We start from the raw sequence: 72089 nt of genomic DNA on the forward strand, positions 1-72089 counted from the left end.
GCCGAACCAAAGTATGACATGCTGGTAAGCAGTATGACTTGTATCGCCACAACTCACTTGTGTTCTACTCGTGCATATGACATCTACGCATAAAACCTGGCTCTGATACCACTGTTGGGGAACGTAGTAATTTCAAAAAATTTCCTACGTACACGCAAGATCATGGTGATGGCATAGCAACGAGAGGGGAGGGTGTTGTCCACGTACCATCGTAGACTGTAAGCGGAAGCGTTATGACAACGCGGTTGATGTAGTCGTACGTCTTCGCGATCCGACCGATCCAAGTACCGAACGTACGGCACCTCCGAGTTCAGCACACGTTCAGCTCGATGACGATCCCCGGACTCCGATCCAGCAAAGCTTCGGGGATGAGTTTCGTCAGCACGACGGTGTGGTGACGATGATGATGCTCTACCGGCGCAGGGCTTCGCCTAAACTCCGCGACGATATGACCGAGGTGGAATATGGTGGAGGGGGGCACCGCACACGGCTAAGGAACGATCCATAGATCAACTTGTGTCTTATGGGGTGCCCCCTGCCCCCGTATATAAAGGAGCAAGGGGAGGGCCGGCCAAGGAGGAGGCGCGCCCAAGGGGGGAGTCCTACTCCCACCGGGAGTAGGACTCCACCTTTCCTAGTAGGAGTAGGAGAGAAGGAAGGGGAAGAGAGAAGGGAAGGAAGGAGGAGGTGCGGCCCCTCCCCCTAGTCCAATTCGGGCTAGGCCTTGGGGGGCGCGCAGCCTGCCCTAGGCAGCCCCTCTCTCTTTCCCGTATGGCCCAATAAGGCCCAATACTTCTCCCCGGCGAATTCCCGTAACTCTCCGGTACTCCGAAAAATACCCGAATCACTCGGAACCTTTCCGAACTCCGAATATAGTCGTCCAATATATCGATCTTTACGTCTCGACCATTTCGAGACTCCTCGTCATGTCCCCGATCTCATCCGGGACTCCGAACTCCTTCGGTACATCAAAACTCATAAACTCATAATATAACTGTCATCGAAACCTTAAGCGTGCGGACCCTACGAGTACGAGAACTATGTAGACATGACCTAGAACTATTCTTGGTCAATAACCAATAGTGGAACCTGGATGCCCATATTGGCTCCTACATATTCTACGAAGATCTTTATCGGTCAAACCGCATAACAACATACGTTGTTCCCTTTATCATCGGTATGTTACTTGCCCGAGATTCGATCGTCGGTATCCAATATCTAGTTCAATCTCGTTACCGGCAAGTCTCTTTACTCGTTACGTAATGCATCATTCCGTAACTAACTCATTAGCTACATTGCTTGCAAGGCTTATAGTGATGTGCATTACCGAGAGGGCCCAGAGATACCTCTCCGACAATCGGAGTGACAAAACATAATCTCGAAATACGCCAACCCAACATGTACCTTTGGAGACACCTGTAGTACTCCTTTATAATCACCCAGTTACGTTGTGACGTTTGGTAGCACCCAAAGTGTTCCTCCGGTAAACGGGAGTTGCATAATCTCATAGTTACAGGAACATGTATAAGTCATGAAGAAAGCAATAGCAATATACTAAACGATCAAGTGCTAGGTTAACGGAATGGGTCATGTCAATCACATCATTCTCCTAATGATGTGATCCCGTTAATCAAATGACAACACATGTCTATGGTTAGAAAACATAACCATCTTTGATTAATGAGCTAGTCAAGTAGAGGCATACTAGTAACATTATGTTGGTCTATGTATTCACACATGTATTATGTTTCCGGTTAATACAATTCTAGCATGAATAATAAACATTTATCATGAAATAAGAAAATAAATAATAACTTTATTATTGCCTCAAGGGCATATTTCCTTCATCGCCTTTATTGGCGAGCCACCTTGGAGGTCCGCAAAGCTGCATATCAGCAATGGAGCCACGTCGAGCTCGGGTGTGGAGGTGATCTGTCATTTTCTCCTTTGGTGTCTGCTATGGTGGTGTCAGAGGCAGGTGACGGGCGTTTGTGTCAAGCTCAAAGGATTCTTCAGTCTTATTTGTAATTTTACTTCTTGGCTGGTGTTCCTGTGTGTAAAGACTAGCGTTTTGTTATCTTTTCAGTTTTGTCAGGTCGGTATGTACGTGGCTTGTACTATGATCTTTATGGTATAAATGAGACACGTATTACCATGCAAAAAAAAGAATACGGGGGCGGGGCGGGGGGAGTTGGAGTCGTGTTTTCTCATCAACCCATGCGTGGGAGTGCATATGTCTTGCTTGAGAGATCCTCGTCAACACTTTAAGCACCGATCGCGCAGGATGCCAGAGGGTCGCGGCCCACTATTGCGCTAGTTGGCTCGTTCGTTTCGGCAGCTAGCTTCTTTTTTCTTTTCATTCTCTATAAGAAGCTAGTATTTTTATCGATTTTTTCTGCAGTTAGTCTTCTCCAGTAGTTTTTTCATAGTACTTTGAAAAGCATTGTGAGACAAAAAACATTTACATATTTGAAAAATAATATCACAAATTTAGAAAAAAATGAATTTGAAATATTTCACTGAATTGAATAAATTTTCCAGAATTTGTGTATTTGAGAAAAGTTAATGAATTTGAAACAAAGTTCATCAATTTTGAATAAAGCTCAGTGATTTTAAAAAATCATTGATTTTGAAAACGTGTTTATCGATTTTAGGGAAAAAAGTTCATCAATTTTGAAAAAGAATTGCAAAATTTAAATAGTTCCTCAAATTTGGGAAAAATTCAGAACATTGCAAAAAGTTCAGAGATTTGAAAAAGTTCATTGAAAAAAGAAAATAAAAGGGTAGAAAAGAAAATAAATAATTAAAAAACAAAACCGGTATAGAAAATAGACAAATAAAAAAAGAACTAGATATGAAGTTTCTGGAAGCTTTCCTAAAACCAGTGATCGAACTCTCTCAGATACCTTTTAATGGGTCGGGCCGGACGACGCAACATCAATGGAGGACGGGGGGGGGGGGGGGGTCTGCGCCTGTTTGTAGCAAAACACATTAAACACCGCTGAGACAAGATCACAGATGGGTCCTTTTTTTAGGGAACATCACAGATGGATCCTGCTGCCTGCAGGAACTGCAAAAATTCGTATTGATGGTGATGTGTCACGCGACGCAATGGAAGGGACTTACAGCGCAGTTTGTAGGGATTCTACTGGGAAATATCTAGGTTCTTATATAAAAGTAGACGCGCAATTATATAAAAACAATTGGTAGTGATGTAGGTGAATTTTTTTTAAACATGATACAAAAAATATATTTCTTATGTGACCTGAAAATGTAAAATGTATATGGGAAAAGTAGACGGGCATTGAATAATCTTGAAGAAAACCAGTAAAGAAATACAAAAACAAAAAATCAAACTAAAACTGATTTAAGCCATGAGGAAAACACACAGATGAAAAAAGAAAAGAAAAGATCTTATGAAAACTGATGAAAAACATAAAATAAAAAAGAGAAAAAGGAAACCAAAGAAAACTGGTGAGAAAGGTAAAGAAAACACATAGAAAAAGATAGAAAAGAGAAAGCGATGAAATTGCAGAAGACTGGTAAAAATCGTAAAGAAAAACAGTAAAATGAAAGAAAGAAAAAAAGATCTTTTCTACCAGTCCAACTAGAGGAATAGAAGAAGAAAAAACAACCAAGCGAACTAAATGCGCCAATGGACTGGCCCATACTTGTGGGCGCCAGAGGCAAGCCAGAGCTACATTTCGCAGCAGGCGATAGCTGTGGCGTCTGTTTCTTCATCCATTTCTTTTTACCTTTGTTTATATTTGAGCTATATATTTGATTTATTTAAATATTCTATAATATTTTCAACAGGAACTAGGAAAAATGTTTATGGAATGTTGAAAATTGTTCATGTGGCGTCTAGAAAATGTTGATAGCATTCATCAAAATGTTTGTGACATTTTCTAAATATTCATGTGTATCTAAAAGGTACTCCCTCCGTCCCATAATATAAGAGCGTTTATTACACTAGACTAGTGTCAAAAATGTTCTTATATTATGAGACGGAGGGAGTATTTGTTGAATTTTAAAAAAATATTTCAAAAATTTATTTTATTCAAAATTAAGAAAACATACATGACATTTTAGTAGAAAATATACATGCATTACAAAATTTATTTTTTATTTTTAGAAAAATATTCGCATAGTTTAAAAAATGTACAAATGTGAATATAGTATTTGAAACATGTTTAACACATATTCAAACAAATGTATTTGAATATTGTTTAATGTGTAAACAAAAATGTTCCAGAACTATAGGAAAATGCCATGTGTATTGTAAAAGTACACAGGTATTGAGTGACATTTGAAAGAATATTTTTAATGTAATTTTTTCGTAGTCTTAAGTGAAAATTTGTATCATTAATAAAATTGAACGTGTATTTGAAAAAGATTGAACACATGTTCATTAAATGTTCAAAATATGCATTGTAAAAATTTCCATCATGTATTTTTAAAATGTTTAACATGTATAAAAATAAGATGTCTACAAAAGAATGTACTACGTGTATTGAAAAAAAGTAAAGATGTGTTGCAAAAAGAGAACATTATATAAAATTACAAATAAAAACCGTCGAAAATCTGTAAAGAAACACATAAACCAAAAACCAAAAGAAAAGCGATAAAAAGATCTTCAGAAACAACATGAGAGAGAGAGAGGTGGTTAAGTTAGCAAATGGTAATAAGAAGGGTAAATGAAGAATCGACGTCCAGAATCAATGTGGACGATCTGCAGCAGCACCAAGAATCGGTGTGCAGAATCAATATAGACGATCTACAGCTGCACCAATCGTTTAGACAAATCTATATCCAATTAGGAGCCATATTTAACATTACATTCCACAGAATCAAAAAAGGAACTTGGGAACCCGCAAGTCCGAACATGTAGGATGAGATGATCGATCTCATATATGAGTTGAGACCGCAACCAAAAGATTCGATGGTTGCAGGTCTTGATAACTATGAGAAAGTCTAGGATTCAGCAATCGGTTCTCTGAATTTTGTTTTTCAATCGCGTGCCTAAGGTTTGAAGCCCTGAATGAAAAATAAGCACTAAAAAAGACTGATCTAAGCAATAGAAAAAACAAACAATTAAGTTTTGTCCGACGAAGAGATGCAGCACGACAATAGAGCGGATGCCAAAATCCAAACCTCAACTTTGCATCACCGAGAAGAGTACGAGGATATTCTTGTCCAGGAAGCTCGTCCTCGTGCACCATCACTTCCTCACTGGACAGAACAGATTAATCCAGCAAGTTAGTGATCCTAAAAGATTAACACCACAATCTTTGAGGCAATAACACAAGCACCTGGTGCAGCGGAGAGTGGTGTGCACATGGGTCGCCTGCTCGTGGAGGTGTCGAAAAGGCCAATGGGGAGCGCGTCGGTGCTGCGTGGGGGCAGCGGGGAGGTCCAGTGAGGGGAGCAGGGAGGGAGGCGATGATGCACGGTGATGTCCGCATCTGTGAGGCTGTTGGCGACGTTGGTTGGGAAGGGACGCGAAATGCGGGCGACAATGGGGTGCCAGACGACTGTTGGAGGTGGATGGCGAGGCTCCGACCGCCGTCCTTCGGGGACCCTTCGGTCGACCAGCGACGGATCTAGCGACCTGGTCTCCCGCATCAATGGAGGCCACCAAGCATAGGAGGAAGGCATCGATGGGCCACTCCCTAGACCTCTCGGCGCCCGCGACCACAGGAGTATAGAGGCGGCGACTGGAGCAACCATCGGCGTGGGAGTGGCGGCAGCCTGGGCGGGGCGTGAACGGGGCGGGGAGGGAGCGGCCCGGGCGGCGCCTGGAGCGTGGGCGCGACGGTCCGGCTGCGCGTTTAGACGGAGGCACAGGTCGAGGGCGTGGTCGCGAGAGGGCTCAGGATGTTTTATTTTGACGGGACGTGTTCCTGAGGATGTTAGCCCAATCGCATGGTGGGTAATAAAGTATAAAACGCGTTTAGTATGTTGGAGGGATGTAGATCATTAGATTGCAGGTTTCGATGGATAGGATGATTTGTTTTTCCGCCCTCTCGTGCTTTTATAGTGGTAATAGATAAAGTGTTTTACGTTTCCTCCAAATAAAAAAACAATGTCATTTGTCTCAAAAATAGCTAACGCGATTAATGATACTTTATTCGCAAAATAAATAAAATGAAACTAGCAGCTAGCTAGGGAATAAACCAACTAGGCTTAGTTGAGCAGCCGGGAGGACCATCGTCCTTGGGTGATGACTTGTAGACGCATTCCAACTTGTTGTCGTGCACGCTGTAGCAGTAGACCGCCGTGCCGCATTCCGGCTTGTTTTTGTAGCAGCCGGCCGCCGTGCCGCATTCCGACTTGTTATCGTAGCAGCAGGCCGCCGTGGAAGAATTCCAGGGCGTGTCATGAACATAGTAGATCCGAGTCCCGCTCCCGTTGGCGGCGTCGTTTTCCCTGAACGTGGCGTGATATCCATCCAGGAACAATTCGTAGTTACCAGCATCGGTCACCTTGCGCCAGGCGAGCTGCCCATCAGGGCCAGAGACCAACTCGAAGATGGTGAAGGCCACCGGCCGGGCCGACTTGACGGTGCTCCTGACCAGAACCAGCCTGCTTGGCAGCGCGACGAGGTGGGCGTAATCGAACTTTTCCATCTCAACGCCGATGCCGTACATCTTGTTGGCAAACATGGTGGTGGCCGGCGGGCGGCCGACCAGCTGCAGGGCGCCGAGTGTGGCAGCGTCGAACACCGACATCTGGTAGTTGTTGTGCTGCATGCCGAACATCTTGCCGTCGTGGTAGGCCAAGTCGAAGTAGCCGTGGCCTATGTTGTTGGCCTCCCCCACCTTGGTCCAGGCCGCGTCTCCAGGGCGGCAGAAGAACATGCCCGCCTCCCGGTGCATCATGTGGCACATCATGACCGTCATGCCGGTCGCCGCCGGCGGGCCGGGCGGGAGGTGGACGGCGAAGCGTAAGCAGTCCGTGAAGTCGAGGTAGTTTGTGAACATCCAGCCATTACGGACCGACGTATCCACGTCGTTGCAGTCCACGTATCTTGCGTGCCTGACCATGTCGCTGCCCGCGTCGCGGAAGGCGTTGAGAGCGGGCAGGGCCGCCGTGGCGCCCGTGGCCAGGTGCGAGAGGTGGCAGGAGGCGTCGCGGACATGGAACACGATTGACCAGCCGCGCGCCAAGGGGAAGACGAGCCGCGCGGCACGGGGACGAGGGAGCAGGAGCCAGGAGGCGCGGCGCTGGCCCTGACGCGGCGCGCCATGCCCGGCACACGGAGCGGAACGCGGTGAGCCCGGTGACGGCGTCGCGGGACCTCCGCGCGATGATCGACAGTAGATCGCAGGGGAGGTTCAACCAGTCCGGTTGTTCCTCCTGGGCCTCCATTGCCTGTACGCCGATTCAGGCCAAGATCAACGCAGGACACGACGGCCGTTGTGGAATAAGATCGGCCGACACACGGATCAAGTTGGTTAATGTATCTGTGTAGCCCGAACGGAGGGCGCGACTGCAATTTCAATTTTAAACAGAACAGACTCTATCGGTCGTATCTCTACTATTAAAGGGGAATATGCAGTCTTCGTGATGGTTCGACCATCCTCCCACCCCCTCGATCACGCAGTAAAAATAATTCTGTCCATCCCGCACGCACGACTGCACGGTCTCGTTGGACCACCCACGCTACGTTAGTCTGACCTCCCCAAATCCTTGGCTGCACGCCCGCACCCCAAACCCCTCCCCTTCCCCTGGTGGGCCGAAGCCGCTGGACGTGCGCGACGTGGGGGATCTCCCGGCATCGCATCGCCGATCGCGCTACCCACCACCTCCACCCGGTGATTCCTGCCCAAACCTCCGCCCGTTCTTGCACGAAGCCCGGCCACCGTGCTCCCTTAGCAGGCCAAGCCCTCTGCATCCTCCCCGCGGCACTGCGATCCCGCCACTGCTCGCGTCGACCTTCGTCGCCGACGTGCACCGGCGACGCCCCGTGCTAGCCTCCCCTGAGGTCCATGGCAAGGTACATGCATAGCCACCACCTCTGCTCTGCACGGCGCCTGACGCGTAGCGGCGGCTCGGCAAGATCGAGGCCGGGTAGGTGTGTCTCGCGTAGGACTTGGTCTGGACGGTCGCCCGTGTCCTTGGCGTCGAGAGTGACTGTCGTTTGATTTAACCGTCGCCCTCCGGTTCCACGGCTGACAAGCGCGTCTCGAGCTCCTCATGCGCCTTGGTGCCCCGTGTGCCACTCCGAGCTTCAGCGCGTCTTCATTGCCAACGCTGAATCCATGTCAGTTGCTGCAGCACGGATGGCGTGTCAATAAGCTCATTGTCAAGTGCAGAGTGCACCCAGCACAGTCCGTAGTTCCCGAGGAAGATCAAGGAGAAGGAGAGTGAAGACGTGCACATCAAAGGCACCAAGAAGTAAGTGGGATGATTCTGTACCGGCCTTCTTTGTTCCTCAATCCTCACCATGGCAATCAAACTCATGCTGAATCTTTCGATACTAGCTGTTTCATTGTTGCTGGGTATATATGTAGATTGTAGAAAATGGAACCCTGTCAGACCTATTTTTACAGCTACAAACATTGATTCTTGATGGTTTTATATGAAGAAAGAGTTTACTGTATTGAGATGTATATTGTTGTATCCTGACGAGATGAATCAATTGGTGGCATTTATGTATCTGAAAACGATGTCATAGACTGGTTGCAGGTTGTGCGCACCAGGGTGTTTGATTGAGATGGAGCCACTGACGGTGGATGATGTGCTCTGGCAGCTGGAGTGTGTCGAGAAATGACTTTTCCACCTTGAGGAAGGAGGAGCTAGACCAGTAAGCTTAATATCTGCATTTGCTTTCCTCCATGAAACAGTTGTTGTGTACTACATACATGCATGCATGATTGATAGCGACTCAACTGTTTCTCAAAAGAAAAGTAATTCAACTGACCAAACCGAACTGAAGCTCATGGTGGTGTACCGTGTATGTGTGTGTGCATATGATTTACTGCATGGGAGGTTAACCAACATGTGCAGGTGGAAAGAGGGGGGATTCAGATTCAGCCATGTCTGCAAGGAGATCTGAATCGGACAGTAAAGAATCAGAACACTGCTTCGCCGGCTGACTGTGACGGGCGCCGAGCAGAGACGCAGATCGCAATGCCTACTCGCTCGAGGTTCATCTATTCAAAATCCTGGCGTGTGCCTCTTCATGATACAATGCCCACCTGATCGTTGTCGGTTGCGCAAAGGTCTTGCGCCAAAGAGATTGTTGCTGTCATGCTCGACAAGATGATGAAGTCCAGCCATTACCGTACCAAGGCCATGTTGGTCATTCTCTGGGCGATATAACAAAAGTAGGGGGGCAACAACCAGATATGTTGTGACCCATAGATTGTGTAACAACGTCCGAGGCCGGGTTGATGAGGCTGCCTCCTAAGAAGACACAGATCGGAGAACGCTAAGAGCGGCCTCGCTTGGTTACGGTTCCAAGATGACACATATCACGTTGTTCTAACCAGAATGAATGTCTTGTAGGCTCGAAAAGGGGATTTTAATTCCTTATATTCATGTGTTCTTGTGTTTTTTTGTGAGATCTAATAGAGAAACAAAATATTACAGTAGTGAGTTTTTGCAAGAGCAAATTTTAATTGTTATCCCAAAAACTATATGTTCGATAGTATATGACAGATCATTGCAATTGCTAAGAAGAGATGAAAAAACGAGGTTCTTCGGTTGGAAGTTTAATTTTTGGCCATATCTTTGTGTAGCTTTGATGTGCTTGCAGAGGATAACATAATGTGGTATTGAGATCCACATGGTGAATGTAGCCACTACTATCTCTTTTAGTGTTCCAAATTCATACTTCAGGTTGGAGGTATGTGCACCGACATGACTTACATTTGAATACATCCACTTTGCTTTTCAGTTCTCAGTTAGTTGCTCATCTTTGGTAGATTGTGTGTGTTGTGTGATGTGTGCAAGAAAGTCGTTTGGAGATTTGACTAACATACTTTTGTAGAGCTGCTTCGTGAAAAAATTGTCCTAATACATGCAAGAATAAGTAGTCGAACTGATGAGAGAGAGAGGGAGGGATAGAGACAAAATAACAAGAAAAACAATAAAAAAACTCAATCACATTTGATGTTGAATCATAAGAACATATATGCCCCGTGGCAACGCACGGGCAATTAACTAGTAATTATATAAGTGTAATTCTTTTTAAGGACTCTTATAAGCTCCAGCTTCGTGCGCCCGCCGGTACTTGTTTTTCTTCCCTCGTGTGCTTCTGTACTACTCGTCCAAGAAATGAATGTATCTATATGTATTTTAGTTGTAGATACATCTATTTTTATCCATTTTTGTGACAAGTAATTCCGTGTCGACCCAAACTTTCGGCCCGCCGGTCGGCTGCTAGCTGCCCTATCTAAAAATCGTGAACCATTAGATCTCGCATCTTCTGTCTTTCCATATTTTTAGAAGTCAATGGTTGACCGTTCAAACGCGATCGAGCTTCCAGGGAGCGTTTGCCTTCTTTGTCCGGCCAACGAGCAGGGGCGCGTGGGCTTTAGGAACCTGTTCTGGCGATGAAGGCGCCAAACAGGAGCTTTGGCAATATCCCGTCCCGTGCAAGGTCGATGATAAAACGCGACCGACCTCCTGCGTGCGTATTTGGGCCAACCCACTCTAACCAGAATTTTTATTTTGTGTGTTTCATTATGCTATTATAAGTTTTTAAATTCTATTTTTTTCTATTCTTAATTTTAACTTGTTAACATTTTATTAAATTTGGAAATATTTTTTAAATTTTGTGAATATCTTTTAATATAGGAACATATTTGCAAATTTCAGAACATTTTCTAATTGAGGAACATTTTCTAAAATTCACGAACATTGTTAAAAGATTGTGAAATTTTTAAAAATCCCTAGAGATTTATTACATTATGTTTTTTTTTCAAATTCGTGATTATTTCTTAAAAATTGTGAAGATTTTGAATTTTATAATTTTTGTAAGGTTTTAATATATTGATAAAGACAGAAAAACCACTTAAAACAATATTGTACATGGCGCAGTAGGTGCCAAGTGATGAAGCATTATATGGGCCAGCCCATTTAACACCCTAGGTGGACATTTGGTCGACAACCAGCGCCTTACACGATAGGAGCACTCCACTATGACACACATATGCACACAAATTCACATATCGTCCAATGAATACACTAGTTAATTAATACCGACGGATAGACTCGTAACACCAAACAGAGGACACAACCCATCGCCAAGCACATGTCGCTTGACCACCTTTGTCTCTGATGGGAGGCGGCCAAGCAACAGCTGCCATATGAAGATCTTGACCTTCAAAGGGAGGTACACTATCCACAAAGGTGTGGTCCATGCGGTAGTTGGTGCATGACATAGAGCGTGATATGCCAAGCTAGCAGAGAATAGCCCCAGCGGGTTCAAGTACCAAAATATGGTGCCCTGATAGTTTGAAAATAGCAGCGGGAGGGCCACCTAAATGTCGGCCCAAGCAATGGCTTATTTGGGCCCAGTTGCACAGACACGCCCCAGGTAGTCGGGTCGTACCCTGGGGCCTCAGGCCCAGTTCTTTCATTTTATTGTAGCTAGAGTGCTCCAGTAAACGATGGTGGTCTGGGGCGGCTTGGGCATTGACCCAATCCTGGTCCCGCCACTGCCCGGGCCCAAATGTTCGGCAAAACGAGATGTTTCAATTCTCATTATGGGCGACCGAGGCAACCAACATCACCGGCCCATGCAGGATAAAAACAACTCCGGCAGCTCATGGTAGAGTGTTTGTCTCAAAAAAAGAAAAAAGCTCATGGTAGAGTGGAGATCTACCTAGCCAAGGATCAAGCCAGATACGGCTCTCATCTCCATTATGGCTCCATATACGGCGACTCTAGGTAGGAAGAAAATGATTTATCTCCTAATCCATGCCATAGTGTCCGCCAAGATCCACAACATCATTCATGAGCCACAATAGTGATATGGTGTATTTATTTTGATGGAGCAATCAGTGTACTTGTTATAAGCTTCAGAGTGGTGATCCAGGTGCGGGACTCGGATTTTTTGTTCAAAAAGATCACCTGCCCAACGGAATTGCCATAAAAGACCCCCTTCAGATGAAATTGGCAAAAAAGACCCCCTAGACCGTGGTGGCAGGCGCGGCAGCCGACACGTGGCACCTGCCGCCACGCCCGGAGGCGGCAATACTGTTCGTTGCACTGTTCACGCGGAAGACGGGAAAAACAACGACGAGGCGAGCAAACAGTACCTGCCACCTCACATAGTGGCGGCAGCACTGTTCACGTGCGAGTGAACAGTAATTTCGAAAAAAATAAAAAAATAGCAAAAAAATTCAAAAAAAACTGAAATTTTGCACCCTCTTAGAACACTCGATTGTCTTTGCTGCCAAAAAATTCCAGTTTTTTCTGATTTTTTCTGCTTTTTTATTTTTTTTGAAATTACTGTTTACTCATGCATGAACAGTGTTGCCGCCACTACATGAGGCGGCAGGTACTGTTCGCTCACCTCGTCGTTGTTTTTTCCGTCTCCTGCGTGAACAGTACAACAAACAGTGTTGCCGCCTCCGGGCGTGGCGGCAGGCGCCACGTGTCGGCTGCCGCGCCTGCCGCCACGGCCCAGGGGGTCTTTTTTGCCAATTTCATCCGGAGGGAGTCTTTTCTGGCAATTTTATTAGGCAGGTGGTCCTTTTGGACAAAACTCAAAAAGTCCAAGAACCATTTCTATCATGCTTGCCTATCTTTATTACTCCCTCAGTCCGGGTTTATTGGGCCTGCTAGCCAAAACTCGAGTACCAAAGGAGAATATTATTGGCAAGCATCCATGATTTCTGAGCATAACTGCAACCAATTAGATTAGTCTGCAGTTATTTCCAAGCGTCATGGCAGCTGGTTGTTGGTTTTGCTTTTGCATGCAACGAATCAGCGCACCTCCACATGCGGTAGTTATTGCGTACAGCTGGTTCTATGCGTGCATGCATCGACTCACAAAAAACTGCAGCCAATCGCCGCGCGTTCAGCAGAGGGGATCGAGGAAAGTGAACACGCACATCGATCGGGGCCTTACAAAAACAGTCCGTGGCTGGTTTGTTAAGAGGCCTAATAAACCCGAACGGAGGGAGTACGAGCATGGGCTCCCATGTGACCTTGTCCTTCTATGGAGACTTGTTCGCCTTTATATAAGCCGCCATGGGCAATGTAGTATGGTAGCTATTTTCGAGGGGTGTGATACCGTCAGGTGTTCCCGCTATCACAAGGCACAACTGTCATGTAACTGTAGATCCTTGAAATAGGCTAATATTATTATTCCTTACGAGTTTCTACTCAGGTGCAACAGGTCGCGGAAGTCAGAAGCCCCTAGACAACCAGGGCAGTGATACAATCCAGTTGCACATTTAAAGGTTCTCTCTGAGTGAATATCATTTTTTTTCCAGAATCTTCTGAGTGGATATCATTACTCATACTAGACACCTACCCACTCCGAGAGGCCTAAGGGGCCGTATATGTACAAGTTCACTCATATTTAATTAGGTTCCTATAACTTTTCTATCTGCCATTGGATTTGTATCCAAGACAACCGACTGATCGATTCTACTAGAATGAATGTGACTGCTGAATATGGATTGCTTGATCAATTTCAGCAACCAACAAATCGAGGCCCAAGAAGCAACAGTGGACGGACAACACGAAAAAAATGAGCTCTGAGATATAGTAGCTTTTGCTAAAATGATCCCGTACATGTACATGCATATACATATGGGTAGAGATGTAAAATGCTATTAAGTTGCCCGTTCAAAGTGAGATGGTAAAATGTGTAACGGTTTCCAAGCCATAAACAAATTCATTGCAAATGAAAGTTTTACATGAAAGCTAAAATAAGGAAGACATTATGACAATGAAAGGAATCATCCACTCAAATTATTGAACTAAAGAAGGGTAAACCGTGTAACGTGCAAGAAGAAATGAATGAAGCTAGAAAGGGATATTCCAATCTAGAAATGAACAAAGATAAAACAAAAGAGAGAAGATAAAATCATTTCAAGCAAATGAAGAATGGATTCCCTTCTAGGAATGGTTTTACCTTAAACATGAAATGAGAAAACACATAAAACCAAGTTTCTTCATAAGGAAGAAAGAATCGTGGGAGTGGTGTCACCTGAGGAAAAATATAACTGCCAATTTATTTTCCAAATAAACAACAAAAAAAAGAAGCCCGAAACATTTGCACAAGCAAGAAAAAATAGATGATTTTTCATGTTAGTCACTTTTCTTACCAGGAAACAAAGACATGTACTGAAAAAAACTGCTGTATTCTAAGGTGTAATGAATTAAGGGCATCGATAGTACCATAAAAGGAAAAAAGAAAATGAAGAAAAAAACATAATTGATTCTGAGGTACAACAAATTTAGGTATTGGCATTATCCTAAAAGAAAAATGAAAATGAAGAAAAAACATTAAACAAATGGTAACAATAAGTTGCTCACAGATTGCACAAGAATTTGGGTTGTTCCACTGTTACAAAAACAACTATATACTAATTTAACTTTCATACAACTATATGATTTGCATACAAAATTTATGGGTGTACACCCATCTTATACAATGTTCAAACAACATAGCAATAATGTTGCAGATTAATGGCCTTTGGACACGTCACCGCATCCCATGTTGATGGTGTCATCTCCCCCATATATTTCTCGGGCACACGCCCTCCCGCACGCGCGCACACACACACGCAGGGAAAAAAATAAAACTGACGCACCCACAAATAAAAGGGGAAGAAAATGACAAAATGAAACGAAATTTTTTGAGGGTAAAATGAAACGAAATGTATGCTTTCCTCCGTGCGAATCAGAAATCGAGCTGGAAACAAGCACATAATAAGGCCGAACACCAAAAGGAAAATCGACTAAAAGTCCATAGTGAATTACCAGTGAACGCAACCTCCAAACACACAAGCACTAATCACAACACGCAGAATTGACGATCAAACATTCGACCAAATGGAAAATTATTTTCAGTTGCCTGAAGAATAGTAAACGCGATTAATTATGGACTTTGATAACCAGCAAATGGCAGATTTTTAAGCAGGACAAACTGGGTTTTTACGGCAAATTGTGTAGTCGCGAGAATGACAATTTCCTTTTAAATGTTTGTTTTCCAATGCTTAAAAATCTCTTTTTAACATTCTGATTGATTAAACAAGCTGGCTAGGGAACAAACCAAGTGGATTTTGTTGACAACTCGGGACTGAGACCCTTGGGTGACGTGTAGACGCATTCCAACTTTTTATGCTGCACGCTGTAGCGGTAGGCCGCCGTGTAAGCAAGATATTGCGTCTCATGAACATAGTAGATCCAAGTTCCGCCCCCGTTGGTGCCGTCGTTTCCCTGAGGCCTTGTTCGGTTTGGGAAGGTTTGAAGAGGTTTGAAAGGGATTGAAGGGGATTAAATCCCTTGCAAGTCAAAATCCTTCTCAAACCTCCCTAATCCCCTTCAATCCCTGTGGCAAGAGGATTAACCGAACATGGCCTGAAGGTGGTGTGGTATCCATCCACGAACATTTCGTAGTTGCCAGCACCACCATGCTCCAGGCGAGCTGCCCATCAGGCGCAGAGACTAACTGGAAGATGGTGAAGGCCACCGGCCGGGAAGACTTGACCGTGGTCCTGACCAGAACTAGCTTGCTCGGCAACGCAACAAGGTGGACATAATTGAACTCTTCCATTAGACAGCAGATGTCGTACATCTTGTTGGCGAGGTTGGGCGTGGCCGGCGGGCGCTGGACCGGCTGGAGGGCATCGAGCGTGGTGGCGTCGAACACCGCCATCTCGCTGTTGCCCCCCATGCCGAACATCCTGCCGTCGTGGTAGGCGAAGTCGATGTAGCCAAGACCTGTGTGGTTGGGCTTCCCCACCTTGGTCCAGGCCACGTCTCCGGGGCGGCAGAAGAGCATACCCGTCTCCCCGTCGTGCATCATGTGGTACATCATGATCGTCATTCCCGGCGGGGAGCCGGAGGCCCGGAGCCCGAGCCAGGCTGGATGTGGACGGCGAAGCGTAAGCTGTCCGCGAAGTCGAGGTAGGTTGGGTAGATCCAGCCACTGCGGGGCGCCGTTTCCAGGTCGTTGCAGTCCAGGTATCTCACGTGCCTGACCACGTCGCTGCCCGCGTCGCGGGAGGCGTTGAGCCTGGGCAGGGCGGCCGTGGCTCCCGTGTCCAGGTGCGAGACGTGGCAGGCGGCGTCGCGGACATCGAAGACGATCGACCAGCCACGCGCCAAGGGAAAGACGAGCCGCGTGGGACGAGGACGGGGGAGCAGGAGCAGGAGACGCGGTGCTGGCCCTGCTGCAGATCGCCATGTCCGGCACACGGAGCGGAACGCGGTGAGCCCGGTGACGGCGTCGCGGGACCGCCGCGCGATGATGGTGAGTAGATCAGAGGGGAGGTTCAACCAGTCCGGTTGTTCCTCCTGGGCCGCCATTGCTCGTACGCCGATTCAGGCCAACGTACGCGACACGACAAGCCGGTGTGGAACAAGAGCGAGCGATACATACGCACCAAGTTGGTTAATATCTGCGTAGCCAGAACAAGATGGTGCGGCTTACGCGACATCTTTTTTACGACTTCAGATAACAGATCCATTTTAAACAAAACAGACTTTAGGGGAGTGGAAGACTGGCCAAATAAAGTTAAATATTTTTTGGGCAACGATCTGCGCCGGCGCACCGGCCCAATCATTGGGCCGGTCAAGCCCCTGCCGTCAGATCTGGCCCCCCCCGAGCCGTCAGATCCCTTCGTCCCCAACCTCTTCCATCTTCAACCTCCCACACGGAAAAAGGGAGAGGCCCGCCTTCGCACGAAGCGACGCCTCCGCACGCGCCAACCGCCTCGCCTCGCCTCCTCACCGCCGGTCGCCCTCACTGCCGGTTGCCGCCCTCGTCGCTGGTTGCCGCCCTCACCTATGCTGCCTTCATGTGTTTCTCACCTCCGCGGATGCAGCAGCGTGCGCCCATGGTTGCACTCGTGGTTGCAGGCTTGCAGCTCCAGGGAGGATGGCCGCATCTCCGGTGGCGCCGGCCGCCGGCCGCAGCACCTGTCGTTGTGCTCGCGCTGTACCTCGCCGTGTGCCCACCCCGGGGCTCTTGCTGGTTCCAACAAAAAACGACACCGGTTGTAGCAAAAAAGTTTATCGCTTCCAGCAAAAAAGCTTACCGCTGCAGCCTGCCGTTGTCATTGTAGCAAAAATGTTAACCGGATGTAGCTTCTGTGGTTGCCGATTGCAGCAAAACAATGACGTGGTTGTAGCAAACACAAAAAAGGAAAAAAGTTTCCATCGTTTTCAGAAAAGCTTCGACTATGGTTTGGAAAAGCTTCAATCGCGTATAAAAAAAGCTTCATCCGTTAAGAAAAAAAGCTTCAACCAGACCTGCGACCAAAGAAAAAGTTGCAAAGGTTGACAGAGAAAGCTTCAACCGTGTATAGGAAAAGCTTCAACCGGCTACCGGCAATGGAAAAGCCATGGTTGCAGCCCGCGGTCACCTCGGACATCGCCGTCACACACCCCGGCCTCCGCAGGGTTGCATCAGCGTCGCCGTGGTAGCACCCCGCCGCCGTGGTAGAACCCCGTCGCCCCGGTTGCAGCATCTCCCGCGGTCACCCCCCATGGTCACCGCGCAGAGCCATGGCGAGCTTCGAGCGGGGAGGGGAGGCATGGTGCTGCGACCAGGGGGCGGGGGGGAGGGGCAGGGGATGGGGAGGAGGGGGCAAAAGAAGAGGACGGCGCGCGCCCCCGATGAGCTGCTCGAGACGTGGGGGAGCTGCGCGAGATGTGCGGGAGATGCGGAGAGACGCGAGGAAGAGGGAGCGACCGGCCCAATGTTCCGCCGGTGCCCCGGCCCCAAACGTTTTCCATATTTTTTACAGCGTCGAAATAGGATTTTCGCGTGCTGTGCTGGTGTTTTGCTTTACCAGAACACTATATTTCGCGCCACGGGTAACGCTCCAGCAGGCACGCTAAAATTTACACAACATGTGTCCAGCACAAACAACATTTCCCACTCATCAATATAGAACAAAGAAGATCAAACACCCACAAAATAAATCAACAATAAATAGTTCATAGCATAGTCTCCAAACCACAAGCCAGTTGATACCATGCTTAAAAATAAAACTAGATAAAAACGATGCTACATAAAACTACTCCTTGTCCTCTTCGGTGGTGTAGTCCGACGACGTAAATGCGTCGAGTCACCGAGGATCATCATCGTCCCAGGTCGACGCAGGTCCCAGCTCGATCTAGGCTTCAGCCTGTTCCTTTCGCGCACGCTTGTCCGCCTGCCGCACGGCTAACTCCGCCCTCCTCTGCGCTCAGAACTCGTTCTCGACGGCGACATCCCGCGGGAAGCGCTTGGGTCACACACCATGGCGTGCTCGTCCGCCTCGACGATGAGGAGGCAGCGATTCTCGTCGTTGATTAGCCGTGGGGGAGGCGTGAAATCCTACGCCTGCTCGCGCGTCCGCACATCGGTGAAGTTCATCTACGATCGAGCCCGCCCGAGGCGGCACACCGCCGCGTCGTACCTGTGAGCAGCCTTGTGGGCGGCCTCGAACGTGCCGAGCCCGAGGCGTGTATCGCCTGAGCAGATCTCCACATAATACACGTCGGGGGGGGGGGGGGGGGGCGGAGGCGGACGCCGCGGTAGCACGAGCTGTTCCGGGGGCGCGGTGGCTTGGCGGAGCGCCGGAAGAAGCGACAGAGAAGGTGCGGCGGCGGAAAGGCGCCGAAAGAGGCAAGGAAGAAGGCGCGGCGGCGGCAGGGCACCGGAAGAGGAGAGGAAGAAGGCGCGGTGGAGGGAAAGAGTGGCGGTTGGCGGGCGCCCGTGTGTGGCTTTTAACCAGTGCGTTGGGCGACGCGCGACGAAACTGTTGCGTGCGCTACCGCCTTTTCCCCGCGTGCGCCCACTTTTTCGCGCGTTTAGATTTTGCACACCTGCTGGAGTGCGCGGAGCGGCCTCTCACGCGCCAAATTGGCGTTTTTTCCACGCGCGGCTTATCTAACGCCTCTATTGGAGAAGCTATTAGGAGATAAATCATTATCGACCCACCTAGAGTTGCCATATATGGAGTCATAATGGAGATGGGAGCCTTTTCTAGCTTGATCCATTGCTAGGTAGATCTCCACTCTATGCTGAGTTGTCGGACTTGTTTGTTATCTGCGTGGACTGTTTTTTCTGTCAATCTCGCCAAGCCTATATTAATTCGTCACAATGTTTATAAGAGCGGAGGGAAGATCTCTGCGATGGTCTAACCAAAACATGACGGGCGCCCGCGAGAGAAAGTGTGTGCTTGGCTAAGAGCATCTCCAACAGCCGCGCTAAATAAGTGTTGCGCCGCAAATTTGTGCTTTTTAGCGCGCGCGCAATCGATATTCGGGCTCCAGCGGACACGCAATAAGCGTGCACGCGGCATATAGAGTTCAGCGCGCGGTATGATTTGCCATCGTGCGTTGTTTGTTTGGTGCGTCCGCTTCCGCGCGCCGCACACTCGAGCGCTCGCGCCGCACTCTCTCCGCCGCGCCACCTTCGCCCCGCCTGCGCCACCGCCGGCAAATTGACCCGATGGACGTCCGCGACGGCACCCCCCTCACCCCTTCCTACACCCGTGACCCGTCTGCCTCCGCAAACCCTAGCGTGGGGAGCTTTGGCTTCGCCTCCGCTGGTGCTCCTCAAGCACCGGTATCGCGCGCGGCCTTTTCATGCCGCCACAGATGACCTCGGCGGCGGGTGGCGTCGCATCGGCGCCCGTCGTGAAGCCACGTGCCCCCCTCTTGAAGCTCTCAAATGTGGCTCGGGTGAAGAAGGGCAAGGTATCCGTGAAGAAGAACAAGGTGGCGGACGGCTCTGGCTCCTCTAAGCCGTCGAGTAAGAAGCTTGCAGGCGTGCGACTGACGCGGCGGCTACCAAAGCGCCGGCAAGCTCACTTGTTGAGCCGGTGGCCGACACGCACAAGGTGTTCGATGAAATTCCCTAAAGGTATAAAATTTCGCCAACTTTTTGTTGTTGTTTTTTGAATGCATACATATAGATAGCTTATTTGCTTCGTTGTATATACTTTGTAGTTTCAACGATGAGGCATATATGTCAACTATGGGTGTTGGCTCCAACAATTGTCATTGGTCTCAAACCAATGACATGCATTTGGATGACCATGAGTTCGAGGTGGATGAGAATGGTGAGGGCATCGTCGACGCACCGAAAGAAAGAGGAGGCAACTACACCAATGATGAAGACGTCTTGCTATGCAATACTTGGTTGCAAGTGTCGAGGGATCCATCCGTTGGAGGTGATCAAAGTAGAGATGCATATTGGAACCGGATGAAGGAGCACTTTGATCTACACACCAAGAGTGGAATTGACCGCTCAGAACGATCTCTTCGCTCCTGGTGGTTGACAATCAACCGAGATTGTCAAAAGTGAGTGGCCGCACAAAAGGCGGTTGACAAGTTGAACCCAAGTGGCACTAATGATATAGATAGGGTAAGTGCCATTTCATCCATGTGCATCATGCTTGTTCTTGGTGTTTGTAGTGCTAACTTGTTTTGTTTTTATGTAGCTCAATATTGCACAAAACTTGTTCAAAGGAGAGGAGAGGAAGAGCAAGAAAGAAAAGATCAAGAATGGGAGACCATTTACCTTGCCTCATTGCTATGAAGCATTGAAGGATGATGAGAAATGGAAGAAGCGTGATGATATCGATGATGTTGATGAGAGCAACAAATGCAAGCGAATGATTGACTTGGATGATGATGAGGAGGAGGCATCAAGTGATGACGGCAAGAGAAGCCCTACACCAAACTCGGTTTCATACTCGAAGCCAAAACGACCGAATGGATGCAAGAAAGGCGCAAAAGAAAAGAAGAAGAGGAAAGGAGATGATGAGCTCAAAAATGCTACAGAAGCTATTGTGAAGGCAAGAAAAGAAGTGAACGATGTGAGGAAGATGGCAAGGAACCAAGATGCCACGACCGAGGAGAGGAGGTTGGCGGCCAAGGAGAGGAGGGTGGCGGCCAAGTAGAGGAAGGTGGCATTGGAGGAGAGGAAGGTGGCCATGGAGGAGCGAGCTAGGTTGTTGGAATGAGAGAAGTGTTGGGGAACATAGCATGCAATTTCAAAAAATTCCTACGATCACGCAAGATCTATCTAGGAGATGCATAGCAGCGAGAGGGGGAGAGTGTGTCCACGTACCCTCGTAGACTGAAAGCGGAAGCGTTAGTTAACGTGGTTGATGTAGTTGAACGTCTTCACAATTCAACCGATCCAAGTATCGTACGTACGGCACCTCCGTGTTCAGCACACGTTCAGCTCGATGACGTCCCTCGAACTCTTGATCCAGTATAGGGTCGAGGGAGAGTTCCGTCAGCACGACAGTGTGGTGACGGTGTTGATGATGTGGTCCGCGCAGGGCTTCGCCTAACCTCGGTTTCATACTCGATCACTAAGGCGCAGGGCTTCGCCCCCCTTCCTTCCAACGGAGAGGGGAAAGGGGAAAGTGGGAAGAAGGAGAAGGAAAGGGGGGTCGCTCCCCCACCCCTTGCCCAATTCGGATTGGGCAGGGGGAGGCGCGCGTCACCTCCTGTGGCAGCCTTACCTCTCTCCACTATGGCCCATGAGGCCCATTAACTTTTCCGGGGGGTTCCGGTAACCTCCTGGTACTCCGAAAAATCTCCGATCTTCTTCGGAACCATTCCGGTGTCCGTATATAACCTTCCAATATATCAATCTTTACCTCTCGACTATTTCGAGACTCCTCGTCATGTCCGTGATCTCATCCGGGACTCTGAAAAAATTTCGGTCATCAAAAACACATAACTCATAGTACAAATTATCATTGAACGTTAAGTGTGCGGACCCTACGGGATCGAGAACTATGTAGACATGATCGAGACACATATCCGATCAATAACCAATAGCGGAACGTGGATGCTCATATTGTCTCCTACATATTCTACCAAGATCTTTATCGGTCAAACCGCACAACAACATGCGTTGTTCCCTTTGTCATCGGTATGTTACTTGCCCGAGATTCAATCGTCGGTATCTTCATACCTAGTTCAATGTCATTACCAGCAAGTCTCTTTACTCGTTCCGTAATGTTCCCCGCAACTAACTCATTATTCACATTGCTTGCAAGCCTTATAGTGATGAGCATTATCGAGAGGGCCAGAGATACCTGATGACCCACAAGTATATGGGGTCAATTGTAGCTCTTTTCGATAAGTAAGAGTGTCGAACCCAACGAGGAGCAGAAGGAAATGACAAGTGGTTTTCAGCAAGGTAATGTCTTCAAGTGCTAAAATTGTAAGTAGCGGTATAGTTTGGTAGCAAGATAATTTGTAACGAGCAAGTAACAATAGGAGTATCAAAAGTGCAGCAAGGTACCCCAATCCTTTTGAGGCGAAGGACAGGCCAAAATGGTTTCTTATGATAAGCAAAGTGTTCTTGAGGGTACACGGGAATTTCATCTACTCACTTTCATCATGTTGGCTTAATTCGTGTTCGGTACTTTGATAATTTGATATGTGGGTGGACCGGTGCTTAGGTGTTGTTCTTACTTGAACAAACCACCTACCTATGATTAACCCTCTTGCAAGCATCCGCAACTACGAGAAAAGTATTAAGAATAAATTCTAACCATAGCATTAAACTTTTGGATCCAATCGGTCCCTTACAAAATAGCGCATAAACTGGGGTTTAAGCTTCTATCACTCTCGCAACCCACCATCTAATAACTACTCCACAATGCATTCCCTTAGGCCCAAATATGGTGAAGTGTCATGTAGTCGACGTTCACATGACACCACTAAGAGAATGGCATCATACATACCATCAAAATATCGAACACATATCAAGTTCACATGATTACTTGCAACATGATTTCTCCCGTGACCTCAAGAACAAAAGTAACTACTCACAAATGATAAACATGCTCAAGATCAGAGGAGTATTAAATAGCATGATAGATCTGAACATATAATCTTCCACCAAATAAACCATATAGTAATCAACTACAAGATGTAATCAACACTACTAGTCACCCACGGGCACCAATCTATAGTTTTGATACAAAGATTGAACGCAAGAGATGAACTAGGATTTGAGAGGAGTTGGTGTTGTGAAAATGTTGATGAATATACCCCTCCCCAAGATGGGAGAGTTGTTGGTGATGATGATGATGATGATTTCCCCCTCCAGGAGGGAAGTTCCCCCGGCGGAATCGCTCCGCCGGAGGGCAAAAGTGCTCCTGCCCAAGTTCCGCCTCGAGGCGGCGACACTTTGTCCCAAATGTCCTCTCCTAATTTTTTCTAGGTCAAAATGACTTATATACCGGAAGATGGGCACCGAAGGTGGGCCGAGGAGGGCAGCACCCACCAGGGCGCGCTTGGGCCTCCTGGCGCGCCCAGGTGGGTTGTGCCCACCTGGTCGCCCTCCTCTAGTACTTATTTGCTCCAATATTCATTAAATATTCCATAAAGAATCCCCGGGGAGTTTCAGCTCATTTGGAGTTGTGCAGAATAGGTAGCTTGACGTAGCTTTTTCTAGTCTAGATTTCCAGCTGCCAGAATTCTTCCCCTTAGTGCATACCTTGCATATTATGAGAGAAAAGGCATTAGAATTACTCCAAAAAGCATTATTATACAATAAAACAACATAAATAACAGTAGGAAAACATGATGCAAAATGGACGTATCAACTCCCCCAGGCTTAGACCTCGGTTGTGCTCAAGCGAAAACCAAAATCGAAAAACATGTCCACATGCTTAGAGAGAGAGAGAGGTGTCGATAAAAACAAAAATACGGACATAGCAACATCATGTGACTTATTATAACAACAAAAAACTTCAATATATAACTTTTATTATAGAACTTTTATCATAGACTTCTCATGAACAAGTGACAATTCATCACAACAATGAAGTATAAAGCATAAACTCTATTGGAAACCAACAAACTATGTTCTCAGTCAACTTTGCAACTACAATCCATCATCTTTTCAGGAAGGGTCACGTATCAGAGCCTTTAGGCAAGTCCACATACTCAACCATCATTTAGTCTTCTATGATTGCTAGCACTCACCGCGTACACATCAGCAAAACGTTTCAACCAGACCCAAAGAAAGATAGGGGCTTATAGTTTCGCCTCCCAACACACTAACCTCAAGGGTGATGTCAACAATAATAACTTATGCCACCCATATTCAACTGGACATATGTGCCTAGTTCTTTCCTCACCACATGATGCTTCCCAAAGGATAAAAATAAAAGGAATAGAGAGAAAAACTTTGACTCTTGTGTAAAAGTAAATGCATGAAAGTAAAAGATAGACCCTTTGCAGAGGGAAGCAGAGGTTGCCATGCATTTTTTGTTTGTATGCTCAACCCCTTAGTGCAAGAGAACGTCACGTTATATTGCCCCTTGTGATGGCAACCTTTATTATGCAGTATGTCGCGTTTATTCTTCACCATCACAAGTTCGTACAATGCTTAATTTTCCCTTACACTAAATGATCTCACACTTTTATAAGCAATTTTTATTGCCCTTTTGCACCGATAACAACTTACTTGAAAGATCTTACTCAATCCATAGGTAGGTATGGTGGACTCTCAAACAAGATAGGTTTAAGCGTTTTGGATGCACAAGTAGTATCTCTACTTAGTGCGGAATTTTTGGCTAGCGAAGATAGGGTTAAGCACCACATGTTGAAGGATCTATGACAATATGACTTATATGTGGATATGAACAAACATAAATCATTAAGTTGTCTTCCTTGTCCAACGTCAACAATTTTGGCATATAATATTTTGATGGGTGCTCACAATCACAAAAGATTTCCATGATAATATATTTATATGTGAATCTTCTCTTCCCTTATTAATTCTTTCATGTGTTGCATCATTGACCAATGCTATGTTTGTCAATCTACAATAAAATTTTCTACTTATACTTGTCCTTATGTAATGTCATCACTTACCATAAGATTAGCATATGATGCTTTTCTTTTATTTCCTTTCTTTTTATTGCAGCAATAGAGTAAAGAAGGCAAAACTCAAACTAACTTTATTATATCTCACACACGATTACAAGTATTGATCACTAAGCAAACTCACACAAAGAAAGGATCGAACTAAGCTTTTATTGATCTAATAGCAAAAGATAACCATTGATCGAACTAAGAAAGTAAATGCAAAAGATAGTGGAGATTGATACAATATCGGGGCACCTCCCCCAAGCTTGGCGGAAGCCAAGAGGAGTGCCCATACCCAATACTCAGTTTTCTTTTGGTGGTGATGAATAAGATGGTGGTGATGAAGTAGAAGCAATCTTGTCCAATACATCTTTGAGCATATCTCTTAAGTTGTGAATCTCTCGAAGAGCTTGGTGGAGCAGCTCAGTGTTCTTTTCTACTTCGGCCATGATATGCTTATTTTTTGGACCCCAAGAATTTGTCCCTGCATCACTTTCTCTTGGACGAGAAATGTCCCAATTGGATGGTATATGCGCACGAGGAGTGCTTTTGAACCCATAATTATGAATCAAATTGTGAAAATTATTTTGTTGTAACCCGTATAAAGGCCTCCTTGTAGGGAGTTCTTCATGATCACTTGGGCTCTCTTGATTGTTTAGGGGCCTCATGGCTTGATGGGGGTTAGGATGAGTGGAGATGCCAGCCAGGATCCCTCTCTTAGAAGGCGGAGGGTGAATTCCGAACGAGTCCCCCTCATCTTCCTCCATAACAATCTCTTCAGATCCCTCTTCCCTGGATTCTACCTGAAGCAACCAAGCGTCGCCTTCTTCAGTGTTGGAGGAGGGAGAAGACATGATGCCTGGCTCGACAGATCTGACAGAAAACAGCAAGAAAAGAAAACATGAGATTTCTCCGCGATACGGGGGTTAACAGTTTCGAGAGGTATATATAGTTTTTTTTATCTTGGGGAACAAGCAAAAACGGAAGAAAAACGGAGAGCGAAAAGCACCTGAGGTGGGCACAACCCACCTGGGTGTGCCAGGCAAGCCTGGAGCGCCTCGCGCGCCTTGGTGTATCGTGCCCACCAGGGTCACTTTCCTGGAAGTTTTTTATTTTTCTAATTTTCTAAAAATACTAAAACTAACAAAAAATATTTTTGCGGATTTTTCGGAGTTTGTTTACTTACCGTATCACGTACCTCCTTATTTTCACGATTCTGGAGTGTTCTGGAAGGACTCATTTATGTGTTCTTCCGGTGTCAAAGTTTGGATAACATTACTTTCAACATTAATGGACATACCTGAGATATTGTGTTTTATTCCTTGCCCATTGACAATCTTCGGGTTAGTCCCTTCGGCACTATTTATTTTGATAGCTTCGGATCGATAGACCTCCTCGATGACATAAGGTCCTTCCCATTTGGAGAGGAGTTTTCCTGCAAAAAATCTGAAACGAGAGTTGTACAAAAGAACATATCCTCCGACATTGAACTCATGCTTTTGGATTCTTTTATCATGTCATCTTTTAACTTTTTCTTTGAATAACTTAGCATTTCCATAAGCCTGGGTTCACCATTCATCTAATGAGCTGATATCAAATAACCTCTTTTCTCCGGCAAGTTTGAAATCATAATTGAGTTCTTTTATTGCCCAAAATGCTTTGTGTTCTAACCCTAGAGGCAAATGACAAGTTTTTCCATAAACCATTTTATATGGAGACATACCCATAGGAATTTTGTAAGTTGTTATATAAGCCCAAAGTGCATCATCTAATTTCTTAGACCAATTCTTCCGGGACCTATTAACAGTCTTTTGTAAAATTACTTTTATTTCTCTATTGCTAAGTTCAACTTGACCACTATACAGGATGATAAGCTGACGCAATTCTATGGTTAACATCATACTTAGCAAGCATCTTACAGAAAGCACCATGAATAAAGTGTGAACCACCATCAGCCATTAAATATCTAGGGACCCCAAACCTTGGAAAAATAACTTCCTTAAGCATTTTAATAGAGGTGTTATGATCGTCACTACTGGTTGGAATAGCTCTACCCACATAGTAACATAATCAACAACAACCAAAATATGTGTATACCCATTAGAGGAAGGAAAAGGTCCCATAAAGTCAAATCCCCAAACATCAAATGGTTCAACAGCAAGTGAATAATTCATAGGCATTTCCTGACGCTTACCGATATTACCTATTCTTTGGCATTCATCACAAGATGAGACAAACTTACGGGCATCCTTGAAGAGAGTAGCCCAATTAAAACAAGATTGCAATACCTTATGAGTGGCTCTGTCTCCCGCGTGATGTCCTCGATAAGCTTCGGAGTGACATTTCCGTAGGATTTGTTCCTGTTCATGCTCAAGTACACAACGTCTAATAATATCATCTACTCCTTTATAAAGATGTGGGTCATCCCAAAAGTAATATCTTAAATCATAGAAGAATCTTTTCTTTTGTTGGTATGTGAAGCTAGGTGGTACATATTTAGCAACAATATAATTAGCATAGTCAGCATACGAAGGTGTACTATGAGAAACATTTATTGCATCTAGTTGTTCATCAGGGAAGCTATCATTAATTGGTTGTGGGTCATCAAGAATATTTTCAAGTTTAGACAAGTTATCAGCCACGGGATTCTCTGCTCCTTTCCTATCAGTAATATGCAAATCAAATTCTTGTAGCAGAAGAACCCACCTAATGAGTCTAGGTTTAGCATCTTTCTTTTCCATAAGATATTTTATAGCAGCATGATCGGTGTGAACAATTACTTTAGAATCAACAATGTAAGATCTAAATTTATCACAAGCAAACACCACTGCTAAGAATTCTTTTTCAGTAGTAGCATAGTTTTGTTGAGCACTGTCTAGAGTTTTACTAGCATAATGAATAATATTTAGTTTCTTATCAACTCTTTGTCCTAGAACAGCACCAACAACATAATCACTAGCATCACACATAATCTCAAAAGGCAAGTTCCAATCAGGTGGTTGAACAACAGGTGCAGTAATTAAGTCTTTCTTTAGTGTTTCAAAGGCTTCCATACGATCATCATCAAACACAAAGGGAATATCCTTTTGTAAAAGATTCATATGAGGCCTACAAATTTTAGAAAAGTCTTTGATGAACCTCCTATAGAAACCAGCATGACCAAGGAAACTACGAATACCTTTGATATCTTTAGGACATGGCATTTTCTCAGTTGCATCAACCTTGGCTTTGTCCACCTCAATGCCTCTTTCAGAAATTTTATGGCCCAAGACAATACCTTCATTAACCATAAAGTGTCACTTCTCCCAATTCAAGACAAGATTTGTTTGTTCACATCTCTGCAAAACTAGATCAAGATTGCTTAAACAATCATCAAAGGACTTCCCATAAACAGAAAAGTCATCCATGAAAACCAAAACAATCTTTTCACAAAAATCAGAGAAGATAGCAGTCATACATCTTTGAAAGGTAGTAGGTGCATTACATAAAGTGAAAGGCATATGTCTATAAGCAAATGTTCCAAAGGACATGTAAAAGTGGTCTTTTCTTGATCAAATTATAAAACAGGTATTTGTGAAAAGCCAGAGTATCCATCAAGGAAGCAAAAATGTGTGTGCTTAGATAATCTTTCTAACATTTGATCAATAAAAGGAAGAGGGTAATGATGTTTTCTAGTAGCTTTATTTAATTTTCTATAATCAATTACCATTCTATAGCCCGTGACAATTCTTTGTGGAATAAGCTCATTCTTATCATTAGGAACAACAGTAATACCTCCCTTCTTAGGGACACAATGAACAGGACTTACCCATCTACTATCAGCTATAGGATATATTATACCTGCTTCCAGAAGTTTCAATATTTCCGTTCTTACCACTTCTTTCATTTTCGGATTTAACCGACGCTGGTGATCAACAACGGGTTTAGTATCGGGTTCCATATTAATCTTGTGCTGACATAGAGTAGGACTAATGCCCTTAAGATCATCAAGAGTATATCCAATATCAGCCATGTGCTTCCTTAGAACTTTCAATAATCTTTCTTCTTCATGTTCTGAAAGGTTAGCACTAATAACAACAGGATATATCTTCTTTTCATCAAGATAAGCATATTTCGAAGTGTCTGATAATTATTTTAGTTCAAACACAAGATCACCTTTAGGTGGAGGAGGACCTCCTAGAGTTTCAATAGGCAAATTGTGTTTAAGCAGAGGTTGTTGTTCGAAAAAGATTCTATCTATTTCATTTCTTTCGCGCATATGCAAATCATTTTCATGGTCTAGTAAGTATTGTTCCAAAGGATCGGTAGGAGGCACAACAGTAGAAGCAAGACCAATAATTTCATCCTTACTAGGCAAATCTTTCTTATGAGGTTGTTTGCTAAACTTGGAAAAATTGAACTCATGAGATTCATCACCAAAGCTAACACCGACAGTTTGTTTTTTACAGTCTATTTTAGCATTAACGGTGTTCAAGAAAGGTCTACCAAATATAATGGGACAAACGTTATCTTGTGGGGTGCTAAGAACAAGAAAATCAGTAGGGTATTTTATTTTCCCACACAAGACTTCAACATCTCTAAGAATCCCAATTGGTGATATAGTATCTCTATTAGCAGGTGCTATTTCGTCTTTAATTTCTTGATATAGTGAGAAAGGAATAGCACTTACACTAGCACCTAGGTCACATAACCCATGATAACAGCAATCTCCTATCTTAACTGAGACAACAGGCATGCCAACAACTGGTCTATGTTTATCTTTTCCTTTAGGTTTAGCAATTCTAGAAGCTTCATCACAGAAGTAAATAATGTGCCCATCAATATTATCAACTAAGATATCTTTAACCATAGAAACACTAGGTTCAACTTTGATTTGTTCAGATGGTTTGGGTGTTCTAACATAACTTTTGTTAACCACAGTTGAAGCCTTAGCATGTTCCTTCATCCTAACAGGAAAAGGTGGGTTTTCAATATAAATAGTGGGAACAACTGGATCAACATTGTAAATGATAGTTTCTTATTTAGCTTTCACTGGTTCTTTAGTTTCTTCTTTAATTGGTGGGTGATATTTAAACCACTTCTCCTTAGGGAGCTCAACATGAGTAGAAAAAGATTCACAAAAGGAAGCTACTATCTCAGAGTCAAGTCCATATTTAGCGCTAAACTTTCGAAAAACATCGGTATTCATAAAAGATTTAACAAAATCAAACTTAGATTCAATACCTGACTCTTGAACTTCATCGAGTTCCCAATCTTCAGAGTTGCATTTAATTATTTCTCAAATATCCCATCGGAATTCAATAGTCTTCTTCATAAAAGAACCAGTACAAGAAGTATCGAGCATGGATTGATCATTACGAGAAAGCCGAGCATAAAAATTCTGAAGAATAATTTCTCTCGAGAGCTCATGATTGGGGCATGAATATAACATTGACTTAAGCCTCACCCAAGCTAGAGCGATACTTTCTCCTTCACGAGGCCAAAAATTATATATATAATTCTGATCACGATGAACTAGATGCATAGGATAAAATTTCTGATGAAATTCCAATTTCAAATGATTCCTGTTCCAAGATCCAATATCATCACATAGCCTATACCATATCAATACTTTTCCCTCAAAGATAAAGGGAAAACCTTCTTATTAGCTTCATCTCCGGGCAAACCTACAAGCTTATATAATCCACAAATTTCATCCACATATATCAAGTGCATATCAGGTTGTTCAGTTCCATCTCCTGCATAAGGATTAGCTAGCAGTTGTTATAACATACCGAAGGAATTTCATATTCAATATTTTCAGTAGGTGCGGTAGGTTGAGGGGTAACTAATTGTGGTTCCGGTCGAGGTGAAGATACCCCAAACAAACCCCTCAAAGGATTGTTTTCCATAGTAGCAAGTGACAATAAATTTCAGCATGTAGTAAAAATGTTTCCTTACCAATTTCCACCTACCAAGAGCGCTTCACTCCCCGGCAACGGCGCCAGAAAATTGCCTTGATGACCCACAAGTATATGGAGTCAATTGTAGCTCTTTTCAATAAGTAAGAGTGTCGAACCCAACGAGGAGCAGAAGGAAATGACAAGTGGTTTTCAGCAAGGTAATGTCTGCAAGTGCTAAAATTGTAAGTAGTGGTGTAGTTTGCACTACAAAAAAGACACATCCATGACATTTTGGGCCAAACGATTTTTTTTCTGTCATACATATGACACTTCTATGACGATAATTGTGACAAAACCCGGTATCATCATAGATGTGGTGGGATCCTACTTCTATGACAAAAAATCATGACAGAAAATGGGCTTTTCATCCTGGGCGGGCCGGAGACGCAGCTGCATGACATTCTTTGGGCCGTCCATGACGGAAAAAACCGTGGTAGAAGCGAGGGCGAGGAAAATTTCGGGGAGTTCCCGATTACGGTGATTGGTCGGGGCCCGAGCGATGCGCGTTTCTCTCGTACACGTACGCGTGTGTGTGCGAGGCGTTGGCTCTAACTGAACCTGAGTGAGGTGTTGGGCTCTAACTGAACCCGCGTGATTGCATTGCAGGCTACGCGTTACTGAACCCAAGCGATTGATCGATGGCTATTAAATGAACCCGATCGAGCGATTCCTTCGCTACTGCTGCTAACTGAAGCCGATCGATTGGATGAACAGTGAGCGTTGCGGGGGGGGGGGGGGGTTGGATGAACAGTGAGCGGTGGCGTTGCCTCTGGATGAACAGGACCCCGTGGTGTGGAGGGCTGGATGAACAGTAGACGGTGGAGGGGTGCCCGTGGAGGGGTGGTTGAATAGGACCCCGTGGTGTGGTGGAGGGCTGGATGAACAGTAGACGGTGGAGGGGTGCCCATGGAGTGGTGGTTGAACAATAGCCGGTGGAGTAGCGCGTGGTGGAGGCTGGATGAACAGGAGCCCGTGGAGGCTGGAGGAGGTCGACAGTAGCCCGTGGAGGCTGGAGGAGGTTGACGGTGGAGATGAACAGTATCCCATGGAGTCCCGTTTTCTGGTACGCCACACCCCTCCCGATGAACAAGACACCCGTTTCGACCGTAGCGCTCCAACACAAGTCCGTTTCGTCCATTTTGCGGTACGCCACACCCCTCCCGATCAACAGGACCCCCGTTTCGACCGTAGGAGGTCCGTTTCGTCCGTTTCATGGTACGCCACACCCCTCCTGATCAACAGGACCCCCGTTTCGACCGTAGGAGGTCCGTTTCCTCCATTTTGCGGTACGCCATACCCCTCCCGATCAACAGGACCCCCGTTTCGACCATAGGAGGTCCGTTTCCTCCGTTTTGCGGTACGCCAGACCCCTCCTGATGAACATGATCCCGTTTTGAATGTGGCCGGTCGAACACAAGGCCGTTTCCTCCGTTCTGCGATACGCCAGGCCTCGTTTCCATCGCCTGTTCCGTCCAAGCCCTCCCGATGAACACGACCACGCATTCCGTTCTGACCCAGCCGGTTGGCTCCCTATGAACACGACGACAATGCTGTTTCTCCGTTCCGACCCAGCCATGTATGTATGCACGAGTAGGCGTTCGAGACCCTGCTCGTATGTATGTACGTGGTCGTATTTTCTTTCTTGCACCCTGGCCGCTGTACGTACGTGTACATGCTACGTGCGCGCCTCTACTACGACACGTGCGCGCCTCTACGTCGACCAGTATATATGTACGTACACGTTTGCGACCAGAATGACAACGCTATGTACGCTTCGACCAGGTGGGTCCCGACTGTCAGGCACTTCCTTGCGTGCGAAGATGTAGCTGGTGGGTCCCAGCAGTCAGGGGGGCGAATCGTTTTTTTTTGCCCAGACGCACTTCCTTGCGTGCAAAGATGTAGCTGGTGGGTCCCAGCAGTCAGGGGGAAACATTTTTTTTCGTGAAATACGGTGGCTCGTCCGGTGGGTCCCCGCTGTCAGGTGGAGGAATGATTATTTTCCGCGTAATAAGGAGGCACTTCCTTGCTGCGGCCGTGGACCCAGCTGTCAGCCTCTCCACGTACAGTCCACGTCTGATGGAAGTTGTTCCTTGACCATGTTGACCATGCCGCGTCGAGAGCACCAGGGCGGTGGACGACGGCGAGGCCTAGGAAGGGGACGACGGGGAGCCGGGGAAGATGCGGCAATGGAAGCCCGCGCGGAGAGGAGTACGAGGGTTCACTGGTTCAGCTGCGGTGTGAGGCTGCCGTCGCCGCAGGGCCTGACCAGCGGTGGGAATAGTAGGGGGCGGTGAGGCCTCCACGGCAGCACATCCGGCCATGGGAGGCAGGAGCATGCGACACGACCGGCGCTGCTTTGGGCGGCTGCAGCAAGAAGACCAGAGGTTGAAGAAGCACTACGGCGGTTGGATGGACATCGTACGATCACTGGAGCTAGAATCGTTTATATTGACTAAGTTGACAAAGCCCTCTGTCCCCGTCAACTTAGTAGGCCCACAAGTCAGCCTCCCACCAAGGTGGGTCCCAGCTAGCAGGGGGGTATTCCTTTTTTTGTGCGTAATAAGGAGGCACTTCCGGTGGGTCCGAGCTGACAGCAGGGGGAACATTTTTTTCGCGAAATACGGTGGCCCGTCGGGTGGGTCCCAGCAGTCAGGGGCAAACGTTTTTTTGCGAAATACTGGTGGCCCGTCCGATGGATCCCTGCTGTCAGGTGGAGGAATAATTATTTTCCGCGTAATAAGGAGGAACTTCCTTGCGGCTGCCGTGGACCCAGCTGTCAGCCTCTCTACGTACAGTATTCTTCCGATGGAATTCGGTCGTTGACCAAATTGACCATGCCGAGCCGAGAGCACCATGGCGGTGGACGACGGCGAGGCCTAGGAAGGGGACGACACAGAGCCGGGGAAGACGCGACATTGGATGCCCACATGGAGAGGAGTATGAGGGTTCACTGGTGCGGTTGCGCTGTTGTCGCCACAGAATAACAAGGGGTGAGGGAGTCCTGGACTAGGGGGTGTCCGGATAGCCGAACTATCATCATCGGCCGGACTCCAAGACTTTGAAGATACAAGATTGAAGACTTCGTCCCGTGTCCGGATGGGACTTTCCTTGGCGTGGAAGGCAAGCTTGGCAATACGGATATGTAGATCTCCTACCATTGTAACCGACTCTGTGTAACCCTAGCCCTCTTCGGTGTCTATATAAACCGGATGGCTTTAGTCCATAGGACGAACAACAATCATACCATAGGCTAGCTTCTAGGGTTTAGCCTCCTTGATCTCGTGGTAGATCTACTCTTGTAATACCCACATCATCAATATCAATCAAGCAGGACATAGGGTTTTACCTCCATCAAGAGGGCTCGAACCTGGGTAAAACATCGTGTCCCTTGTCTCCTATTACCATCCGCCTAGACGCACAGTTCGGGATCCCCTACCCGAGATCCGCCGGTTTTGACACCGACATTGGTGCTTTCATTGAGAGTTCCTCTATGTCGTCACCGATAGGCTCGATGGCTTCTTCGATCATCAACAACGATGCAGTATAGGGTGAGACTTTTCTCCCCGGACAGATCTTCGTATTCAGCGGCTTTGCACTGCGGGCCAATTCGCTTGGCCATCTGGAGCAGATCGAAAGCTACGCCCCTGGCCGTCAGGTTAGATTTGGAAGTTTGAACTTCACGGCTGACATCCGCGGAGACTTGATCTTCGATGGATTCGAGCCACAGCCGAGCGCGCCGCACTGTCACGATGGGCATGATCTAGCTCTGCAGCCGGACAGTGCCTTGGAGGCCGCACACGAGCCCGCTCTGACCCTCGATTCGGAGCCGGCTGCGTAGATTCAGGACGGGTGGCTAGACACTGCCTCGGGGGCTGCAACCTCTACGGCGATGGAGCCGAATACTGACCTTGTCCCTCGTGAAGCTCGTGACTCCGAGGTGCCGGACTCCTCGCCGGACTCTGAACCTCCCGCGCCCCCTCCAATCGAATCCGATTGGGCGCCGATCATGGAGTTCACCGCTGCAGACATCTTTCAACACTCACCTTTCGGCGACATCTTGAGTTCGCTAAAGTATCTCTCGTTATCAGGAGAGCCCTGGCCGAACTGCAGTCAGGACGGTTGGGTTGCGGACGACGAAGAAATTCAAAGCCCACCCACCACCCACTTAGTAGCCACTCTCGACTATCTAACCGACATGCTAGACTTCGACTTCAAACACATCGACGGTATGGACGACGATGCCGGAGACGACCAAGAACCAGCGCCTACTGGGCACTGGAAAGCCACCTCATCATATGACATATACATGGTGGATATCCCAAAGGATGGGAATGGCGAAGGAACAACGGAGGATGACCCCTCCAAGAAACAGCCCAAGCGCCGTCGTCAGCGGCGGCGCTCTAAATCCCGCCACAACAAGAATGGAGATTCCAGCACCGGAGATAATAACACCCCAGACAGTGCCGAAGACAACCCCCTCTAGCAAGATTCAGCACAGGAGGACGGAGACGCAAGCCCTCATGAGAGAGCGGCAGATGAAGAGGTAGAGGATTACATGCCTCCCTCCGGAGACGAGGCAAGCCTCGACGACGACGAATTCGTCGTGCCTGAGGATCCCGTCGAACAAGAGCGTTTTAAAAGCAGGCTTATGGCCACGGCAAACAGCCTAAAGAAAAAGCAGCAACAGCTTAAAGCTGATCAAGATCTGCTAGCCGACAGATGGACTGAAGTCCTTGCGGCCGAAGAGCATGAGCTCGAATGCCCCTCCAAAAGCTACCCCAAACGCAAGCTTCTCCCCCGATTAGAGGAGGAGGCATATAAGCCCGCATCACTAGAGCATGATACGGCTGACCGACCACCCCGTGGCCGCGACAGAGAGGCCTCTAGGCCCTCCACTAGAACCGTACCCTGGCATCGCTCGAAAAGCACAAGACCACAGGGGAACGCTCTGGACTTGCGAGATATATTGGAGGATAAGGCAAGACAATCAAGATCGTTCTACGGATCGCGTGGGCGCCCCATGATACGTGACGACAACCGTCGCGCCAGACGCAGCAAGTCCGACCGGGCCAAACACAGTAGACAAAGCTCTTTTGAGCTTCGTCGGGATATAGCCCAATACAGAGGCGCCGCACACCCACTATGCTTCACAGATGAAGTAATGGATCATCAAATCCCCGAAGGGTTTATACGCATGAATATAGAATCTTATGATGGCACACCAGACCCCGCGGTTTGGATCGAAGACTATCTCCTTCATATCCACATGGCCCGTGGTGATGATCTTCACGCCATCAAATACCTCCCACTCAAGCTTAAAGGACCAGCTCGGCATTGGCTTAACAGCTTGCCAGCAGAATCAATTGGGAGTTGGGAGGACCTGGAAGCTGCATTCCTTGATAACTTCCAGGGCACGTATGTGCGACCACCAGACGCTGACGACCTAAGCCATATAATTCAGCAGCCAGATGAATCGGCCAGACAATTCTGGACACGGTTCTTAACTAAGAAAAATCAAATCGTCGACTGTCCGGATGCGGAGGCCCTCGCGGCCTTCAAACATAACATCCGCGACGAGTGGCTTGCCCGACACCTGGGACAAGAAAAGCCGAAATCCATGGCAGCCCTCACATCACTCATGACCCGCTTCTGCGCGGGAGAGGATAGCTGGCTAGCCCGCAGCAGCAACCTCAACAAAAATTCTGGCAGTCCGGATATCAAGGACCGCAATGGCAGGTCGCGTCGCAACAAGAACAAACGCCGCATTAACGGCGACAATAATCGAGGATACGCCAGTCAAGGCCGGGATTCAGCAGGCTTCCAAAACCCGGGTCCGCGGAAAAAAGGCCATTCAAAAGAACTACTCCGGGTTCCGTTCCAATTTTGGACCGAATCTCGATCGCTCTTGCCGAGATACACGGCTACCCCCGAAAAGGCCAGCCACCAACCCAACATGGGAATTGTTGGGTTATTCAAGAAGGCAAGCAAGCTCAATTTGCCGGAAAACATATGGCAAGGGGCTGCATAGCGATGACGAAGAAAAGACCCGACCGCCGAACAATAGAGGACAGAAGGGTTTATCCCTACAAGTGCGGATGGTGAACATGATATACGCAACCCACATACCCAAGAGGGAGCGGAAGCGTGCACTCAGGGACATATACGCGATGGAGCCAGTCGCCCCGAAGTTCAACCCATGGTCCTCCTGCCCGATCACTTTTGATCGAAGGGACACCCACCAGCATCCGCCACGGCGGATTTCGCCGCATTGGTTTTAGACCCAATCGTCGGTGGATTTCACCTCACAGAGTCCTGATGGACGGCGGCAGCAGCCTGAACCTGCTCTATCAGGATACAGTGCGCAAAATGGCCATAGACCCCTCAAGGATTAAACCTGCAAAGATGACCTTTAAAGGCGTCATACCAGGTGTAGAGGCCAATTGTGCAGGCTCAGTTACACAGGAAGTGGTCTTCAGATCCCCGGATAACTTCCGAAGCGAGGAGTTAATCTTCGACATAGTTCCATTCCGCAGCGGCTATCATGCTCTGCTCGGACGTACCGCGTTTGCAAAGTTCAACGCGATGCCGCACTACGCATACCTCAAGCTCAAGATGCCAGGCCCTTGAGGAGTCATCACGGTCAACGGAAACACTGAACGCTCTCTCCGAACGGAGGAACATACAGCGGCTCTCGCGGCAGAAGTACAGTGCAGCCTCTTAAGGCAATTCTCGAGTCCGGCCGTTAAGCGACCGGACATGGCTAAACGCGCCCGGAGTAACCTACAACAAGACCACCTGGCACGTTCCGAGCAGGCGTAGCAATGCGGCCCCAACCCCAGCCCCTGCAAAATTGCACGACTGGTCCTTCGCGTACATCATTACGCTCTGGAGATACCATGGGCATAGGGGGAGGGGCACGACTACGATAGGCCCAGAATGCGGCTTAACCACACCAGGGGCTCTCAAGTGTGTCGTTCTTTTTTCTCTTTTTTTACCCACAGGACTCTGTTCATCAGAGGTCCTGTCCGGCAGTAGACCTGCCGAACTCACGATGCAACAGCCAGGGAAGGAGAAAGGCTACGACGAATATCCAGGTGGTCTCCATTACGAGCATTAAATCTATTTTATACACCATTCCGCAGCCTACCCCTGGAGGGGGACATGTTTAATAGTCCCATCCCCTGCTTATCGCACTATTTGTATCGTTCTGCATTCACAGCAGTATTTCTTGAATAAACAATGCAACACCTTTTTGCTTATAATTGCATTTATTTCTTATACATATGTTCATTTGTGACATGTTGCATCCGTACACTCTGGTACAGCTAAATACACCAGGGGCTTATGTTTCCCGCATCATGGTGTGATAAGTCCGAACACTTTCACAAGTGCGGCACCCCGAACTTATAGCATTATATGCATCGGCTCCGAATCATGTCTTGGGTCAATAGTTGGGTTTGCCCGGCTCCCATGTTTTGGTACCTTAGATTCCGTTGTATCGGCTAAGGTAGCACTGGGAGAACCACTGCGATTGCGCCCCAGTTGAGCTGGGCGAGCGCCTCAGTGGAGAAAGCTAAAACTGACCGTCATGATGAGGCGAGAGCCGGTCGCTGTTTGAGAGGTTTTTTTCGAGTCCCTAAAGACTTATGCCGCTTAGAGCGAGGAACCGGCTTTGTCCGGCCCAGGCGTGGATAGCGCCCCAAATTCGGCCTTCCGAACACTAGGGGCTTCGCCGAAATTTAAAATTATAGAATTCTATGGCTAAGTGAGAGTGTTCAAGCATTATAAGTCCGGTTGCCTTGTTCGTTGTGTTGAGCGCCTCCCTAGATGGACCCAAAAATGGGAACAAGAGTGCTCAAATTTATCACGAACACCCCAGCACTCGTGGCATGGGGGCTGAAGCCGACGACTTGCCATCTCTCAGATTTGATAAATGGCCGCACAGAAGGTAATATTTTAAATTAACAAGCGTTGCTTAGCGCATATGAACAAAGTTTTCAGCGCACAGGATAACAAAATGCGAGTCTACTCAAATATTACATCTTGGAGCACTCACCCGCAATAATGCGGGCACCCTTCAGGACACTCTTATAATACATCTCGGGCGTGCGATACTCCTTGCCCGGCGGTGGCGCGTCCGTCACAAGCTTCTCAGCATCCATCTTGCCCCATTGCACCTTTGCGCGGGCAAGGGCCCGACGGGAACCTTCAATACAGGCAGAGTGCTTGATGACTTCAACCCATGGACACGCATCCACCAGCCGCCGCACCAGGCCGAAGTAGCTCCCAGGCATGGCCTCCTTGGGCCACAGCCGAACTATGAGGCCCTTCATGGCCTGTTCGGCCACCTTGTGGAGCTTGACCAGCTGCTTCAGCTGGTCGCTAAGGGGCACCGGATGTCCGGCCTCAGCATACTGAGACCAGAAGACCTTCTCCGTCGAGCTCCCCTCCTCGTCCCTGTAGAAAGCGGCAGCATCGGACACGCTGTGGGGCAGATCTGCGAACGCTCCTGGAGAGCTCCGAATTCGGGTAAGTGATAGGTAATTCACACTCACATGCTTACTTTGCATGAAAAATGCCTTACCTGCCGCTATTTTCTTCAACGCCTCAATTTCCTGGAGGGCCTTGTAGGCTTCAGCCTTAGTGGCTTTGGCACTCTCAAGAGCCGATGCAAGCTCGGAGTCTCGAGTCTTCGAGTCGCGCTCCAAACTCTCATGTTTTTCCACGAGAGCCTGGAGCTCTTGCTATACCTTCGCCACCCGCGCCTCCTGCTTCTCTCACTTGGTGCGCTTCGCGGCCGCATTACGTTCGGCCGCGGACACCGCCTCCTTCAGGGTCGCCACCTTGTTCGTGGCCCCTGCAATACCCATGTTATCCTTGTCATTCTTCTTGCAACCAAATCCTTTTCTGTAAGATACAATTTTAAAAAGGTGTTACTCACCTTCCTTGTCCTCGAGCTGCTTCTTGGCACGGCCGAGCTCGTTCTCGGACCGCTCGAGGCTTTGCTTGAAAGTATTGACCTCCGCAGTCAGTGCGGCAGAGGTCAGCAGCACAGCCTGCAATCCCATATTGACATATTTTTTATGACTCCTACGTATATCTTTTTAGATCCTCAGTCCGGCTTTTCTTTCCGAACACCAAACCAAGCATCAGGGGCTACTGTCTATGCGGTACTATTTTACATATATCAAAATTCTTACCTCAAAGCCTGTTAGAAGGCTGCTGCAGGCTTCGGTCAGCCCGCTCTTGGTGAGCTGAACCTTCTGAATCACCGCACTCATGACGGTGCGGTGTTCCTCTTCGATGGAAGCACCGTTGAGCGCCTCCAACAAGCTATCCGGCGCCTCCAATTGGACGGAGGCCGCCGGCGTCATGGTCTTGCCCTTCTTACGAAGGGGCCGCCCGCCAGACTCCGGAGCCACTACAGGTTCCGGTGCGGAGTCCGGTGCAAAGTCCGGGAGGTTGCCCTGCGGCACCTCCGGGGCCTCCTCCTCCTGGCGGGTCCCTTCCCAGGATCCCACCTCGTCATCGTCCGCATCACGGGGGGTGGAGGCGGTCGGAAGGGAATCCATATCCAACGCACCCAAGGACCCGCTCGACGAAGCGGGAAGATCATCCTTGGGCGGACTGCAGGGTTGTATGCGGCATTAGAAAGACACCATGTGGCGAAAAGAAAAATCATGAAGTTATTCGGGAGTCCGGATACTTACGATCTCGCCAGGGGCTTGGCCCTTGGAGGCCAATCCTCGTCGTCATCGCGACGTTGGCAGAGCAGTCCGGGGGAAGAGTCCTTCCCTTCTTGGACCCTTCAGCCTCCCTCGTTGGGGAGGCCTTCCTTTTCTTCCCTCCCCCCGCTGGGGGAGAGGCCTATTTCTTCTCCTCCTCACCTTCGTGGGAGGAGTCCGCCTCGGATTCATCGTCCGATGACACCCGAAAACGGGAACTCTTTCGAGTGCCCGTGGCCTTCTTCTTGGCCTTCTTCTCCGGCACCACGTGGGGTGCCGGAACCAGCAGCCCCGTTAAGCGGGCATCCGCTGGGTCTTCTGGCAAAGGGGCTGGACAGTTAGTCTGCTCGGCCTTCTTCAGCCAGTCCTATCAAAGGAGAGGGAGTTTAGATCCCGCATAGAGTCAAACTATGGAAAACAAGTGTCCCGTAAAGGGCAAAATCGCTTACCTCGCTAGCCGGACGCTGCGAGCTGAATCCGCGATCTTCGGTAGCAGATGCGGGAGCCTCGGCGCCCTTAAACAACACCCTCCAGGCCTCTTCGTACGTAGTGTCAAAGAGCCCGCTCAAAGTCTGGTGCTGTGCCGGATCAAACTCCCACATATTGAAGTCCCGTTGTTGGCACGTGAGAATCCGGCGGATGAGCATGACCTGGACTATGTTGACAAGCTTGAGCTTCTTGTTCACTAGCTTTTGGATGCAGGCTTGAAGTCCGGTCAGCTCCTCCGAATCACCCCATGTCCGGCCACTCTCTTTCTAGGAGGTGAGCCGTATGGGGATGCCAGATCTGAATTCGGGGGCCGCTGCCCATTCAGGGTCACGCGGCTCAGTGATGTAGAACCACCCCGATTGCCACCCCTTAATGGTTTCCACGAAGGTGCCCTCGAGCCAAGTAACGTTGGGCATCTTGCCCACCATGGCGCCTCCGCACTCCGCTTGGCTGCCCTTCACAGCCTTCGGCTTGAAACTGAAGGTCTTGAGCCACAAGCCGAAGTGGGGCTGGATGCAGAGGAAGGCCTCACACACGGCGATAAACGCCGAGATGTTGAGGATGAAATTCGGGGCCAGATCATGGAAATCCAGGCCGTAGTAGAACATGAGCCCCCGGACAAAGGGATGGAGAAGCCCAGTCCGCGGAGGAAATGGGAAAGGAATACTACCCTCTCATGGGGCCTAGGGGTGGGGATGAGCTCCCCCTCGTCGGGGAGCGGGTGCGTGATGTCGCTGGACAGATATCCGGCGCTGCGCAGCTTCTGGATGTGCCCCTCCGTAACGGAGGAGGCCATCCACTTGCCTCCCGCTCCGGACATAGTTGAAGAAGGTTGAGGTGAGATGTGCGGACTTGGGCGCTGGAGCTCGAGTTCGCGGAGATGGATAAGCAAAGGAGGAAGAAGGCGTAGGTAAAAGGGTTGGATCTTTATCCCCTTATATGGGCGGACGAAACCATGCGTCCCCACCGGCCTGATAAAACTCGCTTATCTCCCAAGCGCCGCAATCAATGGCGCGGTTGGGTTACCCACGTCCGTATTGATGGGAATCCCGGAATAAGGGGAACACGATCTCTGCTTCGAAAAGACGTGCCAAGGAAACCGCTTCGCTAAACGTGCTGAGGTGGTACAATAAAAACAATTCACGTAAAGGCTTGGTAGTGGTGTGATGTCATGCCACAAAATACGTCAGCAGATTGAACTTGTGTAAATATTATTCTCTCTACGGTGGTATGTGGAATTTATTTTGCAGAGCCGGACACTATCCTGGTGTTCACAATCTTCTATAAATTATTCGGAGGAGGAACCCGCCTTGCAACGCCGAAGACAATATGCGCGCCGGACTCGTCGTCATTGAAGCCTGGTTCAGGGGCTACTGAGGGAGTCCTGGACTAGGGGGTGTTCGGATAGCCGAACTATCATCATCGGCCGGACTCCAAGACTTTGAAGATACAAGATTGAAGACTTCGTCCCGTGTCCGGATGGGACTTTCCTTGGCGTGGAAGGCAAGCTTGGCAATACGGATATGTAGATCTCCTACCATTGTAACCGACTCTGTGTAACCCTAGCCCTCTCTGGTGTCTATATAAACCGGATGGCTTTACTCCATAGGACGAACAACAATCATACCATAGGCTAGCTTCTAGGGTTTAGCCTCCTTGATCTCGTGGTAGATCTACTCTTGTAATACCCACATCATCAATATCAATCAAGCAGGACGTAGGGTTTTACCTCCATCAAGAGGGCCCGAACCTGGGTAAAACATAGTGTCCCTTGTCTTCTGTTACCATCCGCCTAGACGCACAGTTCGGGACCCCCTACCCGAGATCCGCCGGTTTTGACACCGACAGGGGGTGTGGGTGAGTGGAGTGGAGGGATGGCCTGGCCAGTGGTGGGAGTAGTATGGGGGCGGTGAGGCCTCCATGACTACACAGCCGGCCACAGGAGGCAGGAGCAGGCGGCACGACCGGCGCTGCTTTGGGCGGCTGGAGCGAGAAGAACAGAGGTTGAAGAAGCACTATGGCTGTTGGATGGACATTGTACGGCCAGTCGAGCTAGAATCATGCGTATTGACTAAGTTGACAAAGCCCTTCGTCCCCGTCAACTTAGTAGGCCCACTATACTGGGTCCCAGCTAGCAGGGGGAGTATTCATTTTTTTGTGCGTAATAAGGAGGCACTTCCTTGCGTGCGAAGATATAGCTGGTGGGTCCAAGCTGTCAGCGGCGGTAACATTTTTTTCGCGAAATACAGAGGCCCTTTCGGTGGGTCCCAGAAGTCAGGTGGAGGAATCATTATTTTGCACGTAATAAGGAGGCATTTCCTTGCGTGCGGCCATGGACCTAGCTGTCAGCCTCTCGACGTACAGTCCACTTCAGATGCATGTAGGTCGTTGAACACGTTGACCACGCCACGCCGAGAGCACCAGGGTGGTGGACGACGACGACGCCTAGGAAGTGAACGACACGGAGGCAGGGAAGACTCGGCAGTTGTTTCCCACGCGGAGGGGAGTACGACTGTATGAGGTTTTACTGGTTCGTCTGCCGTCGCCGGAGAATAACAGCAAGTGTGGGACTATGGGTGAGTAGAGGGATGGCTAGGTCAACGACGGGAGTACGGTGGGGCGGTGAGGCTTACGCAGCAGCACAGCCGGCCGCGGGGATGAGGGAGTAGGCAGTCCCGCCGGCGCTTGTTTGAGCGTCTGGTGCAGGAAGAGCAGAGGTTGAAGAAGCAGGACGGCCGTTGGATGGACATCCAACAATATACATGCCATCTGTGGAAAGCCTCAAATCTGTGGAAAACAGCATACAACCCATCTGCCATTATTTTAAATAATTTACAGCCCATTTGCTAATTCTTACGGGTTTTTTTGGAGCCCATATTCTTTTTGTTAGCATTACAGCCCATATTGTGGCCACAGTTAAAAAATTATACGAAATTTTGCATATGTCGGTGTGGTCTGAAATGTTTTTAATCCTGAAATTTCGAGTCACATTCAGACTGATTTTAAAAATAAATGTATATCAATATAAAATCCAATAAATTGTCCACGCATAAAAATCAATGCAATTTAAAATCTCGAAATGAAAAAAAGATATTTGAAACTAATTGCCAGTTTGATGTGTTTTAAAAATGTACAACACATTTCGAAATGAAAAAAAGATATTTGAAACTAATTGTCCACGCATAAAAATCAATGCAATTTAAAATCTGATATGCCATTTTCTCGGCCAGCCGAATGAAGCTCTCCTCGTCTTGAAAGATTTGCAGCCCAACAGGCCTGATAAAGCGACTTACTTGACAAATCACAAAAAAACTGGGCTAACCATTTTCGAAAAGAAAAAAAACTACTGGGCGGGTCTATGGTAAACATAAAAGAAAAGGCTGCCTAGACAGGCCAGAGTGTCCCGCACAGCCCAGTTGACACCCTGCTTCCGTCTCAAAAACAAATTAGATAAATGCCACTCCAATTATGGCGATTCGTAAAAATGCCACTGCAATTTCCAAACTTTGAAAAATGCCACTGCAATTTTTGCAAACTTTGAAAAACGCAACTGCAGTTTGCAAACTTTGAAAAACGCCACTTCAGACTTCGAAAAATGCCACTAGAAATGGCATGAAATGGCATTTTTCAAAGTTTAGAAATTGCAGTGGCATTTCTTGGATACACCAGATTTGGAGTGGCATTTATCAAATTAACCCAAAACAAAAATAACTGGCGAGCTATTGGGTCCCTGGTGTTAGCCGCTCATTGTGCAATTCTCTCGTTTATTGACTACGTTGACAATGGCATGGGACCCAGATGCCAGAAATTCACTAGGAGGAGCCATTTTTTTATTGGCTTGAAATAAGGAGGCACTTGCTTGTGTACTGCCATGACCTTGGTGGGTCCCTGCTGTCATCCTCTCCACGTACAATCATCTCCTAATTGTGTACGCGTCAACTTGCTAGGCCCACAAGTCAGCTTCTAAACCCGTGGAGGACAAATACAACCCATTTAAAAAAATAACAGCCCATTCCATACGTTCAAACAGAAAGTTCAACATTCAGAGCAAAGTAACAGGTCTGATCCACATATAGAGTACTGAACTTCCATGTTGACAACCATCATAGCCAAGTTAACTATCTACTCCCACTAATACTCTAGTAGCGTACAAGTACTAACTTACTTTTAGCTAACTAGACGATGTCAGCCGCCATCTGTGGTACACGCTAAACACTGGCACCGGCGTCCTGCGCCTCGCCTCGGACTTGCAAGAGGTGCGATAGGGCGCGTTGCTCGTGCGTGTTGGCCCTTTCCATGCCGGCGTGGTCCACCGAAGCTTCGGCTTCCAAGCGAAAAACCCACTCGACGAGCTGGTAGTAAAAATCGGCATCACGAACACGTGCGTGCCCGACAGCCTCCAGGGCTATTTGCCGGGCGCCGCCCTCCATGTAGTCGGCCCAGTTGTGGGCGCTCTGCTTGCGACTCAGAGCGTCGGTGCGCTGCTGCTCCATGTCCCGCTGGTGGCACAAATGGGTGATACGCTGCTCCTCCGCCAGGCGGTCGCGCTCCAACAACTCCTGCTCCTCCGCCATGCGGTCACGCTCCAACAACTCCTCAATCTCCGCATTGCCATCTAAATACAGATAGAATGCCTCCTACCTCCGTCTGCCTTCCGGTGAAAAATCAAACACTAGTTCCGGCGGTGACCGCCTCTAGCGTCTCCTACCGCGGACGGGCGGGGGCATGGCGGACATGGCGAGCGACGTCGGGCCGGTGGGGGCTTATGAGGATATGGAGAGTTGGGTCACGGTGGCACCGAAGAAGGCCAGGAAGCAGTACTTATAGGGGGAAGGTAGCGCGACGGTCATCGGAATTCAATGCATAATGGCTTAGCGCGCCAGCTTGCCATGGAAAACTAGAGAAACTGAAATTATGATTGTGTCGTCCTGTCCCGTCTGGGTCGCACGCCGGCATGGCGGTCAAACGAGTGCACTCGAATCATCTCCCTCCTTGTCAATAATGATTCCATAGATTTAAAAACCCCGCAACAATTAAAGCGTATCTTTTTCGCATCAGTTAGCTGCCTTAATTACGGCCGGCTGCATGCAGGCACTCAGAATCGCTCGCAGGTAGTACGCGAAGCAGCATGCAACGAGTCGCAGCCAAGGGCACGCATGCAGCCACTTAAATCGCTGGAATTAATTAGGCTTAAACTTCTGCATGTCGTTAATTATTGTCATGCCTTGGTCTTGCTGCTTTGCTCATGGGATTAATAAACCCGGACGGAGGGAGTACCTTGGTTGGTGAGAGGTTTGAATTAAGCCCTGCAAACCAGAAAGGAGGTACTAGTACGTGCGTCATCCGCTATTTATTCGTGTAGGATCAAGTAGGTCGTTTCTTGAATTGAGCCCTGCAAACCGGAAAGGAGGTAGTACGTGTGTGATCCGCTATTTATCCGTGTAGGATCGATAGTGTAGCTTGTCAGTTTCTTCAGAGGTAGGCATTTTTATCCATGTAGGATCGATAGTGTAGCTTGTTAGTTTCTTCATAGGTAGGCATTTTTATTCAAAAAACTGCCACTTTGCATCTTGTGTTGCAAATAAAACTGCCAGGAGCGCATTTGTAGGCTAGCTAGTGATCGATCAGTAACTTGTAAACACTAAGCGAACAGAAATAAGTAACTGTTAATGCATCTCAATGATTCACAGATCATATACAAATATGTAGCTCCAAAAGCAAAGATCAGCCACTTCGGATCTTGCGTCGCAACTAAAACTAACTAGTACGATTCCCATACATAAGATCAACATGTTAATGCATCTCAATGATTCATAGATCATATACAAATATGTAGCTCCAAAAGCAAAGATCTAGAAAAAACATCTGTTCTTCCTACTAACATGGATGCTTCTCTTGGCCAACATTCAGTACAGACTGAAAGACAAATTTGTTTGTGAAGTCTACAATTCCTCTTGCAAACGTAAGTGGTTTCACCAACAGCTGGAACCATGAGAATGAACCACACATGATGGAGGAACATCCACTGCAATATGATTTGGTCTTCTCTCGATCACACCGCGAGACTATTTTCGGAATACAAACTTTAACTTAGGCAAAATGATGCCCATTGTATAATCAGACCAAAGCAATGAAGCACCTAGTGTTGGCCAATAAATAGTACAGTACTACTTTTCTGCAGTCCATGAAGTGACTATCCAATCTTTCTGTGTCTATTTTCAAATGGCACTGCATGCAGTGACTATACTATTCTCTTGTGCAGTTCAACCAAAATTGCGGACACTTTGTTTGTTTGCCAAATAGCAACGGGCAGACATCTCTGTCTGCACAAATATCAAGCAGCTAGTAAACATATACCACACCATGTATTTTCGGTTTAAACATGTCTCTTCCGCTTAGCATCTGTCATGTTCTGCACTGGACAATCTGATACAGTTATGTTTTGCCCTGGACAATTTCATACTGAATTGATTTGCTGTTCAGAGCAGAAATATAGCGCCTATTCTTCATCAGACCAAGGATATCCATGTTCGCAGTGATGGAAGAGGTGAAATCGATACAACCGAAATTGAGCATCCAATCATTGAATCCTGTCCTGCACCTCCAATGTAGGTCCACCCTGCCAATAAATTCACATGCAAACCACTAGTATTACTATCTAATGACAGTACAAAAAGAGTAGCAAGATAGTAGCAAACCATGTACCTTCGTAATGAACAGCTCATAGTGCCACCAATTGGATATAAAGGTTTGGAAAAAAACATGCTCCTAATGTTGAACCAGTTGGACTTTTTGTGCAGTTCCACTAAAATCGAGCATCCCTGTTTGCATAGATATTGAAAGTGTGATTACTATAAAAGTGGCACTAGTTGAAGCATAGACTCACAAATATAAGCATTCCAATTTCTTAATGGGAAAAGGTAGCAAGACTGTTTCTAACCACCTGTTTGAAGGAATAAATAAAGCAACAACGGCTGATGTCAGGAAGGCATACATAGTTTTTTCTGAAAAACTGAGCCATTCCTGACCTTTCCTCTTCTTTTAAGCAAATTTTGTGCAGTTCTACTAAAATAAAATGCCATCACCGCCTTGACAATTCAGTGACACTGTACAAAAGGAAATGACTTAACATTACATCATGATGTCAGGTATGTAGTCGACAGGCATTAGAGACAAACATACAGACCTCCTCCGATAACATAATGAACATTAATTTTAACAAAGGTGTGACTAGCTTTACCGGGATAATTTGAGTGAACTCTACACCCTCTGTTCCTTAATATAAGACGTTTTCGCGGTTCAATTTAAAGTACCCAAACGTCTAGTATTTAGAAAAACAGGTAGTAGTTTTCTTGAGCACATATCTGGGAAAGCTTGCCACACTTTATTTATGTCCATACGCTAATGCAACACCATTCGAATACTACAAATATACACTAATCCAGTGGCTAGTGCAACAGTAGAGTAGTTAGTTTATTACAGGGTACAGTACAATGGTTTTACTGAACAGATTTCAATAAACTCTAGCACTGGAAGGTTTCTATAAGAATTAACAATACAAAATGTAAAGGTAACAAGTTTCAGCATTGGTATACTAGCTGTGCATGAGCATTAAACCAAATACAAAAGTCTGAAGGTAACTAGCATTATTAACTAATGACAGTATAAAAAAATTGCAAACCATGTACCTCCAAGGTAAATATCATTTCGAACTCGGGGGGACCTTAAAAATTGCTATCCCAATCTTGATAATCGATCAAACATAAAAACTTGATCGAACGAATCAAGAGAACAGCCGGAGGAGGAGGTGCCCACTCTTGACCTTTCCTCTTATCTTCATAATTGTTGGTGCAGTTTAACCAAAATAAAATGACATCAGCGCCTTGGCATTTTGGTGAAACTGTACAAAAAAAATTAACTTATCTCATGAAAGTGATATTTAATCTATAAGCATTAACAGTGCAAAAATCTGAAGGTAGTAACAAGTTTCATCGTTGGTATACTGGCTGTGCAACAGCATTAGAATGCCTTAGCTAAAAAATCTTTAATACATCCACAATCAACAGCTAACCCTGAAATAATCCAGTGACATTAAATGGCATTGCTTAAATTTATCGGTGGCATTAGACTGAGAGCGGCATTAGTTAAATGTGGCATCACTTTAGTAGTAGCATTGCTTGACTTGACTGCTGGCGTTATACTTAAAAAAAGTGGCAATAAGAGCATGGGAGGCCCATTCAGACAGTGGGCGCACCAGTACGATGTACCTCCACAGACGTAGAGTGGTGAGGGAGGTATGGTTGCCCAGAGCAACAAATATCCATGCAGCATATGTGGATTGCGTCCCATTTTTTGTTCTCTTTAGCCACCTTTTTCCTACGTGAGGACAACAAACCAATCGACCTGGTCATTCTCTATTGCGTTGTCATGCCTTTCTACCCTTCTTCAACCAAGAGACATGAGACTCGTTCCTTAGCTACTGATTTCCCCTTTTCAACCTAGATGCGGGTTCGAAGCCTACTCTCTTGGACAGTACAGTCTCCCTTCCTTTCCTTATTCAACCCAGACATCGATTAGTCTGCATGAAGTAGGGTTGCCTTTAATAGTGCAAATTATGGTTTTCGTCTGCGTGGCCAGCAGAGCAGAGGATAGAAAATTGGGAAGATGGTGGAGTGGAAAAAGATCCACATGCAACGACGTGGCAAATGGGGCAATAGAACAAGGGTATGGTTCGAAAAGAGGTAGCATACCTGAGGGTCGGCGGGAAGTGGCTTTGCTCGTGGTCTTCGTCCTCCGCACACACTTCGGCAGCGAGCTTGGGGACGGAGGCCATCCCGTGCGGGCGCTAGGTCTGAGAGGATGGCCTTGTCGTCAGTGCATGACCTCGCTCGCCGACGACGAGTGCGTCAACGCTGCACGTCCTTTTCTTCCCCGGCGGATCTGTGACCATCGGTGAGGAGGGAGAGAGGGGCCGTATTTTTTAGATCTGGAGAGAGGGTGGTAGTGTGAGAAGCAAGTGGGCAGCCCTTGGCAAGAAAGCGCTGAAGCTCCAGCCTATATATCTTTTTTATACCACTAGTACTGGAGGTGGAGTAGTGGTATAGTAGTTTATATTTTCTCTGCGTACAGTACCAGTTAGCCGTGCTTCAAAACTAAATGGCACGCCATTAAAAAAATAAAGGTCGATAACTAATGCGGCACCTCGGGCCAACGCGGCCAGATCGCATTTTGCACGAGAAATTACACACCATGTTTCGTTGACATGTGGTCCCGTTCCAACATATCAGTGAGACGACGGCGAGTAGTAGGAGTATTTCCGAACGGATGTGTAGGCCGGGGCGCCTCTTGGTGAACCCTGGCAAACTGGCAACCGTCCACCGACTCTTCGCCTTTCCCTCTCGATTTGGAACTGCTGTCGCACGCTCTTCCTCTCCCTCCTCCATTTTCCTTTAGCCCTTCACCCTTTCTTCCGCCATTGTTCGATCGTCTTCTCCATGGAGGGAACAGGCCGGAAACGACCCCGTTATTCTTGCCCCGATCTGAAAGATGACGTGGTGGAGGAACTCATTGATCGGTGCGACGTCATCACCTCAGCTAGCATGGCAGGTTCGTTCAAGCCCATTCTCGACTCAGCTAATAACATCATTACAAGGAACCCAAGAGTCAAGGAGCGGTTTGATCTCCCCTATCTTCTTTGCCGTGACCCTGATGACTGGCGCTGGCACGATGGAGGCCTCACCCTGTGCAAGTTGATGCCGCTTGATAATGATACGTATGATGTTAAGATGCCATCGTTTGAGGGCAAGGCTTGGGCAGGTGCAAATGGAGATTGGGTTGTTTACATTGGGTCCAACTACGAGTGGGAAGTTGTGAATGTGTACACTCGTGACCGGGTTCCACTTCCAAAAATCTCAGCAGACTGCCCAGAGGTTGAGCACACCGGTATTGTATGCATGTTCAAATACGATCATGGTGACTGTCTTCTACGGAAGATAGTAATTTGTCGAGTTCCCAACTGCTCTTGGAATTACAACAACTATGAAGTTGTTGCTATCTTCGACAAGCTTGTTGATGTCCTTGCTGGTTTGACTCGATGGATATTGCTCAAAAATCAGTTTCTGTACACGGATGAGTACTGTGATGCAATTCAACACGAGGGCCTTGTGTTTGCTGCCACCACTCGTGGCATTGTTTTTGCATGGAATCCTTATGCTTTCGGTATGTTTGTCTTCCACCGTAATTATAATTGTTTCATCCACATGCATGCGGGTTAGCAAGTTTCCCTTTACTAAATAACCTTCTTCTTGTGTTTCCAAGGTCCTGTGAACATTCCACCACCCATACTTGAAAATTTTTATAACCAAGGGGGAGATGACGATGGTGATGATCATGAGCATGAGGACGAGCAGCGCCCATATACTTTGTGGCGCCTGGCAACTAATTCCGATGGATCACCTCTTCTTGTGTGTATACAGCCCACTGATGATGTTACTGCTAAGGAAGCAAGTGTAGTCTCCCATGGTCGCACTCTCTGGACCTATTCCAACACCCGTTGCATGGTATTCGGGATGGATGCTAGTGTGCTAGCGCCAACTCCTTCTCCCTGGTATAGAATTGATAGTCTTGGAGAAAACTCGCTCTTCCTTGGACAAAACTATCCAATGATGGTGAAAGGCGATTGCTACGTCTTGAGCTTGCGTTGGTTTTCCTCGAAGAGGAGAGGGTGATGCAGCAATAGTAGCGTAAGTATTTCCCTCAGTTTTTGAGAACCAAGGTATCAATCCAGTAGGAGGCTCCTCAACAAGTCCCACAAACCTACACAAACAAATAAATAACTCGCAACCAACGCGACAAAGGGGTTGTCAATCCCTCCACGGCCACTTGCGAAAGTGAGATCTGATAGAGATAGTATGATAAGATAAATATATTTTTGGTATTTTATAATATAGATGCAGAAAATAAAGATGCAAATAAAAGTAGATTGGAAGCAAATATGATAAGAGATAGACCTGGGGGCCATAGGTTTCACTAGAGGCTTCTCTCAAGAGCATAAGTATTACGGTGGGTGAACAAATTACTGTCGAGCAATTGATAGAAAAGCGAATAATTATGACGTTATCTAGGCATGATCATGTATATAGGCATCACGTCCATAACAAGTAGACCGACTCCTGCCTGCATCTACTACTATTACTCCACACATCGACCGACTCCTGCCTGCATCTAGAGTATTAAGTTCATCAGAACAGAGTAACTCATTAAGCAAGATGACATGACGTAGAGGGATAAACTCAGGCAATATGATATAAACCCCATCTTGTTATCCTCGATGGAAACAATACAATACGTGCCTTGCAAACCTTTCTGTCACTGGGTAAGGACACCGCAAGATTGAACCCAAAGCTAAGCACTTCTCCCATGGCAAGAAAGATCAATCTAGTAGGCCAAACCAAACTGATAATTCGAAGAGACTTGCAAAGATAAATCAATCATACATAAAGAATTCAGAGAAGATTCAAATATTATTCATAGATAAACTTGATCATACACCCACAATTCATCGGATCTCGACAAACACACCGCAAAAAGAGATTACATCAAATCGATCTCCACAAGAGAGGAGGAGAACATTGTATTGAGATCCAAAAAGAGAGAAGAAGCCATCTAGCTAATAACTATGGACCCGTAGCTCTGTGGTAAACTACTCACAACTCATCGGAGAGGCAAGGATGTTGATATAGAAGCCCTCCGTGGTCGATTCCCCCTCCAGCAGAGTGCCGGCGAAGGCTCCAAGATGAGATCTCGCGGATACAGAAGGTTACGGTGGTGGAAATTGTGTTACGTCCTGCCCCTGGATGTTTTCGTGGTACGTAGGCTTATATAGGAGGAAGAAGTACGTCGGTGGCCGCCCGAGGGGCCCACGAGACAGGGGGCACGCCCTACAGGGGGGGCCTCCTATGTCGTGGGAGCCTCGGCTGCTTCTTGACTTGCACTCCAAGTCCTCTGGATCACGTTCGTTCCAAAAATCACGCTCCCGAAGGTTTCATTCCGTTTGGACTCCATTTGATATTCCTTTTCTTCGAAATACTGAAATAGGCAAAAAAACAATACGGGCTGGGCCTCCGGTTAGTAGGTTAGTCCCAAAAATGACATAAATGTGTAAAATGAAGCCCATAGACATCCAAAACAGGTAATATAATAGCATGGAACAATCAAAAATTATAGATACGTTGGAGACGTATCAAGCATCCCCAAGCTTAATTCATGTTCGTCCTCGAGTAGGTAAATGATAAAAAAAGAAATTTTTGATGTGGAATGCTACCTAGCATAATTCTCAATGTAATTTTCTTTAATGTGGCATGAATGTTCAGATCCAACTGATTCAAGATAAAAGCTTATAAAACATAAAAATAATAATGCTTCAAAGCATACTAACAAATAATCATGTCCTATCAAAATAACATAGCCAAAGAAATCTTATCCCTACAAAATCATATAGTTAGGCCATTCTTCATTTTCATTACACAAAATACTCCCATCATGTACAACCCCGATGACGAGCCGAGAAATTGTTTCATACTTTTTAACGCGCTTCAGCTTTTTCAACTCTTACGCAATACATGAGCGCAAGCCATGGACATAGCACTATGGTGGTAAATGGTGGTGGTTGTAGGGACAAAAAGGGAGAAGATAGTCTCACATCGACTAGGCATATCAACGGGCTATGGAGATGCCCATCAATAGATATCAATGTGAGTGAGTAGGGATTTCCATGCAACGGATGCACTAGAGCTATAAATGAAAGCTCAACAAAAAGAAACTAAGTGGGCGTGCATCCAACTTGCTTGCTCACGAAGACCTAGGGCATTTTGAGGAAGCCCATCATTGGAATATACAAGCCAAGTTCTATAATGAAAAATCCCCACTAGTATATGAAAGTGACAACATATGAGACTCTCTATCATGAAGATCATGGTGCTACTTTGAAGCACAAGTGTGGAAAAAGAGATAGTAGCAACTGTCCCTTCTCTCTTTTTCTCTCATTTTATTTTATTTTTCTTTTCCTTTTATTTTTATTTTTCTTTTTTTTTCTTTTCATTTTTTCACTTTTTTCATTTTGGTGGGCTTCTTTGGCCTCTTTTATTTTTATAAAGTCCGAAGTCTCATCCCGACTTGTGGGGGAATCATAGTCTTCATCATCCTTTCCTCACTAGGACAATGCTCTAATAATGAAGATCATCACACTTTTATGGATTTACAACTCAAAAATTACAGCTCAAAGCTAGAACAAGATATGACTCTATGTGAATGCCTCCGGCGGTGTACCGGGATATGCAATGAATCAAGAGCGACATGTATGAAAATTATGAAGGTGGCTTTGCCACAAATACGATGTCAACTACATGATCATGCAAAGAGCAATATGACAATGATGAAACGTGTCATAATAAACGGAACAGTGGAAAGTTGCATGGCAATATATCTCGGAATGGCTATGGAAATGCCATAATAGGTAGGTATGGTGGCTGTTTTGAGGAAGGTAAATAATGGGTTCAATACCGGCGAGAGTTGCGCGGTAATAAGAAAGCTAGCAAAGTGGAAGGATGAGTGTGCGTATATCCATGGACTCACATTAGTCATAAAGAACTCATATACTTATTGCAAAAGTCTACTTAGCCCTCGAAGCAAAGTACTACTACGCATGCCCCAAGAGGGATAGATTGGTAGGAAAAATTCCATCGCTCGTCCCCGACTGCCACTCATAAGGAAGACAATCAAAAGAGCACCTCATGCAACAATTTGTCACACAACTTTTACCATACGTGCATGCTACGGGACTTGCCAACTTCAACAAAAGTATTTCTCAATTTCATAATTATCCACTAGCATGACCCTAACATTACTACCTTTATATCTCAAAACAATTATCAAGCAACAAATTGATCATAGCATCCAATTCAATTTCTATGATAGTTTTTATTATACCCAACTTGGATGCTCATCATTCTAGGACCAAATTTGTAACCAAAGCAAATACCATGCTGTTCTAAAAGACTCTCAAAATAATATAAGTGGAGCATGAGAGACTAGCAATTTCTCCAAAATTAAGACACCACCGTGCTCTAAAAGATATAAGTGAAGCACTAGAGCAAAAACTATCAAGCTCAAAAGATATAAGTGAAGCACACAGAGTATTCTAGAAATTCTAATCAAATAGGCTTCTCCAAAAGGTGTGTACAGAAAGGATGATTGTGGTAAACTAAAAAGAAAATACTAATATAATACACGCCGCTCCAAGCAAAACACATATCATGTGGCGAATAAAAATATAGCTCCAAGTAAAGTTACCAATGAACGAAGACGAAAGAGGGGATGCCTTCCCGGGGCATCCCCAAGCTTACGCTTTTGGCTATCCTTGAATATCTTGGGGTGCCTTGGGCATCCCCAAGATTAGGCTCTTGCCACCCTTTATTCCATAGTCCATAAAAGCTTTACCCAGAACTTGAAAACTTCACAACACAAAACTCAATAGGAAATCTCATAAGCTCCGTTAGTGAAAGAAAACAAAACCACCACATAAGGTACTCTAATAAACTCATTCTTTATTTATTTTGGTGTTAAACCTACTTTATTCCAACTTCTCTATGGTTTATAAACTATTTTACTAGCCATAGATGCATCAAAATAAGCAAACAACACACGAAAAACAGAATCTGTCAAAAACAGAACAGTCTGTAGTAATCTGTAACTAACGCAAACTTCTTGAACTCTAAAAATCCTACCAAAATAGTACGTACTGGAAAATTTGTTTATTGATCAGAAGAAAAAGGAATAAATGCAAAATCACGTTTGTGTGATTTACTCATTTTTTTCTCGTGAGTGCAAAGTTTCTGTTTTTCAGCAGAATCAAATCAACTATCATCATAGTTTGTCCTATAGGTTCTACTTGGCACAAACACTAATTAAAGGCTAAAAACACATCTAAACAGAAATTAGAAACAAAATTTATTGAATAACAGCAAGGAAAAATATTGGGTTGCCTCCCAACATGCGCTATCGTTTAAAGCCCCTAACTAGGCATTGATAATTTTAATGATGCTCACATGAAAGGCAAGAATTGAAGCATAAAGAGAGCATCATGAAACACATGACAAACAGATCTAAGTCTAACATACTTCCTATGCATAGGCATATTATAAACAAACAAATTTGCAAGGCAAGCAAAAACTAGCATATGCAAGGAAGAAGAATGAGACGATAGCAATCTCAATATGACGAGAGGTAATTTAATAAGATAAAAATTTCTATGACAATACTTTCCTCTCTCATAATAATTACATGTAGGATCATAGGCAAATTCAACAAAATATCTATCACAAAACATATTCCCAAGATGATCCACATGCATGCAAAGTTGACACTCTTCCAAGATAGTGGGATTAACATTAACTAAAGTCATGACCTTTCCGAACCCACTTTTATCAAAAATATCATAAGATTGAACATACTCCAAATATGTGGGATCTAAAGTTGGCACTCTTCCATACCCACTTTCAATATTATTGCAAACACTATTATCAATCTCATATTCATCATGGGGCTTAAATAAATTTTCAAGGTTATAAGAAGAATCACCCCAATCATGATCATTGAAACAAGTAGTAGACACAACAAAACTAGCATCCCCAAGCTTAGGGTTTTGCATATTATTAGCACAATTGACACCAAGAAAATTTATAGGAAAATCATTGCAATCATGCTTTTTATTCAAGGAGTTATCGTGAATCTCTTCATAAATTTCTTCATCATAATTTTCAGATTCACAAATTTTGAGCAAAGCTTTATAAAGATAATCTAGTGCACAAAACTCACTAGCAATTGGTTCATCATAATTGGATCTATTAAAAAAATTAGCAAGCGGATGAGGATCCATAGATCTTAGGTTCTCTGTTTAGCAATAAATAAGCATCTATTCCAACCAAACAAGCAAACGAAAGGGCAAGAAAAAGAGAGGAGGAGATTGGGAAAGAGAGGGCGAATAAAACAGCAAGGGTGAAGTGGGGGAGAGGAAAACGAGAGGCAAATGGAAAATAATGTAAATGCGAGGGAGATGAGTTTGTGATGGGTACTTGGTATGTCTTGACTTGAGCGAAGACCTCCCCGGCAACGGCGCCAGAAATCCTTCTTGCTACGTCTTGAGCTTGCGTTGGTTTTCCTCGAAGAGGAGAGGGTGATGCAGCAATAGTAGTGTAAGTATTTCCCTCAGTTTTTGAGAACCAAGGTATCAATCCAGTAGTAGGCTCCTCAACAAGTCCCACGAGCCTACACAAACAAATAAAGAACTCGCAACCAACGCGACAAAGGGGTTGTCAATCCCTTCACGGCCACTTGCGAAAGTGAGATCTGATAGAGATAGTATGATAAGATAAATATATTTTTGGTATTTTCTAATATAGATGCAGAAAATAAAGATGCAAATAAAAGTAGATTGGAAGCAAATATGATAAGAGATAAACCCGGGGGCCATAGGTTTCACTAGAGGCTTCTCTCAAGAGCATAAGTATTACGGTGGGTGAACAAATTACTATCGAGCAATTGATAGAAAATCAAATAATTATGATGTTATCTAGGCATGATCATGTATATAGGCATCACGTCCATAACAAGTAGACCAACTCCTGCCTGCATCTACTACTATTACTCCACACATCGATCGACTCCTTCCTGCATCTAGAGTATTAAGTTCATAAGAACAGAGTAACGCATTAAGCAAGATGACATGATGTAGAGGGATAAACTCAAGCAATATTATATAAACCCCATCTTGTTATCCTCGATGGCAACAATACAATATGTGCCTTGCAACCCTTTCTGTCACTGGGTAAGAACACCGCAAGATTGAACCCAAAGCTAAGCACTTCTCCCATGGCAAGAAAGATCAATCTAGTAGGCCAAACCAAACTGATAATTTGAAGAGACTTGCAAAGATAACTCAATCATACATAAAAGAATTCAGAGAAGATTCAAATATTATTCATAGATAAACTTGATCATAAACCCACAATTCATCAGATCTCGACAAACACACCGCAAAAAGAGATTACATCGAATAGATCTCCACAAGAGAGGGGGAGAACATTGTATTGAAATCCAAAAAGAGAGAAGAAGCCATCTAGCTAATAACTATGGACACGTAGGTCTGTGGTAAACTACTCAGAACTCATCGAAGAGGCAAGGATGTTGATGTAGAAGCCCTCCATGGTCGATTCCCCCTCCGGCAGAGTGCCGACGAAGGCTCCAAGATGAGATCTCACGGATACAGAAGGTTACGGTGGTGGAAATTGTGTTTCGTCCTGCCCCCGGATGTTTTTGGGGTACGTAGGCTTATATAGGAGGAAGAAGTATGTCGGTGGCCGCTCGAGGGGCCCACGAGACAGGGGGCGCACCCTATAGGGGGGGCGCCCTCCTATCTTGTGGGAGCCTCGGCTGCTTCTTGACCTGCACTCCAAGTCCTCTGGATCACGTTCGTTCCAAACATCACGCTCCCGAAGGTTTCATTCCGTTTGGACTCCGTTTGATATTCCTTTTCTTCAAAATACTAAAATAGGCAAAAAACAGCAATACGGGCTGGGCCTCCGGTTAGTAGGTTAGTCCCAAAAATGATATAAATGTGTAAAATAAAGCCCATAGACATCCAAAACAGGTAATATAATAGCATGGAACAATAGAAAATTATAGATACGTTGGAGACGTATCAGCGATCCAACTGCTGTTGACACAACGTTACTACCATTTATGAGAAGCAATTGTGTCTATTCCTCAGACATTTGGGTGATTCCCTACCCTGGTACTGATATAGTAGGCCGCTTCAGCCTGGATGATCAGTCCTGCGTTGGTCTCCAGATTGACAATGGATGGCCCGTCCCAGAGAATCACTTGTGGTTCAAAGCAAGCGTTTCCAACGCCGAGGAATGGTTGAGTTGAAGTTCATTTCATTGCTTGTTATTTGTTGTGTGGTGAAAACTTTAGTATTTTTAATGTATCCTCGTTATCGATGTGGGTTGATGACCTGTTGTACGTAATAAAATGATATGCCTGTGATAAACTTACTAAATTTATGAATGGCTTCCGAGTCGCTTCTCTGAGTGAGTGGTGCCACGAGGCAAAAAAATATTTTCCGAATAAATAATTGTACGTGCATTGCAACAGGTTATCGAATGAGGCCAATCAACAATAGTAGTACACTATTTGTACTAGCTTCACATGCTTCGCGTGTCGAGCGGGTGTTTTTGCTGTAGACATATGTTAATGAGCACCTCGAATCCTCGATACTAGTACTATATAGTAGGAGTAAGTAGTAGGAGTAGTAGGGTGGCATGGGCCAGAACAAGCATTCACGTCCAGGAGTACGACACACGCCACCACCACGATATCCATCTGACACCATATTATTTCTTGGAGTCCGTGCTAGAGCAATCTCTTCAACCACGTCGCTTCTCTAACTTCAGCCATCGCGCGGCGGGCAAGGTGGGGGTTTGCCGATAGTCGGTTTCCTTAACTGCGGTCCCACTTGTAAGGCCAACTCCAACGCACGACCCCAAACGGACCTCCGTTTTGCACGAACTCCAACGATAATTTTGACTAGAAAAGCAAGACCAAAGAAAACAAGAACCACAAGAATACATTTTACTACTCCTATAAGTTGGATTAGTGCCTTCTCGATGCATTCATTCTAGTAGGAGTATCAACAAGTGCACTAATCTCATCTCTAGCCTCTGTGCTAGCTAAAAGTGATAGAACATCTACTAAATTGCGCTCTATCAATATATGGATGTACTCTTCTTCCCAATACAAAAACTTGCATCCATTCTACTCCCTCAGTTGCACAATACATGCCTTCTATTTGTCAAAATATATATGTATCTAGACATGTTTTATTATATAGGTACATCCATTTTTGGACAAATGGAAGTCAAGTATTTTGGAACGGAGGGGGTACACAATAAATTTTTTAAGTTAGCACAACTAGTCTAATCCGAGAGCACAACCAAAAATTTGGTCGGGTTCTTCCTCCTTTTGCCGACACGTGGGACATCCAACATCCAAGTCGTGTCATGAAAGAAAATAGAGTGGTAGTTGAAGCCATGAGATGTGCATCTTGGGTTAAACTATAAATAGAATCTTACTACTCTTGAGTAACTCCAAAAGCGGCCACCTAAGATCTTTATTGGATTTGTTTTTCATCACCAACACGTCGAGGTGAAAGATGTGCAGGTTCAGTGGGTCCGCTTGCGTTTTCACTGACATGTGGGACCGCATGTGAGCAAACAAACGCTGGGCTCCATGCGTCCGCTGGCTGGCTGAGAAGAGAGATAGAGGAGGGCTGAGCACGGACTGCAGGAAAATTGTTCTATGTACCTCGATATAGGCTCGATATAGTGGGGTGGCATGGGCCATAACTAGCATTCACGTTTACCAGTACGGCACACGCCACCGACACGAGTCCCATCCGACACCAATTTTCTTGGAGTCCGTGCTACAGCCATCTCTTCTCCCTCCTGTTTTCTCAGCCATCGCACGGTGGGTGGGGTGGGGGTTGCCGATAGTCGGTTTGCTCAATTGGGGTCCCACTTGTAAGTGAAAATGCAACACCGCACGCATTCCTGCTTGAGCGACGTGCCGGACCAACCGTGTGGGGGTGCGACGCGAACACGGCAGGCTTTTCCTTTTGAACTCGTAACTTGTAAAATTTGGTTCTGCTCCATGGCGCAACCGATAGATAGAAAATAACGATTTTGCCTAGAGTAATGAGAAATTAGGTTCTGGCGCTGTTCATGCATGGAGTACGTACGAAAATTATGAAGTTGATGCGAAAGGTAAGATAATTACTATAGTATCATATACTACTACATCGATTTGACGGGAAGATAAAAATACATACGGATCCATCAACGACATCCTCACGCCCTAGTGCGCCAGGTCACCAACCGACGTGTGAGGAGCAGCGGCGTTGGCGGCGAGCTCAACGTGCTTCTGAACATTGCCGTCCAAGGTTGCCCTGCGGTCCAAGAAGGCCAGCGTCCTATCGTCCTCCTCTTGCATGTAGTAGTCCTTGTGTATGATTTGCGCGTAGACATGGGTGATTATGTCGATGGCGTCTTGCTGCGCCAGGCGCTGCGCGGCGAGCGCGACCTTGAGGTGGACATTCTCCAGCGCGACGGCGGGCAGTCACAGGGCCACCAGTGCGTCGAAGAGGTTGTCACCATAGTGGCCATTAAGGGTGGCGGGCATCGCAGAGCCTGGGAGCATCGCTGGAGGCTTACGTCAAAGTTGTCCCCGAGCTTCTTGACGACGGTGAACTTGTCGAGGAAACCGACAAGGACCTCATCGAACAAGGAGACAAAGCTGTCGTCCAAGCGGCCCCCTCGCCCTGGCGCCCTCAAGCAATACTACCTGGAGACGTTCCTCGGTGTCGGGCCACAGGCCGGCGTCGTGGACCATCTGGCACAGCCGGCTGATGCTCGCGCTCATCGCCTCCATGGGTCTAGCTTAGCTTCTAGTCAACTGATCTTGCGATTCGAGTGATCACTCTTGCCCTTGGTTAGCGTGCGTAGGTGCGTAGGATTTCGTACTACTCCTCGGCCCTCTACTGCACCTGCCTTTGGCTGTATGTTAGGTGGGCCAGCCACCCCCTAGGCCCATGTGTCATTCACCCAAAGGCAGTTGCCGTAAGTCAATGAAGTTGCGTCCCCCTCCGTGCCGGTGCAGTATAGTCATCTCACCGGACCTCTAGTTAGGGCCAAGCGAGAGAAGTTTGATGTTTACTGGTTTATTGGTCCCCTTTGCATTTTGCGCCAAGTTTTGACCTTTGATTTAACTAATAAAATGTTAATGCATGTAAACAAAAATGTTGTGTAAGTCACCTTACGAAAACCAAATAATCCCAAACACTTAGGCACGGTGCATTAACTCCCTCCTTGTTTCTTATTTCGTGACATATCAACCAATGAGAGATGTGGGCCGTGCATGCTTTCAATGACTTGAGACTACCAAACATGACATGCAGTGTTTAGTTCATTGCATGTAATCCTATTAGTACTCTAGTTAGCAAAAAAACATTAAGTTCTCTCGCCGATAGGAATAAAACACCATGAATTTATTTAGAGAGGGAGTAGTACATTTTTTGTGACATGCATTACTAGATATTGCTAGTCAAATACTAAAATCCAGATGGATGTGGTAGTACTCCTAAATCTAGACGGTGGTGCTACTAGTACTAGTAGTAGTACTACCAATGTAGTAGTAGGAGTATTAGCACTGTACTACCCGTTGGTCAAATTATTATGTGCTGCTCCTCACAGTGAAGTGACAAGACCCTGCGCCAGAGATGACACCTGAGTATAGGTGCCGTGTTCGGCATACCATAGTCAGCCTCACCATCTGCTGTCACTATCATCATGGCTGTTGAGCTAGCCTGCTTACAACTAGCCTTGTTCGACATAATTTCCCGTGTGTGGATGCCCGTGCATTGCACGGAACACCAAGATTGGGGGTGGACGACTCCAGCAGCGGCCATCGCGCCAGAGTTTTCCACAGCCTTCTAGATGTGGTGGGGAGGAGATAAGGCTGATTGTGAGAGACAAGGAGTTGTTTGTAAATAGGGAACAAGTGTGGGCATCTTTTTGCAAAAATGGAGAAGCTTGATTTGTATGCGTTAGATCTATATCTGACAGCTATTGGCGAAAGATGGGAGGCACAACATCATCACCAACTCAGGACCTGTTTGATTTGCAGGATTTTGAAAACGTGGGAATAGGACACGACAATATTACAAGTTTCAAACTGATATTACGAATGTTAGGAGTAATGCTGCACCTACGAAGAGGGAATTACTAGGAAGTTTACGTAAGAAACTTTCGTTACTTTAGGTGGATGCAGCATTATCGTACAAACTAAAATCCAGCGCCGTGACAAGTCACTATGGGCAAATAGGTTTTCGAGTCTCTGGCCACTTGATGTTTCAAAAACAAATTCAGCTTCTGCGGAGACTTTGTCATTTAGGCTTAGACGCTTGCGGTGATCAGCACGCCATTCATTGTTGCGCCAGAGAACGCCAAACCTCATTACCTTGAGCACACTTGCCTCCAGAACAAAGAACCTGGCCAATTTAATCTCAGATGTGCTGCCTCAGTAGTCGATCAAATCAATTTCTGTAAGCTGGGGATCAAGGCATTCGATGAGATTGTTATAGTGCAACACATTTTTCACTTTCGGGTCTTTTTTTCTGCAAAAGAAGAGAACATATTAGAGCAGCTAGCTGCATAAGATTGCCGTGTCATCAAGAGGTACCAATATCATTCACTCATATGATAGGGTTGGCTGGCTAGTGATATTTTTTCACTCTCTCTCTATCTCTCTCTTTCTCTTTCCTCTCATTTAACTAGGAGCACGTGAAGATCTTGGGTATTTGTTGCCTTCCACTACGTGGCCGATGTCATATTTCTCAAAAGTATGCCGCATAGTACGCATCGATGTCAAATCAAAAGATTTTGGCACCGCTGTGCACACAGACCCACATGTATAAACAAATCAATCAAACCAACTACACCAACCTCTCACTCTCCCAAACAAGTGTTTTTTTATTGCCTTAGTCCTCTCTCTCTCTCCCATGCAGTGTTTTTTCATTTCGTGAGTTAATTTGGCACCGGAGCAAAGTAGGTGATCCAGATTGGGGCACCAGGTGAGAAATGGAGGGGCATCGATGCCAAATGCATCACAAGTGAATTTGGCACATATTTTGGCCTACATAGCCCACTTTTGTACTCCCTCCGTCCCAAAATTCTTGTCTTAAATTTGTCTAAATACGGATGTATCTAGTTACATTTTAGTGTTAGATACATCCGTATCTAAACAAATGTAAGACAAGAATTTTGGGACAGAGGGAATACTACCTCGTATTTAGTATAAAATTTTGACCATAGATTTACCTAAGAAAACGCCAATGCATGTCACTAAAAATTACACCATTTGAAATTATGTTCAAATATGAATCCAATGATATAACTCTTAGTGACATGCATTAACATATTGTCAGTTAAATCTATGGTCAAATTTTGATACTACAAAATGGGAAGAGTAAACCAGGACGGAGGTAGTACTTGCTCTTAGGGTAACCATAGAGTTACTGGAGTAGTCTAAGTTACTTTCCACTATGACTAGCCTAGCCTACTATAGTAGTACATCATAAAAACGGTGAAGGTGATCACGTGAGAAAAAATACTAAAAACATTTCTTTTGGTGCAATGCGTAGATGCAGTTTTGAACACTACACTTGTCATTGTAATTTGGGAAAATTATGGAAAAAATGAGCTACATTGTGATTACCATTTACTTATAGGAAAGAAGTTTCACCTCGATGAGTAGCTTCTCCGTGCACGGAAAGCATGTAAGGAATCCAACAACTTGATACAGATTAGGGCCGATAGATTTTAGTGCTAAGATCTTCACTGTGTGCATGGACTGGGTCAAGCTTGTGGGAATCATTTTCTGGAAGACGGTCATAAATACATCAAGAAGAAATTTAAAAATGTGAATTTCAAGAAGACGGAGAAGAAGATGAGTGTTGTACCTTAACGATTACGGATCCAATAAAGAGTTCGGAGAATTTGGCAGGCGAGTACACCAATGCTGTCAATTTCGGCGCGTCAATGACCCTGATTTTTGTTCGACCTTCTAGATCCGATACAAGCAATCTCTCAAGGAAAGGCGCATTCTCAATGACCATAACGTGGAACAGCTAGAGTGATCTCTTCCCAATTGATGTCTTGTTGCGGGGCTAGCAAGACACATAAATCCATCGGAGATTCGTCAATGCGATGTGGAGGCTAATGAACCTGTGGATCTGCTCAAGACGAAGGTACTCGAGCGCAGTACAGCTGCGGAGCAGGTGCTCCATAGCCTTCTTCGAGATGATAACGTCGAAGAGGTCGAGCTGCTTGAGTTGAGGGAGAAGAAGGGAGGCGCAACATTAATCTGGGGAAGATAGTAGGAGCTGAAGCTAGCGTGGCGCAGCATTGGCATGAGGTTGAGGGGGATGCAGCGCCAGAGTTGGCGCCACCGCCGGGAGAACAGGGCGGTCCGCACGGCAGATTTGGTGGGGAGGAGGCCGATGATGATGAGCAGCATGTCGTCGGGGAGGCTGCTGATGAAGTCCAGGCTGGCTCGAGCCGCCTCCGCTTGTTGGCTGCCTCTCCGTCCATCTCAACCGGCGGCGACGCCGGTGGACACGTGTGCTGGTGTGTGTTGTGTGCTGGGTGTGCGCGAGTGCGTCCTTCTGTGCATGCCGCCGTGCAGTGGTGAATTGTACGCGAGTGCGTCCTTCGCGCGCAAGAAGTTTGTCCTCAATGTGCCCTCAATTTACTAGCGTGCGGGGTGCTACCCCGAGTGGTTTCAACTTTGTTTACTTCACCGCGTGTCAGATGGGCCTCTAGTTTACTTATTTTCACCCACTGCCACATGGGCTAGCACACGAAGATACAGAACACGAGCTGACAAGGCAGCATGTGGATTGGTTGACTGGTCAACTAAACAATATATGGAGCTATACATTGACACAGTGAGCGTATAATCCGTCGATATAGAGAATTCGAGTGAGAGGGAAGGCCCGTGAGAGATTGCAGAGAGAGAGAGAGAAAAAGCTACTCCCTTCGTTCGATAATGTAGTTCCAACATTTTTTTAAGTCAAACTTTTGAAACTTTGACCAAGTTTATAAAGAAATTACTTATATCTACAACACCAAAGATAAATGATAGTATGAAAGTAAGTACATGTTGTGATGAATCTAATGATCGTTCCAGATGTAAATGTTTTTCTCTACATATACCTGGTCAAACTTTTCTGAGGTTTGACTTTTCAAAACATCCATATGCAAACATATCACACATGCATCTTCGACAACGGAGGCAAGGTGAGGAGATAGTGTGTGGTTGTTTGGAACCGAGAGATCAAGACCCCTAGCACGTGGCCAAGAGGGGTCTGACAAACAAGGGAGAGAGGTCGAGAGAGACGTACGGAGAAAATGCATACATGGGGAGGACAGAGTGTATGTTTGTCATAGATAGATCCCCTGGAGATCGTGATGGGACTACATGGGTGGGAGATCGAGTGACAAGGTGTGTGCACGATAGAAGATGCCCCGAGAGATATCGAGATAGACGTATGGATGGAAGGAGACAATACGTGTGTTCCTGATGGCTAGTAAGAGATAATCATACTTATGAGGGGGGAGTGCTTGCGCCTATGATGGAGTGAGGGATTATGGTACTTAGGGGGTGCGTGTCACATGGAGAGAGAACAAGGGCGGAGATTGTTGGATGGGTCTATATGTATAGAGCGAGCGAGACATGTGTATGTGTGAACCAGGGAGATATAAGGCCAGTTTGGCTTGCGTCCTGAGCATCTTTTGCCTGGCCTGGGGTTGTGGCTGGATTTCATGCACGCTTGTTTGGTTGCTACCCTATGAAAAAGAAAGCCCGCCTGGCCTGGGTTCCCTTGCACTTTAATTAGCTTGGCTGAACTCCAGACACTGCAAGTAGCCTGGCCCAGGCAACTGATTTCGAACGCCTGGCCGTGCCTGGTCGTGTGGCCACGAGGCTAACAGCAACATGGATGGATATTACCATTAAATAATTGATGCATGGATTGATTGATGGGACGTTGATGCTTTGCCTGGCCCAGGCATGAACCAAATGCTTCAGCACCACACAAGCCTGGCCAGGCAGAAATATTTTACATCTGACGTCCACACCAGGCAGTACCGGCCATCAAGGCATGAGGGTCAGGTCCAAACTGACTAATAAACTTTGAGAGAGATTGAGGAGCCCCGATAGGGCTGAGTGGTGCGTCAGATAGTTGAGAGGGGGAAAGAGATATTCCATCCGCTCGATAATGCAGTGCATGTAAATTTTTTAGAAGTCAAACTTTGGAAACTTTGATCAGGTTTATGCAAATGTTATTTATATCTACAATACCAAAGATACATCATACAAAACTACATATCATGGTGAATCTAATGGTATATGTTTGTCGTACTAGATGTAATTCTTTTTCTCCACGTACATGGTCAAACTTTGTGATGTTTGATTTTTCAATAAATATATATGCTATGGACCGAGGAGAGTGCCTCAGTCGAGACAGATCAAGTGCGTGTAGAATGAGTAAGTGTGCAAAAAGAGTATGTGTGTGAAAGAGAAAGTGACAACAAACAATAAATTAGAGAGAGTGTGTGTTTTTTTCTTATGCGAAGATATCACGCATGCATCTCCGAGATGGAAAAGCGAGGCGAGGAGATACACGAAGATAGCTAGTGTGTGATTCTTTGCAACGGAGAGAGACACCCATGTAGCACATGTCCAATAGAGGTCTGGCCAACAAGGAAAAAAGGTCGAGAGGGACACATGGATGGCATGGATGCATGGGGAGGGAGAGAGGATGTGTTTTTGATAGAGAGACCCCCTCGAGATCGTGAGGGGACTATACGGGTGGGAGATCGAGGGAGTACATGCGCAATAGAAAGATGCCCCGAGAGAAATTGAGATAGACCATGCACATGTTTGTGATGGAGACTAAGATTAGCTAGTCATATACATATAGGGGGGACTACGTGTGCCTACAATTGAGTGAGAGACCATCATACTTGGCTAGCTGGGCATGAGATTGTGTGTGTGTGAGAGAGAGATGGAGATAGAACGAGGGAGAGAGATAGAGTTTTAGATGGGCCTATCGAGTGTGAGTGAGATATGCATGTGTATGTGTGACCCAGGTGGATGGAGAGTTTGAGAGAGGGGGGGAGAGCTCCGAGACGACATAGTGGTGCGTGAGAGAGTTACGGGCAAAGAGCCAAGGAATTTGTGTGCGTACGATGAGTGCACCCAAGATATCTACCTTGGACTAGCTAGAGTATCATACATAGTGTGTGAGAGAGACCTATAGATGGTGTATATATGCATGCGAACTAGAAAGACCCCCCCTCACACACACAAAGAGAGAGAGAGAGAGAGAGAGAGAGAGAGAGAGATGGAGAGAAAGGGAGAGGGACCAACAAGGTTTTTGTGTCGGATGCGTGCGACAGAATTGAAGATTGTCGGCGACAGAGAGAGAGAACGGGAGTCTGGGATAGGGGAAGGTCACGTTTTATGCATCAAAGACTGATATAAACCATGTTTCGATATAAACTTGCATTCAAATATTTAAATTGGAGAACATGTTGTCTGCAATCCACACATGAACGGATATATGCGTATATCAAACAAGTTCATTAATTTGACTTTCAACATGTTCATGGAGTACTATAATACTGTACAACATGCTACTCGATTGAGGTGTTCAATTTTGGATTTAGTTCACTATTTTGACCTACTGAACGACCTATTTCATTGAATCGAGATATTTCATTTTGGGTTTGATTCGCGTTTTTGAGTGGGTCAACTATTTGTCATATAGTAAATCGCTAGCAATGAGCATGTAAAAACACATTACTCCCGAGCATCATCTCTCCATCTAAAAAAGAAGTGGCAAGCTAATATTTCAAAATTTGATTCGAATCGACTTGGTAAGGTAGATGTGGATGCTCGTTCTCCCAAAATTTGAATGAACCGTTAAACATCCTCTCTGCTTGGTGGAATTCGCCCGAGCAAATAAATGGGAGACGCGAAATTACCATCCTATGTGGGACACGCATCAATTGGCCCGTTGTACATCGAGGGTAGGTTCGTAACTTCATCCAAGCGCACCTTCTCCTTGGCCGAAATGACATGTGCCGAATAATTCATAAACCATGGTCGGCAAAACACGCTCTCATCGCCCAAAATAGCTTGCGCCCACTATTTCAAAACATGCTCTCCTCGCCCGAAATCACTCGCGCCCACTATAGTTCAAAACACGCCCTCCTCGCCCGAAATCGCTCGCACCCACTATAGTTCAAAACACGCCCTCCTCGCCAGAAATTGCTCCCGCCCACTATTTGGGGAGAAGCTAAGTTAGTCTACTGTCCCCGACCCTCAGTACACAGACCCAAGCCGATAAGCTTATAGGCAAGGGTAGAACTGTAACTCCCCCTCACATTTTAGACAAATGCGTCCGTAAGACATGGTTCCACTCCCCGCCCAATTCCCCCCCCCCCGCCCCCCCATTCATACCTCGTGGGCGCCAAATCACCTTCTCCCCGGGAAGCTCCCTTCTCCCGAGCCGCGAAACCTCAGCCCCACCTCCATGGCGCCCCCACCGCACCAATTTCACAGCCGCCCTCCTCCCTAATGCCGGAGACGCTGTCCATTTGCCGTCGTGCACTGGGCTGTCTGCCTCTTACTCCGTGCTGCTGGTGCTGCCTCGACGACGGTCGCGTGAACCGTACCGGAGCCTATTCATCCCTGCCATTGTTCACAGCGCCGGAGCGGCTCCAACTTCGGATCCGTCCAGAGTCCTGGCGCTTCTTCCGCGTCGCTGTCGACCGTTGCAACATCGATCTTTCCCTCCCGCCGGTCGCCACCGCAACCGCGCCAGCCTCACCGACTTGGCAGCTGGACCTGCCTACTTCACCATGCCGCCAGATAGGTCGCACCCTCATCTCAAATCACTTTATTTAGGTGTCAGTTGTCTAAATTTTTATTCTGGGCCAATCGATTCCCAATGGGAACAGCACCCCTCGAGGCGGCGGACCTCCTAGGCTGACGGTTGGCTGGTGTCTAATGTAAGGGTGCGGGGCCGCAAGTTCGCCGCGGAAGCAGCACTTAGATGGCTATCTTTTAGAGTTGCGTGGGTTGAAGGTACTGCCGCCGCCGGATCTGGATGACGGGGAGTCTTTGTGGATTGGCCCGGGGGAGGCGCAACCACGGCAGTGCGGTGGGGCGGGGAGTGGGGTTTTGGCCGGGGCCATGGACGATGGAGGCAGGCTGCTCTGCCGTTGGTCGCTGGCTCTTCAGGGAAGATTCCGAACAGTGTCAGCCAGGAGGCACAAGACGGCCATCAAGCCATCCGGCGTAGATCGGACAGTACCAAAATAAAATAAAATCATGTGACCCCAATTTAGTCTTAAGTCAACAGACGTGTGACCACTCTCGTACCTTGCTATTGATCTCTTAGTGTATTTCTTCAGATCAAAGAGATATGTCGTTCTTAACATTATGCGTTATCTGCATCTTCAGACACACCGTCTTCCGACTCACCGCAGCTGCTCCAACAAGGGAAGCATACACCAGAAGGGAGCTATAGTCCCCACTCAACAGTTCCCTGCATCGAATGCGCGTGCCCGACATGGACAACCACAACAACTGCAGGGCCATCGACAAGTCAGCACATGATGCTCACTCCTATGGATGGCAGCCAGATAGGTTGTACCCTCATCTTACTTGTGTGCAACATTTATGGCTTGTTATTCATCTAAGCATGGAAAATAGATCATCACATTTCACTGTATATTCATGCTGATCTCTTACGGGTCTTGTTCAGGAGTTCACGTTGTTCCATAGTTCAGCTAAGATACTTGTTCTTTAGGTAACGCTGTTCCATAGTTATCATCCATCAGCCAATGCTATCCCACAGGCTGGTGATTATAGTATTATACCACTTCTAGTATTACCTATGTTGTTCTTTAATACTTTTGTGTGCCATCTAGTTAATCTCGAGTACAAACGATACATATTCTGTAGCTTTCATCTGTGTTCTCCCTTTAGTTTATGAGACCTGTTGCTGCTAGTTAACCCCAGTCCTACTATTTATGTCGTCTCCTACAGGCACTCATTACATAAATCTAACTACTAGTTGTCTTCCATGCATGTCAGATATAATTGCACACACTGATATATCCACAAGAACCTCACGGAGCAATGTAAAGGCCAATAAACTTGATGTCAATGATACCCAATATGATGGAACATGTAAAGGCAGTTCTTCAGAAGACTTGCAGAAAGATGATGAATCCTCTTCACCCCACAGGGTCCTTGCTTTAACTTGGCCTGTGATATGGGTACAACATGCATATAATGTCCTGGAGTGTATCTAGTCTATTGCAATGCCATGTGCTTAGCATGCTGATCATGCATGTAAATATGTCATGCCTTCCTGTTTTTCAGTACCTATTCCGTTCATGATAACATGTTTTCAAATTCAAGTACTGTCATTCTACTCTATCGCAATGCCATCTGCTTAATTTGGACATCATGCTTCTGAATATCTTATGCATTATTATTCATCAGTATGTACTTCATCTGTCTGCCATACCATGTTTTTTACATTGAAGTGCTGTTCTAGTGCTCTATTGCAATGCCATCTTATTTTCCCAATCATACACATGTATGTTGCCTTAGTTATTTCTATGCGTATTCCGCTAGCATATAGTTTTACATTCAACTAGTGTTTTTTTGCTGTGTTGTCCTGTCGTATCCCTAGCTCTTACACCATACTCCCTCCGTCCGGATTACATGTTGCCGAAATGGATAAAAAAGGATGTATCTAGAACTGAAATACGCCTAGACCCATCCATTTTTTCCGGATGGAGGGAATACATGTCAATATGTCATGCCTTTCTATTCTTCAGTACCTATTCCATCTCTTTGTTGTCGCATGTTATATAATTAAAGCACCATTCTTCTATACAAGGCATGCAAGGGGAAGACGACTATGTTAGAATCTGAAGGGTTACAAACAAGGCCTTTGCAAAAGATCCAAACGCCAGGAGATAATAAACCAACTCCAGTTTTTATAGATACTGCTCCAGCACAGAGAAACCCAACTCCTACTGATAATAAGCAGATTCCATTGGCCAAAGAACTAGCCCGCTCCAGTCTAGCAAAAATATGTCAACTCAATTCTAAGAAGCGTGTGCGTATCCTTGCA

This window comes from Triticum aestivum, chromosome 6B (genome assembly GCF_018294505.1).
Source record: "Triticum aestivum cultivar Chinese Spring chromosome 6B, IWGSC CS RefSeq v2.1, whole genome shotgun sequence".
Lineage (NCBI taxonomy): Eukaryota > Viridiplantae > Streptophyta > Magnoliopsida > Poales > Poaceae > Triticum > Triticum aestivum.